Source organism: Liolophura sinensis, chromosome 3, assembly GCF_032854445.1.
Source record: "Liolophura sinensis isolate JHLJ2023 chromosome 3, CUHK_Ljap_v2, whole genome shotgun sequence".
Lineage (NCBI taxonomy): Eukaryota > Metazoa > Mollusca > Polyplacophora > Chitonida > Chitonidae > Liolophura > Liolophura sinensis.
In genome coordinates, this window is record NC_088297.1 from 20,576,051 (window position 1) to 20,640,203 (window position 64,153).

Consider the following 64,153-nt stretch of genomic DNA (forward strand, 5'->3'; position numbering starts at 1 on the left):
TAAATGATCATAAGATTACTGTCATCGATGAGAAATAATTAAGGCTACAATCTTATTACTATGTATATGTTTGCCTATGTTATTTATTTGTATATATTTATTCTAGTAGCAACCGTTTACCTAAGTTGAAAGTCTGGACCCACTTTCACAAAGCTGCGTTCTTCAGATTTTCGTTACAGTAACATTTCTCGTGAATGACGTCGCCTTTTGACGCTATCACCTAAACAACGTCTTGCTCGAAAAAAGTTCCGAGAAATGTGACTTACGAAGTTTTTGTGAAAGTGATTTCTGGTCCCAATTTAAAACTTACGTCACACCACTGTTTCACGAACTCGTACAGTATGTACCTATGCTTTACTATGTGCAATATAGCAAAAATACATAACTTGCAAAATAAGATTTACGACTTGACGCTTGTTCGTAAATGATGTCTTGGAAACAATTATTTTAATCCAAAAACGCTTAGCTACAGACGGCAACCTAAGCGCGTTTCATGAAACTGGCCCCTGGCCAATTCGTCAGCGCACCACTATTTTCATGTAAGAAAGGAAAAAAACACAAAAAAGTAAGCCTGAGATCCGGTCTGGCCCACGAGCAGAAGAATGATAAATATAGACATTCCTGTAAGCAGAATTTCACGAATTTCATCCTTTTAAAAGATTTTTTTCCCCAAAGATGCCTTATTATGAGTAGATAGTTTCCATCGGTAGAAGAGGTGCCAAGAAATAAAAGATACAAACCTTGGATATGTCTTTTCGGTGAAATATCTCCAAAAGAGCCTGGAGAAGAGGTGGAAAAGCGGTCGCTATCTGAACTGTGGAATCTGGAGACAGATGGAAATATGAAGAAATAAAACAACTGTATATAATATTCATGTCTTTATTTGACTGATGTTTTACACCGAGTTAAGCCAGCATTATCGGGGAAGGCTCCTGCGTCAATTGTTCTGATCTAATAGACTTGCCATTTGGCATCGGCTTAAAGATGGAGAAAACATAAAAATGACATATGGTTCAGATGAAAGAGTGCGAAAAGCTATTCGTAAATGTGGTCTTTAAGAGTTTTCTTAAGGAGAAAAAAAGACACCTGAAAATAACTTTCGTATGGTGAGTATTTGGGTCCAACTTTTGGTATTATAGTCTTGTTTAATAATGTCAGTAAAGAGGGTGTAACACAGGCTTAATAAATATTTTTGAACTGGAATTTGTTCTTTCAGCTAACAAATCTATTAAACCTCAATTTGGATCATATTTATATTTTAATATGTTCATAAATATAATCATAATTTAGGTTAAATGCACATGTTTCGATATAAACAACAAATTTAATAATTTATTAGACAAGCATCACATCTTTATTTAGAACACTGTTATACAACTACGATAAATACCAAAAGTTGTCCCAAATACCTACCATACAAAATATATTTCAAATACCCTTTTTCTCTTGAAAAAAAATCCCCAAAAATATGAAAGATCATATTTGCAAATAAGTTTTGACGCTCTTTCATCTGACTTTTTTGGCATCATTTTTATGCTTTCTTCTCCTTTCAAGTCTGACCGACATCCAAACTTACCGTAAATAAAATTGATGTTGTATTCTTTTTGGAATGTTGCACCACTATCCGGCCCACAAGCTGGTGACGTCATATTCCAGCTGCTGATTTCGTGAGGTCATAAATCCACTCGGCCTCCTGGAGTCCAGTGAAACGGAGAAGTTTTAAGGGATGGCAGCTGATCTGAAATGAACAACACATTTGTTGAACTTGTTGGTGTGCAGTCTTTGGTGTTAAGCCTTGACGTCACAGAAAAACAAAGACAAAGCTTCGTCGTTGGCCAGAGGTCCTGTGCCGGCATCACGAAGCGCTCGTACCTTTCCGTGCAACTACCACTGACAACCATTGCAACCAACACTGTAGGCATCACCATGGCACTTTAAGATTTAGACTTCCTGTATATAACGCACATCCTATTGAGGTAAATTAACTGAGATCAACGAAACTCAGATTTAGGCTTCGAATCGTCAGCCACACATTTTACTCTGCTCACTCACTTCAACAAGTGAATGGGCAGAGTATAAATAGAACCCCCCCCCCCCGGCACATTTTTAAGTGGTTAGCTAATTTACGCATATATGTAACGCCGTTTGTGTATATTTAGACATATTCCTCTCTGAAAACAGAAATAGCTATAGGCTATGTAGGGAGTTATATTCACACATAGTCATTTTGATGTTTGTTTACTGTACCATTGGTTGGCCCGGTGTCAGTGTAATGTGAGTGGGTGGAGTGTCATGTCTGGTGTCTTTAACATGATACTTCAGTGGCGGCAGCATTTTGACGGCATGGACTCGCCTATCGGTACGACGTGTATACGCTACTTGACCACTCTAGTAGATATGAGACATGTTTTTTATAAAGCACCAGTGTTTTGGAGAAAATGGAAATAATTTACAGAAGACTTGAATGCTATAAAAAGGGCGCCAGGCTATGTTGTAATAAAAACATGTGCGTGTATAATCACAACCATATACATGTAACGCGTTTATGGATAATACTTCTGTGTTCAAATAAAATCAGGAAGGCGTTTGCACATCAATGCGTTTGTTTTCATAAATACATGTATGCGTTGTTAATATTTGCAGTTTTGGACAGGCAATTCGTAGATTCCAAGGGTGTTAATGTCCGCGGGGCCTTGCTGACAACAAGCGATCGACAACGCCTGTGAAGCTCATTCCGCCACTTGACGTCCGTTGAAGACCACTTGCCTTACATCACTTATTTGCCAAAGGGCGGTGGTTTACCCTCGAGAACACCGCTGTTTCACTTAATCGTAATAATTAACCAATATCATATAGTGAGAGATTCTTAGGTACATGCAATCAAGCGTGGACATGTAGTGAACAAAAATACTAAAAACACTTCCTGATGTATACAGAATTGCGTGTTTCTACAGTCGGTAGAATGACGTCATTTAGAGGTCGGAATAAGATTCATAAAATAGGCCAGTTGTTATATGATTTTAAAGCCCTTTAATTGCTTGTATATACTCTGATACAATCACAGTTAAGTGGAGTTGTGAAGCACAAACTATTTTTGTACACGAATATATGTGGAGAGGTTCTCTTTATGCTAAACATGTACTGCGTGGAAAAAGAACCCTCAGGTTCAATTTTAATATAGCCTAATCTTTGAATCTGAGGGTTATGTACCATGTTACTACATGCATAACTGAAATAGAATGTCTCTAAATGTGATCGTTTTCAAAAATATACCACAGGCTTCGGGTTACCCATATTGGGTTGTATAATTTCAATTCCTATGAGCTCATCTATCAATGTTCTCAAAGCTGAAAATATCGTTTATTTGATTTATTTATTTGATTTATGTTTTAGGCAGTAATCAAAAATATTTCGCTTATACGAAGGCGGTCAGCATTATGGTAAGAAGAAACCACGTAGGCCCCGGGGGAAATATACGACCATCTGCGGGCTCGAAAATATCTTTTCCTTTGTAACGAAGACCTGTAATCTGCGAAAAAATATAGCATATTTCTACGACAGGGTTGTCGGCCATGTTTATGCACCCACAACCAGAAAGACACAGACCCCCATTATAACTTCCTTTTTTCGGTAGGGATGTACGAATTTAATTCTGTGTATTTTAGGGTATAAAGTATTTTTTTTTTGCTCCCAGGCGGCCATTTTTGGTGTACATGTGCATGATTGATATTAAAATGCAGGAAACTGTCTAAACTTTGAGGAGTTATGAGCTATATTTATGAAAGTTATGGAAATTAATGGGGGTCTGTGGCCAGAACACAAACCAGGCATGTTTTTGTTGCCCAGGCCTACATCTATATGTTACGCATGTGTTGTCCACATGTCCATATACAGCTCTATACACGTCACGCTCCATTTATTCATTGTTAAATTCCTGGCTTACCTGTGCTGATATCGTATTAACATAACATTGCCTTAGAAGTAAATTATATATGGAAGACGGTTTTGTTCATATACCATCACTTTTCAGTGGCAATGCAGTATCAACACCGACAGGTGTAGACATATTCCAAGAACTGGCAACTATATTGATCTTCTAAAGAGGATTTCAGCCAACGACGAATGTTCATCCCAAAAATAAAGGTGTTCTCCAAGACTATACATCAGAAACAAAAACTACAATGTCACCTTACACCCCCAAAGCAGAAGAGCTGTTACTTCCGCCCGTTGTTACAGGCGGTGGATCTGGGTTCAGTCCCCATTTCGTCATACTTAAGACCTTACAATCCATTTGCTGTAGGCCTACCTTCTAACTTTATTTATGCACGTAATACAGGGCTTTGTCTTCAAGAGTAAACTGCACAGTCTTTCTCGAATTCCTTAAATAGCCACCTTCACGATGGCATACGATGAAACTGAAGGCCATTTCCACCAATATGGCGAGGGCCCACCGTGACCGAGGGGATAAGCACGCCAGCGCGGCGCAATATCCTTAAACCCTCCCATCGACGCGGTCGCTGATAGTTCAAGTCCAGCTCATGCTGACTTCCTCTCCTGCCGAAGGTCTGTCAGGAACTTGCGGATGGTCGTGGGTTCCCGCCGAGCTTTGCTCGGTTTCCTCCCACCACAATGCTGGCCAGAGGTGTAGAAATGAAATATTCTTCACTAGTAAAACACCAGTCAAATAAATAAATAAAATAGCCAATATGGCGTGCATGAAGAAAAGTTCAAAGGTAATTTGCCAAGCATCGGTGGTTTACTCCGGGCAGTGCTGTTTGGTCAACGGACCGCTATTGTATCAACACTCACCATCTATGATTTTGATTTAAATACCGCTAATATGGAGTTAAACTATACATGTTTACCGGGTTATAAGGGAATTTAGTTAGAAGTTACAAGTTCAACTTGTATTTGTATATTTACAGCACTTTTGCTGCAAGTAAATATGACATACTGTTGCACTACACCTTAATTATGTTTAGGTACCCAACGTGCTGTAAAAATACAAATATCTTATTACAGTGAAGTCAAAAGTTTAAAATATAATGCAAAATATACCTTCTTGCCTCCTGTTTGAAAACTTAGCACTTATATTATCTCCAGGTATTCCATGTAGGCTATGTTGTAAAATTACGCAAGGCCTTGCAGCCAGTGTGCTTTTTGCTAGAAAACACTAATTTATTTTTTATTTATTACTCAAGAATATTTTCTTTGTACGACGGTAGCCAGCGTTAAAGTGTGAGTAACCGGGCAGAGCCCAAGGGTAACCCAGTATCGCATGTTGCTGGCAGATCTAACCACTTACGAGCCGAAAGGAAGTCAGCATGAACTGGACTTGAACTCACAACGATTACATTTGTGAATTTGTGAAAACATGGTGAACTTGGAACAAAAAATATGAAAAACAATCAAGTTTCAAGGCTTTAAATATTACTGAAGAACATGACATGGGTACTGATTGGCAACACTGATGGTGTTATTCTGTACATTTCCGATACAATATTCATCCCACGCGTTATATTAGATGCGACAATATGATATTCATCATACGGTGTCATATCCACAAAGCATATGATATTGACGACAATATGATATTCATCGTATGGAATATCCACAAAACATGTGGATATCCACAAAAACATGTGATATTGACAACAATATGATATTCATGACAACATGATATTCATCGTATGGAGTCATATCCACAAATCATATGATATTGACAACAATATGATATTCATCACACGGTGTCATATCCACAAAACATATGATATTTAAGATAATATAATCTCCATATTTATACGGTATGATACCACAAAGCTTTTCAAGTATATGATATTTCCTATAATTTAACCCCAAAAATTACTACATGCCTTGCTATGTCCATATATCATATAATATTTGCCACAATATAATATTCAACTTAAGTCCAATATCCACAAATCATGCGATATTTAAGTCAATATTATTTTCAAGTTAAGTTGCGATATTCACAAAACAAATGATACTTACGACAATGTAATATTCAAGGTGCGGTATCCTCAACTTACATGATATACGCAGTAATACAACATTCACTATACTGTGCAACATCAACCAATAATATGATATATGCAAGAATTTGATATTCTCTATACTGTACGATAGTATATTACGATACTGTAATATACTACCCACAATGCATCCGATATTAACGACATCTATATCTGTCATTATATCTATTGTACTGAGTACGCGATATCAGTAGCCATTCGGTGGTACATGTATATAACATGTAGTTATTCTCACAGTGGGGTGCAATAAAGGAACACATTCGTACAAAGGGAACTAATTGGTGTTTTCAGCCTGTGGATGGTCGTGGGTTTACCCGGGCACTGTTCGGTTTTCTCCCACCATAATGCTGGCAGTCGTCGTGAAAAATTCTTGCGTCGGGCGTAAAACACCGATCAAATAAATAAAGAAAGAAATATATAAATTAGTATTTTCCAGCAAACAGAACGTTAGCTGCATAGGGCTTACACTGTATATGGAATACCTGGATGTAACAGAAAAAATGTTTCTTAAAATAGCTCAGCTAATGACGACAATAAATGTGGTTGGCATGCTATGAACTAATGTTATCTTGTCAACATTCTAAAGTTTTAAAATTATACAGCTCTTGCAGCAACCTGCTGATGGTCGTGCGTTTTCGCCGGGCTATGCTCGGTTTCCTCCAATCATAATGCTGGACGCCGTCGTATAAGTGAAATATTCGGCGTAGGCGTAAAACACAATCAAATAAATAAATAAAGTTATACAACATCGTAAAATTTGAGCGCCAATATTTGGCAAATGTAACATAATGTCATGGCATCCGGCGTTTCTAATGCCGCACAAAAAAGTATTAGATTAAAACGTTTTCTAAAGTTTTAAATTTGTTTTTAAAAAGCATATATATATATATATATATATATATATATATATATATATATATATATATATATATATATATATATATATATATATATATATATATATATATATATGTGTGCGTGCGTGCGTGCGTGCGTGCGTGCGTGCGTGCGTGCGCGTGTGTGTGTGTGTATGTGTGTGTGTGTGTATGTGAGTGTGTGTGTGTGAACAAGCAAGGAGAGAATGCGTACGTATACTGAAATCGTTAGCACCAAGCACTGCTCCCAAGTAATAATAGTGTGGCAGCTCTACACATTGTAATTACGTAATGGTCACAAGCAGAACTAACACCGGCTTCTTTACAACAAATTTTGAAATTAAATCGTCTTATTATGAGCTCATTTTAAATGTACTTTGTGACTTGCCAATGTCAAGAGCCTTATATATCAGAGTTTGGATAGTAGGTCTGTTACGCCTGTATCGCGTCGTGGCTTCATGATAACTGGGTTCCAGGATCAATCCTTGATCGAGTCACACCTCAGACTTTAAAAGAGGAAGTTGTAACTTCCTTGTTTGGCATTCAGCATGAAAGTGATAGTGCAACGACTGGTTGACCCGTATCAGTATAATGGCTCGGGCGGGGCGGCTTACTTGCCTTCGGTAAGTCGTCTCAGTGAAGCAGCACTAAATAAAAGAGCGGTGGAAATCCGTCCTGCAACAAGGAGGCACATTACACGTACATGCACTCTAACGATTCCTTCGTCGTCATATGACTGAAAAATTGTTGAGTACGACGTTAAACCCCAAGCACTCACCCACTCACGAATCCGACAGATGCACGCAGTGGTGTTCAAGCAGTGAACAGCATACATGCATAGGTCACGTGTAAACGTCAGTGAATTTCGTGTTAGAGGGGTCACAGTTTATAGCGAGATTTGCATGTTATTAGATACGACGTGATCACGTGATCAAGAATCAGGAATCTATCATTTCACAGAAATTACACGTTTAGCAGCGAGATTTCGCATTACATGAATCCGTGTAATGTCCTGAAATAAAAATTGGAAACAACATTACACTCCATAAAATGCACATATTTTCTTGCCAAACATGGGCGACATTTTCTTGGAACCTCATCTGCACTTCGTGTCTCCTACCCCAATATACAAAAATGTCCTGTCCGAAAATAGTATTGAACCCACTCTGGTGTCACCTATAGCAGTTAAAACGGAAGCATCTCAACCACTCGGCCACAGCCTATTTCAATGTTCATCAAAATATTACCCGTTATAATTTTGTTCGTTCAATCCATAATCTTGTGGGAAAAGTATACCTCCTCACGCTATTATTACAATATACTCACCCCTCACCAACACAGATTGCATTTTAATTTAACTTTTTTGTGAGAGGCCTCTAGTTAAGGTACGCAATAGAACGGAAAATATTGAGGACACTTAAAATCATACGGAGCAGAGATTTTGTTATGTTTAAGCTTGAGAGAGGTATATATGTGATCGAAGTGGGACACACACATTAACGTAAAACCGCATGTGAACAGTAGCCTAGTGTGTTTTACTGGTTGCACAGCCAGGCAACGCGCGTGTGTATTTTCGTCTCCGCTGGGTGTTGTGAAATACCTTCCATACGCGAGCATGTATAGCTGCTGAAACCATGTGGACTAGAAAAATATTTATCCATAAAACACGGGTTACATAGATCTCTACATAACGACGACTAAACATGTATCAAAGTGACATATTTAAAAAGAGCTACCAACTTACCAGCTACATTTTCTCTCCCTGCCACCCCCAGACGTGGTAAATACGTCCCCACCAACCTGTAAGTGACGCAGTCTTATCCGTGGTTCGGCGGAGAGGGACTACCGTTGTGCCTGGCACCTCCCCAGGTGTTCATCCCAAGGTACTTTACAGCCCTACACCTAACTTCTTACATACAAGTATGGGTTATTCCCCGCAGTGTGTCCTCTCTTTTACACGCATCGCTTACATTAACCAATGCCAGAAAACGAGCCTATTAAGTGCTGAAAAAGCCGCGCAGTGCTTTGTGAAAGATAATTTTTATATGCGAATTTATGGAAGCCGGGTGCGACCATTCAGTAATGCAACATGAGAGGGTGTCGGTCTAGTATACACTGATTTACCTCTTATGTAGTCGGCAGCGTGTGGATGGGCGAGGATTCATATGAAAGAAATAAGACGACAAAAATGATATGTACGCTGATGGCAACAGAACCAGGTATACATATACAAGTGTAAATATTACATAAAGCGTTAAGTGTCTTTAATCATTTTGGAAAGACTCAAAACAATTGCCTCGTTAAGTTTTATACTGACATCATGTTGAAGTGTTAATTTTCCATCATATTCAGACATATTTATTGTCTCCATCGTCACTTCCTGATGACCAACAAACAATGGACAGTGCATAAAAAGTGATCAGCTGACTCATCAAAATTACCACATTGACATGCAGGGCAATCTGAGATGTGTTTAAGAAAGAGATCACTGTTCAATGAACTACATCCATTTCACACCTGGCCTAAGAGCATATTTAAATGTCTTTCTCCAGCATAGTGCTATTTTGGAGGCTTAAATTTGTAAAAGTAATTTTTAACCTTACATCTAAAGATATCTGTAACTAATTGATTTTATGTCATTAGGTAACTTATTCCACTCAACCATCTTTTGAATAATCCTATCCTATAAGGGAAGGTTGCTAAATGCAGTGGATTCCTACTTGTATATAGACTGAGTTCAAGACTTGTTTGAGGAATATGACGAGAGAGACAGGGATATGATTTTTTTTATTATTTTATGGACAGTAGAAAGGCGGTGTATCTTACGACGTATATGAAGATGAAGTAGTGCAAATTCTTCATACAACAACTCTGTAGATGTACTTGAAGTTAAGCTGATTATTATTCGAATAGCATCTCTCTGAATTTTTTCCAGTCGGTTTACATCAGTTTCTATCAAGTTATTCCACACGACATCGACCGGCCCGGATAGCACAGTTGGTAGAGCGTCCGCTTCGGGACCGGTAGATCCAGGATCAATCCTTGATCGAGTCACACCTAAGACTTTAAAAGAGGAAGTTATAACTTCCTCGCTTGGCGTTCAGCATGAAGGAGATAGTGCAACGACTGGTTGACCCGTATCAGTATAATGGCTTGGGCGGGGCGGCTTGCTTGCCTTCGGTAAGTCGTCTCAGTGAGGCAGCACTAAATAAAAGAGCGGTGGAAATCCGTCCTGTAACAAGGAGGCACATTACACGTACATGCACCCTAATGATTCCTTCGTCGTCATATGACTGAAAAATTGTTGAGAACGACGTTAAACCCCAAGCACTCACTCACTCACTCCACACGACATCTGCATATTCCAGGCTCCGAGGTATGAAACTTTTGTACATAATATAAAGACATTTTCTCTCCACTATATATACGCATGCCCTCCAAAAAGAAGTAACTTCCTTTTTTCCAGTGGTAAGGAACTGTTGGATTTTAACGTTCCATGTTCCCTTGCTATTTAATGTTACACTTAGATGTTTATGGGTTCTGTACGACTTAATGATTGGACCGCCAAAATCATAGGTAATTGATGAACGATATCTGTGTCTGGAGACAAGGAGAGATTTGGGTTTTTGTGCGCTAAACGTAACGCATGCAAAGAAGCCAGATTTGTCTGTAGGCCACTGAGGTCAACCATCTGCTGACGTCCAGTCAAGTAACTCTCAAACCGTGAGTGTAACCCTGTATTAAATGACTTTAATTTGGCTAGTATGCCATCATCCCATACACGATCAAAAGCCTCTGAGATATCAAACATTACCAAATAAACTCCTTTGCTATTATCCAGTGCTTTAGCAATATCAATGTAGATATCGAGTAGTTGTATAACAGTAGGCCTTTGAGATATCAAAAATCACAAAATAAACTTCTTTGCTACTATCCAGTGCTTTAGCAACATCAAAATAGATATCCAGTAGTTGTATAACAGTAGACCTGTTTGGCAGAAACCCATAGTGGGCTGGAGAACTAAGATTACGTAAGCATTCATAAACATATTTAAATATTGCCTTCTAAAAGATTTTACTGACACAGTTAAGAAGTGAAATTGGTCTATAACTAGGTGTAACATTTGCTATTTTCCATTCCGAAGTGAACTGTTTGCTTTCCAGTGAATAATTAAAAGGATATCATTTCTCTGTTTTAACAGCTAACATTGCCAGGACCAACAGCTTTAGTAGCGTCAAGATTCTCAAGAATGTCCTCAACATCCGACTTCTGTGTATGCAAATTGCTACGTGTTTCATCTTTCTGTATATGCAAGTCGCTAAGTGCTTCATCTTTCTGTATAAGCAGGTCGCTAAGTGTTTCATCTGCCTGTATATGCAAGTCGCTAAGTGCTTCGTCTTTCTGTATTTGCAAGTCGCTAAATGTTTCATCTTTTTGTTTATGCAAGTCGCTAAGTGTTTCATCTTTCTGTATATGCAGGTCGCTAAGTGCTTCGTCTTTCTGTATTTGCAAGTCGCTAAATGTTTCATCTTTTTGTTTATGCAAGTCGCTAAGTGTTTTTTCTTTCTGTATATACAAGTCGCTAAGTGTTTCATCTTTCTGTATATGCAAGTCGCTAAGTGCTTCATCTTTCTGTGTATGCATGTCGCTAAGTGTTTCGTCTTTCTGTGTATGAAAGTCGCTAAGTGCTTCATCTTTACAAACTTCTATTTCAGGGGGTTACACATTTACACTATTATAATTACTAGTTTTATGTTGGCCTTTTCTTGGTATCGCTTTCATATGCGCCATTGTTTAAAAGTAGAGGTATATAAGTGAAACTGCTGTCCGACTGCTTCAAAAATTCTTTGTCCATTTTCTACCATCGTTTTCTGTTTTTCAACATTGCTTGTTTGCTACTTGATCTACAGTTTTTTCCTTCAATTTCTCCTTTGCACATCTAATAAGAGACGTGACATGATTACGTTGTTTTTTGTAATTTCTAACATCTGCGCCTGAATTACATTATTGCTGAAAAACAAATGGTGTGCGTAAACAGTCATGGTGAAGAACGTCGTTCATGTCTTATCGGCACCTAAGAACAGTCGACATCAGGAGGATCTACAAATTTGCTCCTTTTTTTATTTATCTCTTTGATTGGTGTTTTACGCCATGGTCTGGAATATTTTACTGTTATGTCCTATTTTACTGTAAGGATAACCAGCGAGTAATCCTTACTCTTTCAAAGACAGCTTAATTTTCCCATGACATGGATCCTCTCTTAGTAGGCCTTATCAGCATAACCTAAGCCATGTTTGACCCACAGCTGGTATAGGCCCATGATGTGCACGCCCCGGGTGGGTGGTCATGTATGTATGGTGTCCTCGGCATGGCGCTCCAGTGAGGTAGCACAATATTACATCTGCGCTAAGACCGGTCCCATGCGAGGAGACACCGCTGGGTGACCGAAATACTGTTGAAAACGACGTGAACTCACTAGTAAACTAATAGGCCAACAGTTAGGTCTTCGTCAACGGCGCTCATTTCTCTAAGCGTAACTTGATGGCACCCTTTATAAGCTCTTTTATTTTTAAGGATCTTGGCTGAGGGCGGAAATTTCCACTGCTTTCTAGCTCATCGCCTCTATCCTTGAGTCTGACCACCGTCTTAAAGGCGAAAAATTCCTGAGCAAGCCTACAGACTGAAAACAAATCAACTAATTGAATTATTTGTTAAGCAGGCGTAAATTAAAATTTCAGACTTACTACAAGCATGCTCATTTCTGAAGTAGTTCAAATAGTGTCTTTTTTTTTTCTTTTTTTTTCTAATGCTCTATTGGTGTGTGACCAATCCAACATAAACCCGAAAAGCCTAGTTAAAGGGAGATAATGCTAATCGACTTCTGATCTATAATACTCACATCTCATCTAGAAATAAATTGATTGTCTCCACTTAGAAATTGGCGCCACCATCGAAGCTGATCACGTGACATCTGCCTCTTTCCGCCATTACATTTAGAGAAGTAAGCGTGCGATTTACATGTGGCGAAATATTTTGTACCAGCTTTGAACAATAGATAACTTTAGGGCTTGTCATTGGCCAATGGATGATAATTTAAATACTGTATTGCCTGAATTTGTAGAGTATTGGCTGTGTTTTAGCGATATTGTGAATCTACGGACAAAAAAGATGAAGGGGGATGTTACGTCGGAACTGAAGTATTGAACACGTGGTCAGGCTTGGTACTAGACACAGTAGACCGTAAACTATTTTCTGTATATAGGATGGCTTGATTGTCGGCAGCGGGGTTTGCATGCAAACGTCCTTATATTTAGCATTTTCACCAAACCCGTACTGTCACAGCCCGCATCATCTAGGCGTATAAACTAAGTGCAGGGAGTAGTAAACTATAGGTGACTGGTTTAGTCACGTGAACGACAACAGTTCTTCCAAGATTCCACATCCAGAACAACATTTACAATGAAAATCCCGGCTGTGCGTGGGAAGGTCTACCAGCTACCTGCAGATGGTCGTGGGTTTCCCCCGGGGTTTGTCCGGTTTCATCTCACTTTAATGCCGGCTGCCGTTGTATAGGCCCCTAAGTGAAATATTCTCGAGTACAGTGTAAATCACCAATCAAATAGGCCCTAAATAAATAAATACAGTGAAAATCTGATAACTAAGTTTAACTTTACATTTCACCAGGTGAACCTCTGACAGCTTTGGGGATTTGTGAGGACTACGGTTATACTTACATGCTCATTTCATCGTGCATTCTGACGTAATTTTTTCCCCCGACGGTCACATGCTTTTATTTATTTTTCATTGGTTAAAATTAAATGGGGAGATGTTCAATTAGCATACAAAGAAAAACAGGGTAAATAAGACATTTATCAATCTAGTTTTTGTCACCGTCGTTTATATGACAATTGTGCGCTGTATTATTCGAAATTTATACTTTTTTGAAAGGATTTACTTGTGAAATGGATTTGAACTTCCATCAGACAGCATGTCGGGCCCATAGCTGGTTGCTTACACCACTAGGGGCCTCCGAGGCTCAGTTGGTTAGCACGCTAGCGCAGCATAATGACCCAGGAGTCTCTCACCAATGCGGTCACTGTGAGTTCAAGTCCAACTCATGCTGGCTTCCTGTCTGTCCGTACGTGGGAAGGTCTAACAGCAACCTGCGGATGGTCATGGGTTTCCCCCAGGCTCTACCCGGTTTCCTCCCACCATGATGCTGGCCACCGTTGTATAAGTGAAATATTCTTGAGTATGGCGCAAAACACCAATCAAATAAATAAATAATAAATGCTTATACCACTACAACACTCAAATTATGTGCTAGAGAGTGGTTTGTAGACGCCATTAACACAGGTAAGCATGGTAAGGGTTGAATGCCCATGTGCATGTGTCACATGCTTTTGTCATGTGGACTACATTTGAAAAGGGTCTCCTCTAAATTTGGCTAACCTCATTCAGGGAAGCTTGAATGAATTTATGCGATTGACATAGAAAGTTACATGTTAACCCTTGTCTTTACAACAGCCCAATTTTGTAATATGTGCGATGATGTAAAGGCTTGTTGTGAGCTCTCTGTGACTGTGTTGGAGCCAGTAATGGCAGAACCCACCAATACTAACAGAGCGCAGAGATCAACACATTCCCACGTGGGACGTCTGAGCGCAATATTTTCACCAATCACTAACAGAGCACCCTGATCTCAAGCGGGATGCCATATGTATTAAAAACATAGCGCTGAAAACTGCTAGCATATTCACACAACTTACCCATAAAAATGTTACCATCATAGATATTCAGGTATTTAACAAAAAATAATCCAAGAATTCAAATCGCCATAATTGGACACATGAGTGTATTAGGTTGGGTAAGGTATGCAAATCACTGCCTGAGCCGTCTAAATTGTTCATGGTTGTTTCTCTTTTAGACAGGACCTATCTTTAAACTGCTGTGAGCAATCCCTGATTCACCAAGATGGTCAAGGAAGATAGGACCACGTGGAAGTCCAACTACTTCCTGCGTATTATCGTAAGTTTTCACGCAATTATCTAAGGCCAAACTGGATCAGATGATTCTGATTGGTCTGATGCTATTTGACCCCTGAGGTTGTGTGTTCAAATCCAGTTCTTGCTGTACCAGCTTCGCCTTGTCAAGAGGTTTGTCAGGTACCTGACAAAGGTCAGTTTACCCAAGCACCCCACCGGTTTTCTTCATCCGTATGATGATAACCTGATCGCCTTCAGACTGGAAGGCCTTGTAAAATGTTACATCACCATCTGAAGTATGATGGCAGGGTGGATCTATTAGGATGATGAGGGAGGGGTCGAAGCCGAAAAATAATTGTAGGTGCGTTACTGGAGCAGGGTTGACACAGTGTGCGCACAGGTAAATGTTTGTGGGTACACCGACTGAGACCTAGCTGCGTATGTGCGCAGATGCACTCTTAATTTGAAACCATGCTGGTACGTGAAGATGAATTTAGTACAGTACGTATGTGCGATGATGTAAAGGTTTGTTGTGAGCTCTCTGACTGTGTTGGAGCCAGCAATGGCAGAACCCACCAATACTAACAGAGCGCAGAGATCAACACATTCCCACGCGGGACGTCTGAGCACAATATTTCCAGGTAAAGAATTTGAAAATGCCAACTAGCGCGCGGAAACCCAACAAATGCCAACCTGGGATATCTGTGCACATTTATAGCATAATATTTGCTGTTCAAAGCCCTTACCAACACCAGTGGACCACATATATTGAAAGTTTGCAATTTCCCAAATAGACTGTCTATGATTTTGCCCAAACTCGATTTTGCGAGTGCACATTAAGTCACTGCTGTTGACCAATCTGCATCTCACTTATGAACGTCATCAAATGTCCCTCTATATATACTGATTACAACCCATAACACAGTGACCTGCCTTCGACAGAGAATTCGTATGTTCACTTCCTCTCTGTGTCCGTGCAGCAGATCACTTCGGTGGCCTAATGGTTAGAGTGTCCGGCTCGAAGTTTCACAGAACTGAAATTATGTTTACAATAGGTCTGTTAACAACCTGCGGATGGTCGTGGGTTTCCTCTGGGCTCTGCGCGGTTTCCTCCCACCATAATGCTGGCCGCCGTCGTATAAGTGAAATATTCTTGAGTACGGCGTAAAACACCAATCAAATAAATAAATAAATAAATGTTTACAATATGCACAAATAGCGATTGGTAGGGCTAGCACCGGAGAGGTCAGAGCAGGGAAACTTGACTGGTTGGCCCTGTGTCAGTATAATGTGAATGGGTCGGGTGTCATGTCTGGTGTCTTCGGCATGATACTTCAGTGATGACAGCACTTTGGCAGCATGGACTTTAGCTGCCACAAGAAGATGTAGTATATGTGCACACACCTAATGACTCCTCGTCGTCAAATGAATGAATAATTTTGTTGAGTACAATGTTACATACAGTTAATCCCATTTTCTCAACCTTCTCGAATATAAAACAGTAACTGTCGATGCAGTTTACGCACATTTTTAAGTTGATTTTGGAGATAAAACTACAGCGGTTGGATTGACTGATTTCAGGGCTTCATGGAAAGTGCAATTTCATTAGTCTACACAGGCTAATACCTTGTATTATATGTATAATATGCTTGAACAAACACCTTACAAACAAGTGAAAAGGTTGAAGAATTACAGAAAAATGTATAACAGAACAAAAGTCTTGGAGAAAGTAAGCAGATGACGATGCTCATATGACCGTTTGCATTGTCCATTACCTAATAATGAAGACCACTTGTGCATATTCGTGTGTCACACGTGGAAAAGTTTGTCAGTAATTTGTCTAAGGTGTGTGGGTTACAAGTATGTCATTACACAACAAATACATAAATATGGCCAAATCCACAAATGAATGTCACGTGAATTTAATGGGAGTGGAATATATTACATTGTGGTGGTGTGAAATTGAATAGATTCACGATGCAGTCGGTGTGAGTTCAAGTCCAACTTGTGCTGCCTTCCTCTCCGGTCTGTCAGTAACCTGCAGATGGTCGTGGGTTTTCCCCCGGGCTCTGCTCGGTTTCCTCCCACTATAATGCTGGCCGCCGTCGTATAAGTGAAATATTTTTGAGTACGGTGTAAAACACCAGTTAAATAAATCAATAAAATAGATTCACAAGGATGTGTGATGTGTTTTGCAGCAATTGTTGGATGAATATCCCAAGTGTTTCCTGGTCAACGCCGACAATGTGGGCTCCAAACAGATGCAGAAAGTACGCCAAGCCCTTCGCAACAAGGCTGGTAAGTTTGAACTTCCAGGTGTCTGTTTAAGGCAACTCCTCCGTCGCATGAATTATTCTATACAGATAATATCTTACCTCTTTCAACACTTTTCAAGCATCATATTCTTCGGCTGTGTTTGGAGAGGTTTGCCAGCAACCCGGTTGGGGTTTTCCCACTGACTCTGCCCGGTTTCCTCCCAGTATAATTCTTGTATGAGCAAAATATTCTTTGAGTTTTTGGCGTAAACACAAATGAAATAAATAAATAAATTTTTTGTGTTTATCTCCCCTTCGGATGAGTATTGTGGTTCACTTATGTCTATTTGTGTATTCTCCTTGCAGTGGTGCTCATGGGAAAGAACACCATGATGAGGAAGGCTGTTCGTGGACATCTTGAGAACAACCCAAACCTGGAGAAGCTCCTGCCACACATCAAGGGAAATGTGGGGTTTGTCTTCACCAAGCTTGATCTCCTTGACATCCGTGTCATTCTCACTGAGAACAAGGTAAGGATGGGTTCACTGCACAATGGTGAGGGTATGAGTTCAGTCCTGGCATTGGGCACGGATTTATGTTGGTTTATATGTCCCTAGGGGTGTCTAGATTGAAAGGAATAGCTTGGCATGAAAGGTGACTAACCCAGAGCTCTCCCATGTGAGCTTGGTGGATAAACTAAGACCTTTTCATTGATAACGTAAAGGCCATCTGGAGCTTCTAACCATTGTGGTCACTGTGAGTTCAAGTGCAGCACATGCAGGCTTCCTATCAGATTGCATAACGCTGGTTGCCATCATATCAGTGAAATATTCCTGAGTACGGCATAAAACGCCAGTAAAAAAAAGTTTACGAATCAGTTTTTCAAATTTTTCTTTTTGATCTTTTCCATGTTCTGACTGCATTGCTGGTGATGCAGTAGTTGTTAAAGAGAATTATTTTTAAATATACTGGGATATTATGATATCTATGAACTGTATTTCTTGTGTTTTTTGGGTTTTGACTGATTTTTGTATACCACATAGGTAAAGCTTTTAGTATAGGAGAGAGCAACTTTTAGTGTAGTTTATGCACCTTTTTTGTCTACATTGAAGGGATTGGCTAATTTCAGAGCTACAAACATATTTCATCAGCCTACACAGAATAATGCCCTCAAAACATGCTTGAATCGACATCTGGCAAACATGGGAAAAGGTTGAAGAATTACAGTAGCTGGTGTTAGAAAGCCTTCCTTTCCTTCTGGTTTGGACTTTGGATGTTGTAATTCTCCGGAATCCGAGACGTTCTCACCATGATATGACTGACACACTACCGGCTCAGTCATTATGCCCTGCTCATTCACACATTCTTTTTGTCTCTTTCCCTTCAGGTGAAAGCCCCAGCCCGTCCAGGTGCCATCGCTCCTCTGGACGTCAAGGTGCCCGCCCAGAACACCGGGCTTGGTCCCGAGAAGACCTCCTTCTTCCAGGCTCTCTCCATCCCCACTAAGATCACCAAGGGGAGCATTGAAATCTTGGTAAGTCTTCCACACCACTCCATTTTGTTTGTGTCGTACTAATTGTTTTCCCCTGAAAAGGGTTGTCATGTGTATTTCTCGAGTGCATGTGTCCTCGGGGATATGTACTAAAATTTCGGATTTGTGACATGATAGAGAATTACACCGTAATACTTCTTGATAAAATGGTCTTTCTTTTTTGCTGATTCGCTGTCACATCAGTGAAATATTCTTGAGTAAGGCATAACGCACCAGTGAAATCTTGCAGTTGGTTAAAATGTTTTGGAGGTGGATGGAAAGGAGACAATGTGAGGAAGTAATGGAATTATTCTTTAGAATTCTGACCGGCCCGGATAGCACAGTTGGTAGAGCGTCCGCTTCGGGACCGGTAGATCCAGGATCAATCCTTGGTCGAGTCACACCTAAGACTTTAAAAGAGGAAGTTGTAACTTCCTCGCTTGGCGTTCAGCATGAAGGGGATAGTGCAACGACTGGTTGACCCATATCAGTATAATGGCTCGGGCGGGGCGGCTTACTTGCCTTCGGTAAGTCGTCTCAGTGATGCAGCACTAAATAAAAGAGCGGTGGAAATCCGTCCTGCAACAAGGAGGCACATTACACGTGCATGCACCCTAATGATTCCTTCGTCGTCATATGACTGAAAAATTGTTGAGTACGACGTTAAACCCCAAGCACTCACTCACTTTAGAATTCTGAACAATTTCTGTGATGGCAATCGGATTAGTTTGACAAAGCCAAGAAATTGAGAAACCCTGTAAAACCCTGAAATACCTCCGAACTGCAAGAGCCTTTTTTTTGGGGAATCCTGCTTAATGAAATGACATAAGAAATTCTACAGCTTTACATACATGAATGACTTCTTAAAAAAATGTGACCTATATACTGATATGACGCGCAACAAGTGACAATATCTTACGCAGCAAAGCTACACAGATTTTCTGGTGAAAGAAAAAAATAAATAAATAAACCTGTAGATAATGCAAAATGCTAGAACATAGTTCAAATGCCCATGGTTTCTCTTGACAGAATGAGGTGCATTTGATTAAAGAAGGTGAAAAAGTCGGAGCATCCGAGGCCACATTACTGAACATGTTGAACATCTCCCCCTTCAGCTATGGACTGCTGGTCGAGATGGGTAAGTGTCCAAGTAAATAGCGTTGGGCAGAGCAGATTTTGGCACAAAGACTGTTCGGTAGCTGTATTTCAGATTATCCTTGTAGAAGTCTGTCACCATTTGTCATAACTTGAATTTAAATCAATTCAGAAGTCTTTCCTGATTACTCTCTGTCTCTGTATTTCAGACCATCATTCCAGAAGCCTTTCCTTTTCACTTTCCTTTTCTTTTCAGTCTATGACTCTAAAGGTGTTTCTTATTTCAGTCTATGACAATCTAAGGAAGCGTCTCTGATCATTTTCCATTTCTCTACTTTAGTCTATGACTCTGGAAGTGCTTCTGAAGATTTTCCGTTCATATTTCAGTCGGACTCTGAAAGTGTTTCTGATCATTTTCAATTTCTTTACTTCAGTCTATGACTCTGGAAGTGTTGCTGATCATTTTTCGTTTCTTTATCTCAGTCTATGACTTTGGAAGTGGTGCTGATCATTTTTCGTTTCTTTATATCAGTCTATGACTCTGGAAGTGTTGCTGATCATTTTTCGTTTCTGTATTTCAGTCTATGACTCAGGAAGTGTATACGAGCCAAAGATTCTGGACATCAAGGCAGAGGATTTGAGAGAGCGTTTCATGGAGGTGGGTGATCTCAATTTACAAAGCATTCACCAGATATATCAATAACCTGAGAATAACCTGTTCAAAATGGCTTGAAATCCCACCCGAAATGACTAAAGCTTACGACGATGTACATATTACCAGCCTTGAAATTTTCCTCTTACTCATCTCAGACTTTGTAAGTTAAGATTTGAAATACTAAAAGCAGCTGATTCCATAGGAACAGGTAATAGCTAGTGTAATTTGGAGGTAGTATATTAAAGGTATTTTCCCACCTTTCTAACCACCAATTCAAATGCGTCGCACTGTCGAATGGTTGTCTGATATTTGTTTAAATAAAAAGTCTGAAAACAGTCTACACTAGACTAAGATGCCTGGTGTCGCATTTAACTCTTTTTGATTACATTTAATTACAGTTTAAAAAATGTACATGCAGAAAGGTCAGTACCATGTATGACAGTTGAATCTTCTGACTTCTTGTCTAGATAACAGGTCAAATAAAACTGTAGGCAGTTGATGGTCTAACCTAGTCAACAACTTTTCTGAGAACAGTATGGCTTAGAGTTTCTGTGAAGTTTTTTTTTTGATACAGTTTTCAAATTTTATTGTTGTACTTCAGGGTGTGCGTAAGATTGCCAGCATCTCACTGGCCATTGGCTACCCTACTGTCGCATCTGCGCCTCATTCCATCATCAACGGCTTCAAGAGACTGCTGGCCATTGCCGTGGAAACGGACATCGATTTTGAGGAGGCTAATATGGTAAGATTTATCTCCCTTGCCAAAGCCCTCCAACGGGTCACCTTGGAAGACTTTGCCACAGTAGTTGTTTGTGTCCGATACCACTTCTCATTGGTCGCCACAACATGGCTGAAATATTGCCGATGTGGCGTTAAGCTATAGTCATTCTCCTTTTCATTGATAAATATTGAGGGTCACCAAACCACTTTCTGTCTGACGTGAGTGCAAAATGTCTTTAAATGGACGTAATGAAATACCTGCAAAAGCACATAATGGGACACGTCACGTGATTTAAGTGACAAGGAATGTTCTGCTGCTGCTGCTACAGTTCAACATCAGTCATCTCAGAACACACATCCGATGTAACTCGGCAAGTCACAAATGCGCGAAAATCGGCGCAGAAAATATAGATGTCAGATTTCAGCGAGCTAACTGAACAGGTCAGTATTTTTCAAGTCTTTTGATACCAACTACTACTTTTTCTCGCTAGGCCAAGGAGTACCTGAAGGACCCGTCTAAGTTTGCCGTGACTGCCGCTGCCGCAGCCCCCGCTGATTCCGGCGCTGCTGCCGAAAAGAAAGAGGAGAAAAAAGAAGAGCCAGAAGAAGAGTCTGATGACGACATGGGCTTTGGGCTGTTTGATTAAGCGCGCAGACTCCCTTGTAATCACACATAGACCCTGTTTGTGCAAGTGGCAGAAGATCTGTTCATGGCACTATCTGTTTATAGCTCCGAAATGCCGGCCGCAACAATGTTGCGAGACCATATGGCATGGGGTGTTTGTTAGTGGACAGGGAACATTGGGAATAAAAAATACTTGAGAAAGTAAAAGAAAGTGTTTTTTTTTTGTTTTTTTTTTTTGATTAATGTAAATGAAAATTTACAGTATAATTTTTACGAAGATCTTGCAGCTGGAGAGGGAAGTGAGAATTAGCTGTATCACACAAAGTTTCCGGTTTAGACTACATGGCTCCAAACTCTAAGAAAACATCATTCTCTGCTGCTCTGGTGCATGACTTAAATCCACTTTTTTGACAGGAAATATTCCAAATTGTCTGGTTTTAGTACGGAGACCCTCTTCACAAAATAATCATATGTAACCTGTAACACTGGGTGTCATGGCAGGTACCCTCAAGTAAAGTTCGGTATATTTTGAAAAGCGGGAATGGGCCCCAGACTGGCGTCGGCAGCTATTCCATTCAAGTTTTGGCAAGATGCCAACATGGCCATAGTGATTGAATGCTCATCTCCATCCAGTGGACATACCTCAGGTTTTAGCAAAAAATTTTTATCAAATCGATAAAATCCAATACAGTTTTGCTTTTATTTCAGAATAGCACAAATAATTACTTTTCACAAAACGAAATCCTCGACTGTAGGGTGAAGAACCTACAAGGACAGATAGGCAGATAGTTACATACAGTTTAGGCTGATGAAGGTGCATGGAAGCTCTGACATTGATAATTTTGGCTTACACCATGTATTGTTAATGAACCGTTATATTATCCCAAATAATCATAATTTCATCGCGTCTGACTAAAGTCGCAAAAGACCAGCCGTCTGTCTAAATTGTTTCCCTGACGACAAATTAGTCTGTGGACAGGCCCTAAAGAGAGACAGAATCGTCGTTGATTTTCTGGTGATGGGCAAGTGAAGACTTGCCTAGTCCAAGCTGAATTTCAGGCACATTGTCTCACTTGCCTCAATTGTCAGCCAGTCGGGGACGATTCTATAGCCCTTTCAACTTTCTTGCGGTCGTTGTGAGTTCAAGTCAAGCTCATGCCGGCTTCCTCTCCGGCCGTAAGTGGGAACGTTTTCCAGCAACCTGCGGATGGTCGTGGATTTCCCTGGGCTCTGTCCGGTTTCCTCCCACCATAAAGCAGGCCGCCGTCGTATGAGAGAAAATATTGAGTACGGCGTAAAACACAAATCAAATAAATAAAACTCTCTTGCGAAAAAATGGAGACTTATTTATCAGATTTATTGTGAACACAAAAACACGTGTTGAAATTTAACACAACACGTGTTTTCATACAACACAGAAATGTGTTACCCCAACACAATCATCTGTTAAGTAAACGTGAATTAAATAAACTTGTGTTAAACCACAATGGGGTAATTTGTGCCATATATCAAAGACTTGTGTACATTATAACAAGTGTTGTGTACCCAACGGATCTTGTGTTCAATTCTTTTAACACAAGACTTTGTGATAATTCAACGCAAGGTAGTTATTCAAATATCACGTTAGTTGGATTTTGTTCCGATTTTAGGGTCTGGCCGGGGTTAAAACACCAACCTCGAATTTCAAATTTAAAAGTTTTCCACAGCGGCCTATTTATACATGCACAACCTACCGGTGGAAGACAAAGGACTTTACCAGACATTAGACTACAGGAACTGTTACTAGTCGAGCGTCATCCACCGCTTGCTATCGCTACGGGTGGCCGAGCGGGTTAGTGCGCCAGCAAGCCGCAATGACCAAGGAACCTCACACCAATGGTTTCCTCTCCGGCCGAAAGCGGGAAGGTCTTCCAGTAACCTGCGGATAGTTGTGGTTTTCTTGGGCTCTGCCCGGTTTTTTCCACCACAATGCTGGCCGCAATGGTATAAGTGAAATATTCTTGAGTACGGTGTAAAACACTATTTAAATAAGTATCGTGAAGGACCCATAAACAAAAAGTACGGGGAATAACAATGCATTCAGTTCTTATGTGTTTTGAACGGATCTCTCTTGGCGGTGTGAACGAAACTGAAGCGTCCAAAACTTGTGCTATTTAAAGTAGGGTTGTTTCCGTAAACTTTCCGGTCCCGTTAAGTCTTTAAGTCTTTACGGTTTACATAGGTATTCCGAATTCGATGTATTTATTCAGAATGATACGGGAGGAAAGATTCGATCTGATTCTGGTTTCCTTAGTAACAACTGAAACATGAAATTTTCAGTATTCAGTCGGTTGTTGTAGAAATCTAATTTTTACATAATTTTTTTACATCTTACAATTTCAGAATTTCCAACATGCAAAGCTATAAGCCTGATGGTAGGCATCACACTCGTTCGCCAACATGTGTTGTCATGTACATATATATATACACACACACACATGCAGGATGAGTTCTCGCCGCATGGCTGAAAAATTAAGTACGGTGTTAAAACCGTGGCGTATGTATATTATTCCTTTGCTTACAAATGCCCATTTGGGCACTACAGGTATAAGAGTGCGCCCATTTGGGCACTACAGGTATAAGAGTGTGCCCATTTGTGCACCACAGACATCAGAATGTGCTATCCATTCCCAATTTCACAAATCTCACGGAAGTCCATTTTAATAGGCCGCTTGAATGTGAGATCTGTATACAAGGTTTCTACGGGTCCTTGAAATGATTGGTTCTTGATTTTTCTTCGGTAAACATCATATTGCCCCATGTATCGCAAATTACCCTAGAAATAAGCTAGCATAATGTCATCCATTAAAGTTTGTAGACATAAATGTATACGTGAATGATCCATGAAAGTGCTGGGAAACGTATTAGATTTATGTCCTGCAAATCCTCTACAGAGTTTGCCCATTTTATGCCGACGTTGTCACTTTTCATACGGACAACGTCTTTGGGCTATGGTTATAGTTCCGTCCACACTGATCCCTGGAGATATGAATATACATTGGCACGTGCGACAACTTGTTGAGGCCTGTTAGGGTTCATGAACGAGGCTCTCTCCGTTTAATTATTTACTGAAACCAGCATGAAAGACAATAACACCAGGGCTATTTATACACTGTATTGGTTTTCATTGTTCTGAGATAAACGGCTTTGTGTCGAGGTCATGAGTGTAAACCCGGGGGACCGTAAACCTGTTAGTAATTGGCCGTATTTACGACAGGCATTCGGCATGCCTTAAATCTTACGCGGTCACAACAGGCTTTATGGTGGCTGATATGTACGCCAAGGTTCAGACGTAGTTTATATGGGCTAAAGACTAGCTTAAACTCGGGGCCCTCAAGGTCGAAAGAAATGTCCGCAAAGGTGTTATATGGACTTTTGTGCAAACATTGAACGTTATTCCTGTCTAATTATTCTCAACCTTCTACACTGGAATAATGTTGACTCTTGTAGAAGCTTGGTGAATATAGTTTGGCGTTACGGTGTCCTATTGCAGCAGACGACATAGCAGTGGATACCGGATTGACACTGACTGTCACCTCGCCCATGATGTGTGCTAGAACAAAGAAGTATCGAAGACCATGTGCGGTCAAACTTGACTGTGTGAGTTCGCGCTGTCGCTTTTAAAGAGTTTGCTATACCAGCTCTTTGAACTCTGCCTGAATTAACACCTGGACAATTTATGGTTTGACATAAACCTAATAGACAGTATTTTTGACGGCTGTGCAAGGGTTAATACCAGCTTAAACTCATGCTGAACCACTGGAATACGTACCTCACGGCGTTGGAGGGATTTGGATGGTTCCCATATTGATCTCCCGCCACTAAACTTCGTGACACACGAATACAGAACTGTGGCAGCAGTCCAATGGGATATCTTATAGTTTTGTTTTGACAGAATCTTGACGTTGCAGTGTTATCAAGATGTGAACGTTCACTACGATGTACTGTATTCTCTTCTTTACACACCAATATAGGCCTACATGTCAGGTTAGTCAGGATCTAAGTACATTGCACCTTGGAAAAGCATCAGTGGATTATTGTTGTGGTCAATGAGATATAATATTTTTCGTCACGTACCAGTTGGCCCACTTACTTCTCCGAAAGTCTGAAATGCAACGTGCGGAGGCATCTGATGCAACGAAATTTGGTAGGTGACCAAACAAACTGAATGCTATGCGAATAGTTTATCTACGATGCTCACTGAGTTTGCACAAGTATATTCCCAAGTGCATATAGCCGACAGTGTGGATAGGGGATGTACTGGGAATTGTGGTAAAACTGTTATCTCGAAGGCTTTGGATATAGTAAAGCTGCCAATTAGTATATCGTCTAGTTTTAAGGCATCAACGAACTTGTGACTATTATAGCCGGAAAACTTTCCAGTGCTGTATGACGGTGGGATGTTCTGTGCGTAGCACAAACTTCGAAACAAGTTCAGAGAACGACTGTAAATTAAATATTGCAATTGGACATTGCACTGTCGCGTTATACTTGAAAAAGGACCATACCAGTCTGCCAGAGGGCTTCATAGTGTACACACAAAGCTCCATATAGTTCCGGGAGACAGTAAACAGCGAATCCTTGACTGGGTTACCTGGATTTTAGCATCAGTTTGGGCCAAACGGATACTTAAACGCTATATTATATATGGAAGGTAAGTAAAAGCTACATGCAAAGTTACTACTGCATCTTTCTATTTTGTTTTTGATCTATCTATTTAATTGGCGCCGTGCTCTGATTGGTCAATTTCAGGGCCTCATAAAAAGTGTAATTTTATGAGTTTACACAAAAAAATGCCTTGAGAATATGCTTGAATAAAGGTCTTGAAGAATAATTACTGAATACTGAGTCTTCTCGTGGCAGGACGAGTCCATGCCGTCAAAGTGCTGCCGGCACGAAAGTATCAAATATGACACCCCACCTAGTGATACTATATTGGTACCGGGCCAACCAGTCTTGTTTCCTTTTTATAATTTCTCAATGCTGAGCGCCAATGGAGGAAACAACAAGTACCATTTTTTTTCAAAGTTTTTGGTATAACCAGACCTGGGTCTTGCGACTTCGAGGCAGACGATCTAACCGTTATAGGTCATCAAAGTGGTCTCACACACTCATGCATATCGCATATCAGTTGCCAGCTGATCATATAGGTATACACTTTGGAGATAGCACAATCGCTCATATTTTATTCTCTGGCGTTTATTTGTGTACTTCATAATAAATGCATCATAAATGTCTAATTATAAAATATGAGTGATTGATAGGCCTTATATCTATAGAGCTATATTCAGGCTGAGCAGTCACGGATCTGTCTACATTGTTTTCACGTGCATGATGTTCACGACTCTATAACCCGCATGGCAACCACATTTTGGAATGCTCTTTAATGTAATGCTTCCTTTTATGATGCATTAAGCCGTAATCATCCGTCCATTCATTTGTTTATGCGACAAGCGAGGCGATTTTACTTATCCACGTTAGCGGAGACTTTTGCAAAAACTGAACAAAAAATGGAGCACACATTACCAGAAACATGGTTAAACTACCATGGTTAAATGTTAAACTACCTTTACTTCTTCATATTTGTAATAGATTTCTTTCCAATGAATTGAATGCGGTCAGTTGTTTGGTTTGTGTAAGGTGCGTTGTATGCACAAGATTGGCAATATATGTTGTCAGCTTCATGTTTAGATTGGTAACATATGTTGTCAGTGATGCCACACAACGTTATCTACACAACACCTTCATGTTCAGATTGGTAATACATGTATATCTTATGTTGTCAGTGACGTCGCACAACGTTTTCTGCACAAGACCTTAATGTTTAGATCGGTAATATATGTTGTCAGTGACGTCGCATAACGTTATCTACACAACACCTTCATGTTCGGATTGGTAATACATGTATATGTTGTCAGTGACGTTACACAACGTTATCTACACAACACCTTCATGTTCAGATTGGTAATATATGTTGTCAGTGACATCACATAACGTTATCTACACAACACCTTCATGTTCAGATTGGTAATACATGTATATGTTGTCAGTGACGTCACACAACGGTATCTACACAACACCTTCATGTTCAGATTGGTAATATATGTTGTCAGTGACATCACATAACGTTATCTACACAACACCTTCATATTCAGGTTGGTAATACATGTATATGTTGTCAGTGACGTCACACGTTTTCTGCACAACACCTTCATGTTCAGATTGGTAATACATGTATATGTTGTCAGTGACGTCACACAACGGTATCTACACAACACCTTCATGTTCAGATTGGTAATATATGTTGTCAGTGACATCACATAACGTTATCTACACAACACCTTCATGTTCAGATTGGTAATACATGTATATGTTGTCAGTGACGTCACACGTTTTCTGCACAACACCTTCATGTTCAGATTGGTAATACATGTATATGTTGTCAGTGACGTCACACAACGGTATCTACACAACACCTTCATGTTCAGATTGGTAATATATGTTGTCAGTGACATCACATAACGTTATCTACACAACACCTTCATGTTCAGATTGGTAATACATGTATATGTTGTCAGTGACGTCACACAACGTTATCTACACCTTCATGTTTAGGCCCCGGGATCACGAAGCGATCTTAGGCTTAAGTCAAAACTTCAGTCATTAAATTTGGTATGTCCCTTTCCGTTGATTTAGCTGAATTTGTTGTGCAAAAACTTACCCTTAATTTATGTTGTCAAGCCAAATTTTGATCTTTGTAACAATTTCAAAGTAATTTGAAATTTTGACTTAAGTTTAAGACCGGATCGTGATCCCTGTCCCACGTCTGAATAAAATGTTTGCCAACCTTACTCATGAAATATGTGCTTGTTAGTGATATAGTAAATTGGGCATTAAAATAATGTTTTAAACAGAGAAAAATGTCGGTGTGACGTCATTAACGACATATGTTATGGTGCATTGAGACCATCTTACAATCCAAACATTTAACTGCATTCAATTTAGCCGATTTTTTTCTTGTTTTAAAATTTCTTGATTGTCTTTTAGATACAGTTTTAATGGTCTTACTATTAACGTCTCAAAGTGATTTTAATGGGGTTTTTTTTTTCGATTAAGTAACTCGAATTTACAAGTCACTAAGTAAAACCCTTAGTCACTTATCACAAACTACACATGCATGGCAGTCCATGCTCTGCATGAGTGCAAGAAGATTGCGGAGGAATTTTTTTTCTTTTCTTTTTTTTTTCCTTTTCAAGAAGACCAACCTAATAATCAATGCTTTTAAGGAGCTTCATAACATGATACGAATATCACTGTCTCTATGTTTGTCCTATATTCGTATAACTGATCAGTCTGCACGAAAGTCAACAATAACGCGTCCCATGTGTGCAAGGCATATGCTCTGTGGTGCTGATATAAATATAACTGATCAGTCTGCACGAAAGTCAACAAGAACGCGTCCCATGTGTGCAAGGCATATGCTCTGTGGTGCTGATATAAATGACCATGTACCCGCGCCACAGTAAGGATAGGCCTCACCCCCTACACCCCTTTGTCGATCACAGTTTCCTGACGTGAGGAGTAGTTCCCCAGCGACAGCATGGTCACACTGTCAATTCATCGAGTGATTGTACCAGTGTATACACATTCTTAGAGCGCTATCGATCATTGCTTGGAGAAAATCCACAGTATGCAGATGTGAATGTGTCTATACTGTACATAAAGTCATAATGGTGTTGTGACAGATTAATATTTTTGCTTAAAAACTCGGCATAACTTAGATAGCTTGGTCCCTCATGGTACATTTACAGTTCGAGGTAAGTAATTATGCAGTTTTTATAAGGTGTCCTATATTGTATAAAGTTAGAACTGGAATGCTATATATAGAAGTCAAATTAAATGACGTTGAGCCAGATTACTATTTTTGTCTAAAAAGACAAAAATAAGATAACTTCATCACTGTACACTCCAAAATTTAATTTGTTAATTTTAACAGAAAATCTGTTGTCTGAGTGATGCTAGAATGTATTCTCTATTGTACCAGATTGCTCTTTTAAATATCACACACATATTCTCTTAATTCAACAAAAAAATTTCCATTAGACTAACAGGATATTATGCTGAGTGTGGCAGAATATTGCGTTATAATGATAATACATTCTAGTATCATTCAGACAACAGACTTTCTGTTAAAATTAACAGATTATTTTTTGAGTGTACGTCCAGAGTTGGAGGTAATTAAATTGCTGAACGGAACTCCGCAACATAATGTAGTCCGAAAAAAAGTTTGGACAAAATGGGCGTGTGAAGTTTACTAAAAACAAAAACGGGGGAAAAATCTACCTGGATATGACAGAGTGTGGCGGGCAAATATGCCTTCCTAACGACTGCTCTTACCACTACTTAGCGTCTAGCGAAGGATCTGGTTATGCAACCGTTACCCAGATGACACGTGTTAAAAAGAAACAGCTCAACAAACTGGTCTGATCGAAGCAAATGTTTTTTTTTAGTGAAATCTGAATAGCTGCACTAAAAATTAATCTGTTATTTTCAAGTCTGTTGCCTGGGTGATGCTAGAATTTATTCTGTTATTATAACACAATCTTCTGTCATATTCAACATGATATTCTGTTAACCTAATACACTCTTTATGTTGAATTAAAAGAATATGTGTTATATTTAACAGAACAATCTGTTGCAATAGCAGAATATATTCTAGCTTCACTCAGACTTAACAGATTATTTTTTTAGTGTATTTATGTGTAAGTTTCTCGTGGAGAACAACTCCTTCGTTCAGTATTAGTGACAATGTTTCGCTGTGCTCTCTAACTTCCTTATCAAGTCATATAGCTTCACTATATAGTCTAAGGTGTATAAGGGGAGCAATGTTTAGTTATTCCTTGTGCACGGTCGTCAGAATCTAACTGCTCTTTTTTCAGACTTTGATTGGCATGTTTCGTTGATTAATTTGAATCCATTTGCCTTTTGTTGCAGATCTTTTATCTAGTACCTGAAAACTGTCGACCAGTGTCACCTCTCAATTTTAACTCAAGTCCTTTGTCAGTTTTACTAGAAGGTCCGTCAATTTTCCGGACAGCCCAGCATAAAGTAACGCCAAAGACCAGGCCACAGCTATATTCAGTACCGGGCTGTCCAATTATCCGCTGTCAGCTTGAGTGGTCAGTGAGCAATAAACGCCAAGTTCTTGTCCAAGACGATTTGAAGACTTGAATGAATGTAATTTAGTGAAGGGCTGTCCTGTGACATAAGTTGTTATATAGAGGACCGATTATTTGAGTAAGAGAAACCAATCAACCGTTAAATTACCACAATGGCGTCGTCATATCTGGGTCCTGAATCGCCAAGGCCTTTGGCAGTCATTTCTGAGGGTTACCAAAAACGTTGGAACCTGCCGGATTACCACCCCTTTGAAAAGTACAATTTTGGGCGGAAGTATGAGGAGGCCATGATAAGACTGATTCACAAGTACCTGGAACTCGGGACGACCGATCGTCTCTGTTACGTCGGTGACATCACAGGAAGTCTCGCGCCCCTGCTGCGAGAACGGTTCTGTTTACTGGAGCCAATGACAGCTGTGATTCCGGGGCACGTGCGTTACCTAACAACAGACAACAGTGTCATCCCAGTGCCCATCGCCCACACAGGCGCAGACGAGTATTTTCGGCTACAGGCAGCGGCTAATCAGAGCATTTCTGGTGGAAAACCCGCCAAGGGAATGTTCGACAAAGTTATTCTTAAAGACGCAGTTTCGTCTCTGGAAAACCCAATTGAAACGTACCAAAATATTCTGGGTTCTTGTGGTCCAGATGGAAAACTTCTCATAATTCATAGAGCCGGCAATTTAAACACGCTGCCTCTGTTTCGGGATGCGAAACAGCGGATTGATGAAACTGACAAGCCGTACGAAACTATCCTCAAAGACTTGTACGCCTGTAACTTTGACGTCAAGTGGAATATTGAGTACGTACCCGTGCGGATGGCAAAAATAAAATGGCTGACCATGATGAAGGATAAATTCCCGCCTGAAATGCAAATGCTAAGTAATTTCGAAATTTTTTCTGGTGTTCGCGATCTCTCTGAAGGCGTCCTAAAATACGAAGGAGAAGAAGTAGAGTTTTTGGACAGGTTGCTCTTCATCACGGCCACGCCCTCCTTTACGGAACTGGCGTATCCTAGAGTTCAAAAATACGGAGCCAATCGATTTAAACCTTTCCGACCATTGGTAACGTAAAAATGGAACTAGAAGTGACTAATGATATCAGAGGATTCGTCTCGAAGTGAAATTGGTGTTAATTTATGCATAAGCCTAACATATTCCATTTAGAGCGAGGTGGTATGTAAATTGTGTTTTGAATTGTGTTGTGCTTTGCCCCTCCCCCCCCCCCCCGAATTTTTTTCGCAAAAAGCTATTCTCTATTCAGCTCACCAGCAATAAAAATGTAGATGCCATAATGACTAATCTCGTCAAACCACATGCTCTCTCGTGTTACCTCGTGTTCCACTGCACCACATGGTAAACTAAGTGCAATTCACGTCAAGGACAGCATTGCTTCATATCGACGACGTCAGGGAATTCAGATCAACTTACACACGCTACATGCGCACCAACGCCTTCCTACTCCACGGCCTTTTGCCCATGCAGTTTGAATTTCGCTACTTCATCAAAATTGATTTTGTGGGATTCTGCTATTGTTTTGCCACTTAGAAACGTCGGAAATGGAAAGTTTTCTACCACAGGGGCCGATTCCAAAAAAGCGTGACTGTCTTAAGTCAGAATTTGAAATACGATTTTTAAGATTATTTTTGCGTTATATATATAAAAAAATTTCATCTCCAAAATGTCAACTTCCTATACCAGAAACTTAGCATTTTGATCAAGTTTTAAATATTTACTAAAGTCAGATATGGCTTTGTGGAATCGGTCCCAGGCAAAGTTTCCATCATTTGTCTAAGCCAAAATATGTGGTAGCAGTGCGGTACGTCCTTTCTGTTTTTACTGCTCTGAACTGCACTATATATGTATATATGTATATTTTATAACACCATGCCTGCTTGTAAGTCGACAAATGACAAAATATAACGTATCTGCTAGTGACAATGTAATATTAAATATGTATAATATTAACAGTGTGTTAAGTTGTTCCCATATTTGTGATCCATTTTCATACTGATGACAATATTTCGATATGGTTGAGCTTATGTAGCCTACTGTCTCCAAAGGTATTTGCGTTGTGGGTTAAAACGTATATAGCCTTAGGAATATGGTGGTCATTTGGAGGCCTCCGTGGCCGAGGTTTAGTGTGCCAGCGCGGCGCAATGACTCAAGAGCGTCTTGCCAACGCGATCGCTGCTCCTCTTTGACCATACGTGGGACGGCCAGCCTGCAGTCCGGTCGTGTTCCTCCCACCATAATGCTGACCGCCGATCTATAAATGAAATATTCTTGAGCACGGCGTAAAACACCAATCAAATAAATAAACTACTTAATGAATAGTAGTCATTTATATCAGGGTGGACATGCAGGTGTAAATAATCGGGAAGCTATTAATCTGTTGGATGGATGAACATGCCGACCTGTTTATATAGTGCTACATTACTGGGACGCCGCGCTGACTGGTCGATTGAATGGTGATTGATTCCGTGCTTAAAAAATTTTTCAATATGACAGCTATTAATTTGTGAGGAAAGTGGAATGCCCTGAGTAACGCGAGGTATAACTGACAAACCTTCGTGCTTACAGTTGTAGCTGAAACAGCGAGAGCTGGAAGGAAACACGTGAGCGGCCACCTTTGTCAAGAGCTGAGCGCTAAGCCGATTCCGCAATGCCATTTCTGACTTCAGTCAAACTTTAAAATACGATCTTAAAGCTTACATTTGGGCTTTATCTTAAGACAAATGTATACAAATTTCAACCATTAGTACCAAAAACTAAGCATCGTACAGAGTTTTTAAATTTTGACTTAAGCGGAAAAAGGCTTTGTGGAATTGATCCCTGATCCAGCGAGGCTCCCGCCATGAATTGTATTGACTCCTTTATGCCGGTCACAGACAAATAATACTGGGCGATCTTTGTTGATTTGGTTTTTGATTAACGTGGTGCTCAAGAATTTTCACTTATACGATGACGGTAAGTTTTGTGAGTTTAGGAACCCGGAGTGCCTGGTGGAAACCACCGATCTTTTGTAAGTTTCCGACGAACTTTCCCAAGTGTGACGTATAGGCAGACTTACGCCATATTAGTGGAAGAAATGTCTTCTCCTGCGAATGCAAGACTCCGTACTTAGAGCCTGGTATGAGGCCTAAATAGAATTGGGTCTGTCATACACAAGTCACAAACAGCTGAAAGACAAATGTTGAATGTATATTTCCGGGCAGCTATCTTACAAACAAAATTATGATATACATTATTTAGATTACACAAACCGTAATCTAAAACAGAATTCAAATAGATTATACAAGAGTTGATTTTGAGCATGCAACCGAGAAACTGACCCCTTCAAGGTTTTAATTATTTATTGGCTTGGGATTTTACGCCATACACAAGAGTGTTGAACATATATTATGACAGCTGTCCGTTTTATGGGTAGAAGAAACCAGGAATATACCACCGACCTTTTACAAATAACTGACAATTTTTCTTACGTGTGAAACACAGATTTTCACTCGATGAGCGCGAGCTCAAGATGTATGCTGTGTTGGTGTTAGGCGAGTGATGTCCAACTTACTTCATTTATACCATCTAATAGTCCTAGCCGTTGACAAGACAACACTTTTAGCCACCTGGACATTGACACAATTCTTTTCAATTAATATTACACGATAGAATTGATAACATTCTCCACACTGATATCTATACAAAACAATAATATACACTACCTACCACACGAACTAAATGAATTACGACATCCGCAATTGTGGGCAACGTAATCGTTTAGAAACTTTAGAGGAACGCAATTCTCAAACTCCCGCCCACGCGAATTTAATGCTAATAATATTTAGACTCATTTAGGTCCAGTGTTTGCTGAAGTACGGTATGTAATACATTGTTTTTCAAAGTGAAACTAAGCGAAAGCTCGAAAAATTGAAAATCCAGTGTACTCATACAGCACGTAGTATTGGATTAACGTTCTAACACAAGATGCTAACATAATGATTCTGCCAAATGCCATGGTGTGTTAATTTCCTGCCATAATTACTTGCCCATGCACTCATACACCAATAAAGCGATCAAACACAACAGAAGCAACTACATATACCGAAAAGTTCTACTGCTGTTGAAACGACTTGACTCATCGGTTCTGATAAAGGCAACACACATATTGGTGTATAAGAGAAGCCGTAAAGGATTGGCCCAGAACTGGAACAGCTTTCTTGAATACTGAAAATATCAGTAATTTTTTGTTCATTTTAAAACTGTTCTCCTCTCTTAAAAATCATTTATATGTATAAATTACACACTAAAAATTAATCTGTTAACTTTAACAGAAAATCTGTTGTCTGAGTAATGTTAGAATGTATTCTATTATAACATAATACTGTGTCAAATTCAACATAATACCATATTAGTCTAATATAATGTTTATGTTCAGTAAATAGAACCTGTAGTCTGTTTAACAGAATAATCTGTTGCAATATCAGAATACGTTACGGCATCACTCAGACAACAGACTTTCTGTTAAAATTAACAGATTAATTGTTTGTATTACAATATTTCTGTAGCGGCTGATTTGTAGTTGCACAAGTGCCACTGGTCTAAAAACAATGGACAGATCATCCACGTGATATCTTTCATTGGTCTTCATGCAAGCAACACTCACGGAAATTTAGACATCAAGATTCAGTTTCCTTGAACGAGAAAGGCATTGATCTACCTCTTGATCTTCCAGAAAAGTTTCTTTTCCCGAAGAAAGAGTAATGGAGTAATTTCAACGTATATATAACCTATACTCTCTAAAAGCAATGTATGGATCCAACACATCCAATGTACCACAATCCCTTCTCGTGACGTTATGTTTCATTCCATTCCCGATGAAAGCAATAGTGACGTCATGACGTGAAAGAAAGACCGAACATGCATTTGTAACCAATGTGTGGGACATCCGGTTGACCTATTTGCAACAATACTGCTTACGATTGGTCAGTTGCGTTTTCTTGATCAACAGTTCGGAAAGGTCTATTGTGTAAAAAAAAAAAAAAAAAATTCACAAGTTGTATACACCAGCACACATTAACTGTAACAAGAACATTAGTGTATACCTTGCATACGTCGTCTTTATGTACCTACCCTATTAATGTGTACCAAATTGTGTACGTATGATACATCTTGTTTATATCGCGAGCTACCAAGCACACGTGGAGAAAACGGTATAGCCTACATTTGCTTTCTGATAGTATGTTGGGATGTGTAAAGCTATTTAGCCAAAACTATCAAACGTTAATCGCTGCTGGTCAACATCCGGTCTGCTGGGTCCGCGGGCTCTGGTTTGGAGTGAGGACGGTGTTGAAAGCTGAGATGATCCTATGTCTCTTGTCCGACGGCCACTTCTCTGGCTCTCTCTGACACAGCCTGTCTACAAGGTTCTGCACTTCCTTGGCAGTGCACTTCCGGGGCCTGGCCAAGGTCTGTCGTGGAAGCTCGTGTAACACAACGGGCGCCGTTCCCTTAGACTCGGCCGGAAATCGTTCGGGGTCATAGTCCATGAGGCGGTCCACAATGTCTTGGACTTCTAGCTTGCTGTACTTTTTCTTGTAGATAATAGGCACGGCTAACTGGATCTGGTAACCCTTTGATTCGGGAATCTTCTCTGGGTCGTAGGTGGACAGTCGATCCACAATATCCTGTACATCTTGGGCCGAGTACTTCTGCCCGGAGTTGCTGCTATTCGCCGATTCCAGGGGTGGGAACAGGTTTCCTGGTTCAGCGGATCTTCTAGCAGAGTCGTACCGACTTAACCGCTCAGTGATGTCTTTGACGCTCCGTTTGAATGGACATCGGTTGCCGGTGAACACTTTGATGGTGACTCTCTGCTGATAGAGAATATCTGCCGCTGAATTCTGCTCACGTCGGAAGCCAGATTTCCGGCTGCTCGCAGACTTACTGGTAACAGGCCGCAGACGTGGAGAGGAGCAGCTTGTCCTGTCAATGCTTGGGAAGACAGACTTCAGGCAGTGGTGGTAACGATGTGTGGTCCACGCGAACGGTGGCACATTTGTGGCGTGAAATGACGTCATGGCTAGCTAGAGTATAATGTCCTTCGCTCACGCTTCTTCTGAAGCGCGAAGCTTCGTTCTAAGATTTGTAAGCTCCTTTTCACTGAAAAGTTAAAGTTTGGGTTTAGGGACAACAGATACGATCCACACTGTCTGTTCTTTCAGGTATCCCAAAACAGCTATTTCATGGACAACCTCTTCCTTTGCGATACAAAATACCAGTATAGGAAAATCAAATCGGTCTAGTCCCGTTATTGGCAGAAAACTGTTCGAAAGACTAAATTCAGGTCGGAAATCTAAGCTGGCAAAACTTCGCTCCAGTGATGGAAAGAACCTGAGAATGTTGCGTTCAAATTCAGTTTTTGTTCACTTATATACTAATGTATGATATTGGTCTTCTCCGATGCAAGTTTAGGTGCCGAAGTCACTCCCACGGTTAGAACATTCTGCTATGCCGGTCATTTCCGGAACTCTCTTGTTTCTCAAATTCGGTATCACATAAAAATCGTCAGACTTCATAATACGTGCGACAATTCGATGCCGTAATGCATTAGTCGACTTGTTTATACAGTTTAGGTCTATCACAGCGGTATGCTTGGGGTTTGGCCGTCCATCAGCCAAGACTCGCAAGCGCACTAGGAACTGATCGCAGTTTCTAGAGCCTACCCGTTCACCAAAGAATTCCCCGCCCCTAACAATTAATCTCCGCTATTAACGCTAACTGGGCAACCCGTAGCTAACACTTATATCTGTAATCTTAATTCCGGTCTTAATTCTATCCGATCGAGTGAGCTATTAAATCACCTATTAGTAACATTTTCCATTTAGTAGACTACCAAGAAAACACGAGGGGAGATTTCCATGCAAGGAAACAAATGTAAAAGATTAAATACACACTTAATTATCACGTGACACAAGGAGGCGTGATAAAATGTTACGAATGTGTATTTTGAGCTACTTGTTGAATTTCTTAAAAATTGTACAAAATTAAAGTTCTCTTTTGCTATGGTACAACTATGCAGCCAAATATACACAATGCTGTCTAGAAGTATATCTTGCGCATAATTAGGCGTTGTTTACTTATGTGTATAAGCGTAGATTAAAACTGTTAGTGAAATAATTGAAATGAAATGTACTAGTACATTAATTGTAAAGGAATTAAAGAATCTTTTAATGCCTGTCCTTTAATGTTTTCCCAACCCGTTATCCGATTGAATACTTACTTGCTTTATGTATCGTGAAGGATCCAAGGAAATTGTGTCGACTACCTTAATTCCTCAACCTTTTCGCACATGAAAGAGCAACTTTCAGTGTGAGTTATACACCTTTGATTTTTGAGACAAATCTACATTAGTTGGGCTTGCCAATTTTAAGGCTTCAGAAAAGGTATAGTTTTATCAGTTTACACAGAATAATGCCCTCAGAATGTTCTTGAACGAACACATTATAAACATGCGGAAAGATTGAAGAATTATAATGTTCGAAAAAAGGCAAATTGCGTATGCAAATTAGGCACTGATGACGTCACAAACGGTCACTGCTGCATGGGTCTTACGGTAATTCGAATTAAATAAAATGGTATCCGAGAAGATCACTAGTTGGCCGAACCGCGTATATATCCCGGAAGGCCATCGCTTGACCTATAATGCTTGTATCCAGTTCCTCAAGGTTTGTCGGGCATCTGGCAAACAGCGTTTGATTCCTACCCCTATATGTACACGATTGATTTTACTTGTTTCATTGGTGTTTTAACGCCATACCCGAGAATATTCCACTTATCCGACGGCGGCCAGCATTACGGTGGATGAACATTTTCACCTACAAAAACTATTTTTTAGCATACGGTGAAAACTCCAATCAGAGAAATGAATACAGCTGTATTCAGCTGAATGGGAATTCGTTTCAACCTTTTATTTTTGCAATGCGAATGGATCCAGAGATTGAAATAATGGCTTACTATATACGTGGTTAAAGCGCCCTAGTTTTAAAACGTTATAAAATTGCACGACACGAAGCTTCTAAAATGGCGCCAAACATAATCGGAAAAAGAGAAAGATTATTCATCCCAGTGTCAGTTTAGTTATACTGGCTGGAGCATGATGTTACTGGTTGGAGCATGATGTTACTGGTTGGAGCATGTTGTTACTAGTTATATACATATATATGCGCTTGAAAGACTTTGTTGTTCCCAGCCACACAATGTTTACATTTATATATGCCTGCAGTATGCACTCAAGTATACTATTACCCGGATACCCGTGAAGCTTGAAGTGCTTCAGGTTGCTCACTGAATGCGGGATGTTACAGGCTGGAGCGTGATGTTACTGGATGGAGCCTGATGCTACTGGCTGCAGTGAGATGTCACAGGCTGGAGCGTGATGCTACTGGCTGCAGTGGAATGCTACTGGCTGCAGCAGGATGTTTTCGTGTACTTGGTTATATATATATATATATATATATATATATATATATATATATATGCTCTTGAATGACTTTGTTGTTTCCAGCCACACAATGTTTACATTTATATATGCCTGCAGTATGCTCTCAAGTATACTATTAACCGGATACCCGTGAAGCTTGAAGTGCTTCAGGTTGCTCACTGAACCGTGCACGGTATAAAACCTTGTGATTAAGGTACTTTTGATTAAGACATCAAAAGAGAAACATTTTAGTTGGCAAATCTCTATATAACGGATTTCAGAACATGGCCTATTGTAAACAAGCATTCATACAGGCATACAATTGTGGATTAAGAGAATGGCCTACTTTAATAAGAAAGTGGCATGTTAAACAGAAGTACTAAAGTACAAGACAACAATACATATATTCATGCAAGATGTAAACACATTCAAAAGGTATTAACAATTAATTACACAAAATTCATTATTTCAGCATAGAGTACAATATCAGCCTCACTCCAACAACAGTATAGAGCGTGCTCACCATAAAATGGACGCTGCTTGTCGCCCGACATTTATTTATTTATTTGATTGGTGTTTTACGCCGTACTCCAGAGTAGTCCACTTATGCGACGGCGCCCAGCATTGTGAGCTTGGGGGAAGCCCACGACCAGCTGCAGGTTGCTGGAAAACCTTCCCACGTACGACCAGAGAGATTCGTTTCAAGACAGAATTCTCATCAAAGAAAAATAAAAATATCTTTTACAAAAGCATATCACACAAAATGAGAGATATACACGCGTCAAATTTACTTTTTTATTTCTTTGGTTGGTTCACAATCAATCATATTTTACACTCTTCTGAGTGAACATTAATCGCATGTGTAGAAAATCGTCACAGTGAAAGCCACGGGGGTGTGAGGTGGGGGTGCAGGGTGCTTAATTAAGTTCGTTGAGTCTATTTCTACCACAAGCCCTTTTAGTCTTTTATGGAACAAACTGATCTTGTCTCTTAAAATGAAGCTGGTTTGGTCAAAACATTTAACAAGATGTTCTTGTCCAAAAATCTTTTCGTTAAAACAATGACAAGCTCTTCTTGCCCCTTAAAGTGAACAGTCTTCTTGTCAAAACATCTGACAACCTGTCCTTGACTTGCTTCTTAAAATGAACAAAGTTTCTTCTCTAAACATTTAATAAGTCCTTACACTCTCTTAAAGTGAGTAAATATCTGCCTGAGCAACCCACCCTTTGTTATTTGTTGACGAATGTCAATCTGCATCCTACTTGGGGTTTGTAAGTATCAAGTATTAAGACATTTACATGCTGCGGCATGAAGCCTGATTGCACCATTTACACGTGGCCATTTGTCAACTATCACACTCAAAAGGCCCACCCAAAAACACCCTAGGTCAAAATACCCCTCGGACAAAAAGCCCATGCCTTATGTCAACAGGGGACAAAATACTCACGGCCCCAAAGAATAAAACGTATAATTTGATGAATTCAGATATTATTTGTGAAATAACTCCTATAAATAGAAATATATGTAAATTCAAAACAGCTTTGTGTATTATCATGCAACTTATTATGCCTTGTATTAAAATGCTTTATTGCATGGTGTATGTATCTGTCTGTCTGTAGGAATACCCAAATGAGATTTAAATTAGGGGTGCTTTAGGGCTGGACCTTGTGTCCGGTGGATTTTTTTTCTACACCCTTTATATTGCATGTTTGCATAAATCTGGATTCTGGTGGTAGTCGTCAATGCCCAAAGGGTTCCCTACTCAGTGACTTGGTATACAAAGGTTATTCTCCATCTCGACGAAACTGGTCAATCTTTTGAACCTCTTTTCTGTTATTTGTTGAACAAGCCTTCGTCAGGATAGGACATCAGCACCACAACTTCTTCTCTCAGGACATCGCCATCTTGCCAACAACTCTTCACACAGGTGAAAATTAAAACAGTTCCAAACTCTATGGGGCGTTCTGAAAAACGTTATGAAATACAACCAAGTTACTACCTCAAGAAAAACGTCATGTCTAAATGTACAGCAAAGACTATTGTTTTTTTTTTCTCTTTCATTGTTGTTGTTGTTGTTAATGTTTTCTTACAACCCAATGATAAAATCCCCACTAATTGCAGACAGCCATTTTAAAGGTGGAGAAAATGTAAAAATTATATGAAGTTATGATGTAAGGATGTGAAAAGTTAGTTGTAAATATGGTCTGATATTTTTTTCAATTTTTCTTTAAAATGAAAAAGACACTTGAAAATCATTTTGATATGATGGGTAGTTGAGACCACCTGTTGGTATAAGGTGTCCTTGCGTAATAACGTTACAAATGAGGGTATATCACATATTTAATAAAAAATTTCCAGCTAATAAATGTCTTTTACCTGGATTTTTATCATCTTTATTTTTTTAGTATATTCATAAATATTATTATAATTAACATTAAATGCATGAGTTTTGATATAAACACCAAATATGCATTTGAATAAATTTACTAATCTGGCATCAAACCCTTGTTTAGAACATTATTATGCAAAAAACATATATACCTAGAGGTGATCCTGAACACCGATCATACAAAAATATACAATGGTTCAAATAGCCTTTTCTCCTGAAGGAAAAAGTTGAAAAAAATATTGAAGATCATATTTGGAAATAAGTTTATAAGCTCTTTCATCTGATTTTGGCATCAAGTTCATCTTTTCTCCTCCTTTAAGCCCAGCAGTCTGGGATTTCAACTTAATAAAAAAAAATTTCAAGTCAACAGTACATTTCTGACAGGTAAATTGATTTATAATTTGGCTTTGGAGGAAACATATGGAATTCTGTGTAGAAGTTGGTCAAATAGCATACATTCCTGTTGCATATATTTCTTGCCAGGGAAACTTATTTATTACTTATTTGAAATTTGTTGAAGACATACTCAAGAATTCCGACTTTACTATCTGCTGGAGGGCAGTGTTATAGGTAAATGAAACTGACGTACCCACAATAAACCACCAATCTTTGACAAATAACTGACGAACTTGCCAAACTGAGAGAATTTCATTGCGAACAACTGACGAACTTGCCAAAATGAGAGAGTCAGATGGTCATGTAAGATTACACATTAGTCCACAATCAAGCACTTATTGTAACCAATGCCCTGGGGACAATCAACTGCTTATTGTAGCCAATGCCCTGGGGACAATCAACCGCTTATTGTAACCAATGCCCTGGGGTCAATCAACTGCTTATTGTAACCAATGCCCTGGGGACAATCAAGCACTCATTGTAACCAATGCCCTGAGGACAATCAAGCGCTCATTGTAACCAATGTCCTGAGGACAATCAAGCGCTCATTGTAACCAATGCCCTGAGGACAATCAAGCGCTCATTGTAACCAATGCCCTGAGGACAATCAAGCGCTCATTGTAACCAATGTCCTGAGGACAATCAACCGCTTATTGTAACCAATGCCCTGGGGACAATCAACCGCTTATTGTAACCTATGTCCTGAGGACAATCAACCGCTTATTGTAACCAATGCCCTGGGGACAATCAAGCGTTCATTGTAACCAATGCCCTGGGGACAATCAAGCGCTCATTGTAACCAATGCCCTGAGGACAATCAAGCGCTCATTGTAACCAATGCCCTGAGGACAATCAAGCGCTCATTGTAACCAATGTCCTGAGGACAATCAACCGCTTATTGTAACCAATGCCCTGAGGACAATCATGCGCTCATTGTAACCAATGCCCTGAGGACAATCAAGCGCTCATTGTAACCAATGCCCTGGGGACAATCAAGCGCTCATTGTAACCAATGCCCTGAGGACAATCAAGCGCTCATTGTAACCAATGCCCTGGGGACAATCAACCGCTCATTGTAACCAATGCCCTGAGGACAATCAACCGCTCATTGTAACCAATGCCCTGAGGACAATCAAGCGCTCATTGTAACCAATGCCCTGGGGACAATCAACCGCTCATTGTAACCAATGCCCTGAGGACAATCAACCGCTTATTGTAACCAATGCCCTGGGGACAATCAAGCACTCATTGTAACCAATGCCCTAGGGACAATCAACCGCTTATTGTAACCAATACCCTGGGGACAATCAACTGCTTATTGTAACCAATGCCCTGGGGACAATCAACCGCTTATTGTAACCAATGCCCTGGGGACAATCAACTGCTTATTGTAACCAATGCCCTGGGGACAATCAACCGCTTATTGTAACCAATGCCCTGGGGACAATCAACTGCTTATTGTAACCAATGCCCTGGGGACAATCAAGCACTCATTGTAACCAATGCCCTGAGGACAATCAAGCGCTCATTGTAACCAATGTCCTGAGGACAATCAAGCGCTCATTGTAACCAATGCCCTGAGGACAATCAAGCGCTCATTGTAACCAATGCCCTGAGGACAATCAAGCGCTCATTGTAACCAATGTCCTGAGGACAATCAACCGCTTATTGTAACCAATGCCCTGGGGACAATCAAGCGCTCATTGTAACCAATGCCCTGGGGACAATCAACCCCTTATTGTAACCAATGCCCTGGGGACAATCAAGCGCTCATTGTAACCAATGCCCTAGGGACAATCAACCGCTTATTGTAACCAATGCCCTGGGGACAATCAACTGCTTATTGTAACCAATGCCCTGGGGACAATCAACCGCTTATTGTAACCAATGCCCTGGGGACAATCAACTGCTTATTGTAACCAATGCCCTGGGGACAATCAAGCGCTCATTGTAACCAATGCCCTGGGGACAATCAACTGCTTATTGTAACCAATGCCCTGGGGACAATCAACCACTTATTGTAACCAATGCCCTGGGGACAATCAACCGCTTATTGTAACCATTTCCCTGGGGACAATCAACCGCTTATTGTAACCAATGCCCTGGGGACAATCAAGCGCTTATTGTAACCAATGTCCTGAGGACAATCAAGCACTTATTGTAACCAATGCCCTGAGGACAATCAAACGCTTATTGTAACCAATGCCCTGAGGACAATCAAGCGCTCATTGTAACCAATGCCCTGGGGACAATCAAGCGCTTATTGTAACCAATGCCCTGAGGACAATAGGAGCAGCAGAATCCTGAAAATTCTCTGTCCAAGAATGGGAGTGAACCCAGGCCTCAGGTGAGACAGTGACTGAAAGGCAAGCACCAGAACCACTCTGTCACAAATCCATATCCTGTTACAATGTTTGTCTATGTTTGCAACAAGCTTTGTCTATTCATCTCTTTCTACAATGCTTGCGTATTCTCTGGATACAACAGCGGCCCTTGTCACAATGCTTGCCTATTCTCTTGATACAACAGCGGCCCTTGTCACAATGCTTGCCTATTCTCTTGATACAACAGTGGCCCTTGTCAAAATGCTTGCCTGTTCTCTTGATACAACAGCGGCCCTTGTCACAATGCTTGCCTATTCTCTTGATACAACAGCGGCCCTTGTCACAATGCTTGCCTATTCTCTGGATACAACAGCGGCCCTTGTCACAATGCTTGCCTATTCTCTGGATACAACAGCGGCCCTTGTCACAATGCTTGCCTATTCTCTTGATACAACAGTGGCCCTTGTCACAATGCTTGCCTGTTCTCTTGATACAACAGCGGCCCTTGTCACAATGCTTGCCTATTCTCTTGATACAACAGCGGCCCTTGTCACAATGCTTGCCTATTCTCTGGATACAACAGCGGCCCTTGTCACAATGCTTGCCTATTCTCTTGATACAACAGCGGGCCTTGTCACAATGCTTGCCTATTCTCTGGATCCATACAACAGCGGCCCTTGTTACAATGCTTGCCTACTCTCTGGATACAACAGCGGCCCTTATCACAATACTTGCCTATTCTCTTGATACAACAGCGGCCCTTGTCACAATACTTGCCTATTCTCTGGATACAACAGCGGCCCTTGTCACAATGCTTGCCTATTCTCTTGATACAACAGTGGCCCTTGTCACAATGCTTGCCTGTTCTCTTGATACAACAGCGGCCCTTGTCACAATGCTTGCCTATTCTCAGGATACAACAGCGGCCCTTGTCACAATGCTTGCCTATTCTCTGGATACAACAGCGGCCCTTGTCACAATGCTTGCCTATTCTCTGGATACAACAGCAGCCCTTCTCACAAAGCTTGCCTGTTCTCTTGATACAACAGTGAGCCTTGTCACAATGCTTGCCTGTTCATCTCCTGCGACATTTCTTAAGTATTCTTTTTTTGGTAAAATGTTTGCTTACTCATCCCTTTTTACAAGTCCTTACCCTCTGTATTCTCAATCTGCAACACATAAGCTAAAGCTGGCATCAGTTGAAGCTCAAACACCCTGCGCTCTCCACACACTGGACATGGCGGGATGGAAGTTGAGAGTGGACACCCTGCAGAATCTGATAGAAACAGTGGCTCCCCAGCCCACTGATACCTGTCACAGGGGAGAAGTCATTATTTCTGTCATTGGTGATCAAGATGTGTGGTGCAAACAGGCAAAAATTAAAAAATAAACACAGACCAATCTGACAGAGCCAGTAGTAACTTAATTCAGAATGTAAAACATTTATTTTTCAACCTGAGGACTTTTTAAAATTGGGGCTATCTGTTGACCAATGTATCATAATTTGAAATTATTATGCTCTACAATTCACAACAATTTTGAACTTTGAAACTTTGGCTTAAGTAAAAAATCCTCTGTGGAACAAGAAGCTGATATTTTATTTGGACAGGTCAAAACAACTGGAAATTTCTGGAATTAAAAATTAAGTATCACACCTTAAACACTGCTCTGGACATAATGTCAAAGTCTTTTTGAACCTGTACAGCTGCTTGTCACCATGTTTAATTTCACTTTTTTCATACTTTTCACCTGAGCCTCCACTGCAAAAAAAAAACAAAACAAAACCAAATCACAAGATGTATCCACTATTTATGAAACTGATACAAGAAATCTCCGGACAAAATGTTACATGATTATCAGTGATAAGGTGCATTCAATGTAAACACAAAAATAAGCAAAGTCTCCAAATCACAGTTCAGACCATCATCATGTTAAACAATATCCTAGGTCAAATGTGGACAAGCTAGAGACACAGGATGCAGGTTCAATCCTGACTCTGGTAGGCGAATTTGTAGATTTCTTTCCTGTGATGGTTTAGTGGGACTTAAGTGACAACAGGTGGTCATTGTCCATTGAGGAGTCATAATTTTGTTGGGGGATCGCTTTCCTGGAACATGAAATGCAAATAGGCCTTCACAACTATAAAGGGACCTTATGTTATCAAGGGTAACTTGTCAAAATTCAGTGATTTATGCCAGGCAATCCTGTTCCCTTACCTCACAAAACCGTTTAACAACTGTTTAAGTGGAAAATTCTTGATTGCAGCATAAAAGAACAACCAAATAAATAAAAAATAAGGTAACAACCTAATAGGGTAATGTAATAATAGGTAAATAGCTAAAATATCTGTTATTTTGGACAAAATGGTAGGTAATGCTGCATTGTACAAAATAAAATGTTAATTTTTATCTAAGCTAAAAGCACACACACTTCCTCTATGTAAGAGTTCCTGTGTGAATGAATTCTAGGAGAGGTAAACATTCAGGGTCTAGGAGAGGTAAACATTCAGGGTCTAGGAGAGGTAAACATTCAGGGTCTAGGAGAGATAAACATTCAGGGTCTAGGAGAGGTAAACATTCAGGGTCTAGGAGAGGTAAACATTCAGGGTCTAGGAGAGGTAAACATTCAGGGTCTAGGAGAGGTAAACATTCAGGGTCTGGGAGAGGTAAACATTCAGGGTCTGGGAGAGATAAACATTCAGGGTCTAGGAGAGGTAAACATTCAGGGTCTAGGAGAGGTAAACATTCAGGGTCTAGGAGAGGTAAACATTCAGGGTCTAGGAGAGGTAAACATTCAGGGTCTAGGAGAGGTAAACATTCAGGGTCGGATACAACCTTCTAATTTGGGCACCCTTTCAGCCGGGGTCTCATGTTTATCCAGTTTATTCAATGCTCTTTTATTGTTGAAAAAATATATATATATATTTATAGTAATAAAATTTTTGCACAGTATTTTTAATACTGATGTACACGTATGATCTATCAATGAATTATACATTTAAGAAAGTGCAACGGCTTTTTCTGTAAGACACACCTGGATATTCAATCAATGTTACTTCAACGGCACTTGGGTTAAATTTTCATGGGGGAGATGGGAAAACATTGGCTTCGAGTCTGACGCTACCGTCTGCGTTTTCGTCTTTTCGGGACAGTAAGAAATCGTCCTATTCCTCCACCAGTAGATGAAATCAAATCGGCACTACGTTTTACACAGTGGACATGGCTAGAACTCTGTATATATTGTGCAAGCTGCCAGTTGTTTTCGGTCTACCACAAGGCATTTTGGCATTTTGGCGTCACTCACAATGAGGCTACACCTTGTTCCTAAGCGCCTCTAGAGTCACAAGGTTTGTACACACGTACAATGTATTATAAACACAAGAACCACAAGATGGAAGTAAACAAAGACTGAGAATGAGGTAAAAGGTTGCACAGCAGTCGATGGCACAAATGTACGACAAACGGTGACCATGAAAACAGAGTTAAAAGGAAAAACCGCCTCGACAAATCCTCTCGTATTTGCCAAATTTAAATATGAGTTGTTCTTTGAATTTGGGCTCTTGTTAAGTTTATTTGGGTGTTTGAGGGGCTTTCTTAATTTGAGTGACGGTAACCGGCAAGAAAACCATTCTGTATCCGACCCTGACATTATATAGACATGACCATTTTGGTGCGCATAACCTACATTAGTAGAGAAAGTGGTTTTTAATTTTGGTTAATGAAAAAATAATGAAATACTTTAAAGAACTGCAGTTGAAAGAAAAAATTCCTTTCAAAAGCCCAATAAAACCTGAAAAGTAGGTTCCTTTGAGGAAGTTGGGGGAGGGGGTAGATGTGTTTTAGGAACAGAAATACCTGTCGTCATAGAAAGTTTCTCTATAACCACACCCTTCTTTCCTCTCATACTCCTTCAGCAACTGGTGAACATGTCTGTCTTCAAACTGTTGCACACAAAGACTTTCTGCCAATGTTGAAATAAAATATGGAATAAACCGTCTTTGACTGTTTCCAGACACTTGATTATCAAATTCACTGAGATCTCCATGCGACAGTATTGTTGTCCTCTCTGCTGCAACCTTATTGGATGATGCTGTGACAGGTGATGTAAACTGGCATTTCAATGGACTACTCTCTACACAATCATCCAATGAGCTCCTCGCACTGTCATCATGAATATGCATTTGCTGGAAATGAATAGAACACTCTGAGATGGCCGTCTTTTCATTCTGGTCTTTTTCACAGTCATCAGTCATATCTGGAGAACCTGTCTCCTTCCCTTTTTGAATAATACTGTCCTCAGAAGTTTTGGTGTCCCCATTTTCATTTCTCAATTGCTGTTGGCTTTTACAATCTGTTTCCATGACAACTCTGACACATTCTTCATCGTCAAGGCCCCAATCATCTGCAGAATCACACCAGTGATTAGGATTGGTTGAAGAAGCACCCCTGATCCCTGAACTTTCATCGACAGAAGCTGAATGTAGGTCACTATCCACTTTTGTTTGGCTCCTAAAAATTCTCCAGCTGAAAAAAAATAATCAGTATTAAAAGGTAAAAAATCACAAGTTGCCATAAAAAACTAGTACATGTAGCAAGAAAGTTTAGAAACCAAATGCAACATTCATACATGTAAGCTTTAATATCAAAAACATTCACAGTCTCCAATTGTAAATTTACAATCAAGTATTTAAACTCATCCAAATTTAAAAAAAAAAAAAAAAAAAAAAAAAAAAAAAACCTAGTCATGTAATGTCCTGTTGTAAGCATTTTATGATAAACATGTTAAAAGTCTAATGTTAAAAAATACTAGATGAGATAGAGGCAATGCATGTACATTAAACAAATATGAATGTAATAAAGTTTGCAAGAAATAGACTAATAAAAGTAATCTGAATGCATGAACACAGGTAATTAACTCTCAGAATATATTGCATTTGTATGTATCAAAAATTAAACAAAAATAAAAAAACCTTACCTCTTGGCTTTTCCTTGGCAGTCAGGTGTTACACAAGCAAAAATATACAATGTCCTGTTGAAGGCAGAGTCTAGCTGACAGAAGAGTTGAGTGACAAGTAACATTCCTTTCTGACATTCCTCACACTGTGGTCCAACTGAGCTTGCACACATCCAGTTCTACAATCAAAATGATCAGACACTTTAATTGTTATGGTAGCTTGAACATGGACTGTAGGCCTACATATTATGAATTCATCATTAGCATTTTTACATCAATTGGTTACACTTAAGAAATACCTCAACAGTTAAATTGACAGTGGTCGTTTAACACTTTCACAGGATCTCTCCAAGCCCAGAAAAATGTGTATTAGTTAGTGTCTGAAATTAAGCATGGGTTTATTGAAGGTCTGTTTTTTTACTGTTGTTTTCTTACTGTGGTCATGACTTGTTTATGAATGTGAATTAACGTATGCCACTTCTGTTCACTTCCTGTGCATACATTTATTGTAGGGATATAAAAAGCCCCTCAGGGGTTTCTATACCCACCAGTTAATCTTTAATGTAATTTAATTCTACACAAAATCCATTTGTTTGGTGATTTGACTTCAGTTTTTCAATGACTTATTTACACATGATTAGTGAATCAAATCAAAAACATGCATCATAATGCTTTCTCTGTAACTAAAATGCGTTCAAATAGTTCTCATTTTTGATACGCCAACTGACTGATTTGCTGGTTGGCTGCATGGTCTCGACTTAAATTTGTAACCAAAACAACCAGACAGCATTTGTGTCCCAGAGAAGTTGAAAGTATTGTCGTCTGTAGGTGAGTTAGATCTGAGCTTCTGATTATTCTGTCTCTTCCAACTCTATGGCACTTCTTCAAAGCATTAACAAAGGGGGATTTGTAAAGCTGAGGTTGATGTCACATGGTAAAGTAATGTCCATTCATCGTCGAAATGCTTTTCATAATGACCATCCAAGAAGCGGGTTAGCTACCAACAAAGTTATCAACCTTGTCTTTACAACCGCCTTATTTGGTGTTATTGTCGTTGTCGATGAGGCTGACACTCACCGGCGAACCGCCTATCTTGTCAGTGAACCATGAAACATCAGTTTCGTGTTTCGTGGCAATAAATTGGTCGTGAAAGCCAATGTAAACTTCTGACAGATTTGCCATCGTCTCCCAGTCGCTTATACAAATACCAATCAGCGTATGAGAAGCATTTCGCAACAGCTGAAACAACAAATATTGTCACCGGCACGTGGTGTTTCGTGTTGTGGAATGAGGTCATTTTTCCCTCTTGTATGCGCGAGTAAAGTTGAAACTTCCTGTGTTGTGGCGCGAAAACATCACAGGGAGGTGGGACTTCGTTGTCGAGAAGCGCAAGGCTAGAATGTATCAGTCCACTTGAGGGTATTTGTTATTTCTTCTTTAAATAACGCCCTTCGAAAAGAGAGATCATGGCGTCGTCACCTACCAGCGGTAAACGAAAAGCGTAAGTTTGTATTTTGTTCATTTCGTCCGACGAACGGTGATGGTGTTATCATTTCGTGTCGTGTCATTAGGCCCAGTGTCGGAGAAGTCCGCTTCGGACTGTGGCTGTCAAAAGTTCAATGAGGCATGACGTTGAGGTCATTACCCCGTGTCCCAGTCTTAAACTGCCTGCAGGTCAAACGCAAAAGCGACATTATTTGTTTTGAAGGGAAATTATCCAAAGGTTTAATTGGTGTTATAATCGGCAGTCTAGTTCATTTGAGTTAAACGTCGAGGTCTATTTTCCACGATTTCTGATATTTACCTGCCAGAAATCGATTAAAAGAGACCTCAACTGAAATATAACTGAACTAACTGCTGTGATGAATTTATCTGAATAACTTCTCTTGTCAAGTAATTAACCAAACTTACATATATCTGGCTCTTGTTTGAATTTAAAAATGCAAAACTATCCGCCTCATGATTTGTACACTGTTTTCACTGGAGGTCTGCCCGGTTTCCTCCCACCATAATGCCTTGCGCTGCTACATAAGTGAAATATTGTAAAATATGGCCTTAAACTCAGTCGAAGAAATAAATTATGCCTTTAATGCCACAAATTTTTCACTCGTATGACGGTGGTCTGGTGGATGGATGGAGGAAATGGCAGTGCTAAGAAAAACCATGGATCTTTGCCAGTTATCTAACAAAGTTCTTAAATGAGTAGAAGCAGTGGCCAAAACAGTGAGTGCTTAATATGAATAGGGGCCTCGGTGGCCCAGCTGGTTAGCGCGCTAGTGCAGCGTAATGATCCAGGAGCCTTTCACCAATGCGGTTGCTGTGAGTTCAAGTCCAGTTCATGCTGGCTTCCTCTCCGGTCGTAAGTGGGAAGGTCTGCCAGCAACCTGCGGATGGTCGTGGGTTTCCCCCGGGCTCTGCCCAGTTTCCTCCCACCGTAATGCTGGACGCCGTCGTATAAGTGAAATATTCTTGAGTACGGCATAAAATACCAATCAAATAAACAAATAAATTGATATGAATACGCTTTGGTCAGGGTGAAGGGCCTAACAGTTACAGCGTAGGTGCTAGTGCTGTTATACTGAAACAGTGTTTTTAAAGGAAAATACCTCCAAAAATCAAAGTAGGTATCACTAAATAGATCACGTGAAACTATACATAATATACTTTCATATATTTTTTTTAGGATTTTGTGAAAAGAGTTAAAGGTGCTCAAATATTGGAATTCTAAGGTGGGCTTTATGGACCATTCTATCAGAGGTTAGAAACTCTGAAATCACATGAAATTTTTTCAACTGTATTTATTTATTTATATGATTGGTGTTTTACGCCGTACTCGGGAATATTTCACTCATACAACGGCGGCCAGCATTATGGTGGGAGGAAACCAGGCAGAGCCCGAGGGAAACCCAAGACCATCCGCAGGATGCTGGCAGACCTTCCCACATACGGCATACATGCTGAACTTGAACTCATAACCACCGGATTGGTGAGGGGCTCTAGGGTCATTATGCTGCGCTAGCGCACTAACCAACTGAGCCACGGAGGCCCCTTTTTCTACTCTTATCACGACTCTACATGTTGGGATAACTCTTTTTACCCATAAGTGAAAGATTACTGAAATAATGTTACCCAAAATTCCTTTCTTCTGGTGAACTTCAGGGAAAAAAAATGATGTGATATCTGAGTTCCTAGATACTGTCAGCATGGCTCATAAAGCCCACCATAGAGGTGATGTGATATCTGAGTTCCTAGATACTGTCAGCATGGCTCATAAAGCCCACCATAGAGGTGATGTGATATCAGAGTTCCTAGATACTGTCAGCATGGCTCATAAAGCCCACCATAGAGGTGATGTGATATCTGAGTTCCTAGATACAGTCAATATGGCTCATAAACCCCACCACAGAGCTGATGTGATGTCAGAGTTCCTAGATATGGTCTGTATGGCTCATAAAGCCCACCATAGAGGTGATGTGATATCTGACTTCCTAGATACAGTCAATATGGCTCATAAACCCCACCACAGAGCTGATGTGACGTCAGAGTTCCTAGATACTGTCAGCATGGCTCATAAAGCCCACCATAGAGGTGATGTGATATCTGAGTTCCTAGATACTGTCAGCATGGCTCATAAAGCCCACCATAGAGGTGATGTGATATCTGAGTTCCTAGATACTGTCAGCATGGCTCATAAAGCCCACCATAGAGGTGATGTGATATCAGAGTTCCTAGATACTGTCAGCATGGCTCATAAAGCCCACCATAGAGGTGATGTGATATCTGAGTTCCTAGATACAGTCAATATGGCTCATAAACCCCACCACAGAGCTGATGTGATGTCAGAGTTCCTAGATATGGTCTGTATGGCTCATAAAGCCCACCATAGAGGTGATGTGATATCTGACTTCCTAGATACAGTCAATATGGCTCATAAACCCCACCACAGAGCTGATGTGACGTCAGAGTTCCTAGATACTGTCAGCATGGCTCATAAAGCCCACCATAGAGGTGATGTGATATCTGAGTTCCTAGATACTGTCAGTATGGCTCATAAAGCCCACCATAGAGGTGATGTGATATCAGAGTTCCTAGATACTGTCAGTATGGCTCATAAAGCCCACCATAGAGGTGATGTGGTATCTGAGTTCCTAGATACTGTCAGTATGGCTCATAAAGCCCACCATAGAGGTGATGTGACGTCAGAGTTCCTAGATACTGTCAGCATGGCTCATAAAGCCCACCATAGAGGTGATGTGATATCTGAGTTCCTAGATACTGTCAGCATGGCTCATAAAGCCCACCATAGGTTTCAAACATTTGAATGCCTTTCAAAACTCTTTAAAAAATCTGAAAAAAATGAATGAAAGTATTATGACTCATAGTTTTCAGGTATCTGTAAAATGAACCTTGCCTCATAGTTTAGCTCTCTTTTACTTTAAATATGATATTGTTCCACTGAAGTTTGCACTTAGCAGGTGTTTCATAAATCATACAGCAAAAACTCTTATTTATCCATTTAAATTTTTCAATTTAATACTTTTCAAATAATTTGCTGATTTTTGGGCATGTGAGTATTCTGTTGAAAGATTTTTTTTTCTCTCAAACTTTATCACACTGAAAATTATCTCAATTACTGTGAAAACCCCAAAATTGCTTAAACGGAGTGAACGCAAGCTGTTTTTAAGCAGATGACCTTAACTGTCTGTCAAGCCAACCTCCTATTGAGAAAGATGTTGATGCTTCTATGTGTGACAGTGTACAAAACACTAACTAATTTGTTCATTTCTAAAATAGATAATTAGAGTCTGTTTCTAATATCTGTTACCTTCGGTGACCTGTAATTGATTTGTTGAATTTTGTTCTTAATTACAGAGATTTGAAAGTTGTCATATTGGGAGATGCAGCTGTTGGCAAAACCACTTTGGTTCATCGCTATATCGAAGGAAAGTTTGAAGAAACAATAAGTGTAAGTGGTGAATTGCATGTTCTGGAAGACTGATAGGAAAGAACCAAAACAAAAGGTTGTTTTATTGCACTCCCTTCACAGAAGTTGATGAGGGGACATGATCATGATAGACTTGTAATATTGGGCTTTCAGGAGAGTTCTATTTTTGCATGTGGCTTTTTGTTTTTTTAAGTCTATCAACAATTGAAACATGGAGTCTCATTCCCACTGATCACCCTTGAATATTATTGTTTCCTTTACTGTTATTTTGTGTTGAAAATTGCTACGATGCTTCAGTTGCTAGAAAACATGAGATGTTGGTTCAGACTTAGCCTTGGACAGGCATTCCTAGAAATTCCCCAACTCCACCGTTCTTGTGGCCTTGGTGCCAGTAAGGCCTCAACAGCTTATTGTGTTATTGAGGTGGTCTTACATGAAGTTCCTTGACCATCACTTGCCTTCTACTAATATTTGACAATATATATAGGTATTCAGGAATTTTAGTTTCTTCAACTCATGAAATTGAAAAATGATGTCATATAAGCGAAATATTCTTGAGTACATGTACATCAGATAAATAAATAAATAAATGTTTCACAATATATTTTTGTTCTACAAAGTGGCACATGTCATTTTTACCTGTTAGTGTCAAGGTAGAGTGGTGGATACAACACTGTCAGGGGAAATATCATTTGTATTTGTGCTCCTTGTGATAAGGCAAGTACGGCTCACTCACTGCATACATGACACCGCTTTGGTGACCTAATGATTGGAGTGTCCACCTTGAAATCAAGTCTCCAGACTTACCAAAGTCATACCAAAGAGTACTAGTTGCTGCCTCGCATGGCGCTCATCACTGAGAGGTTAGAGGAAGGAAACAGGTCTGGTTGACCAGGTGTCAGTATGATGTGACTGGGTGGGGTGTCATGTCTGGTGTCTTCGGCATGATATTTCAGTAGCGGCAGCGCTTAGGGAGTGTGGACTTGCCCTACCACAAGATACAGACACCTAATGACTCCTCAGCGTCATATGACTGAAAAATTGTTAAGTATGGCATTAAATCTCAAGCATTCATTCATTCACTGCAGACATGACGGAGTTGTCTCCCATTCTGTTGTACTACTGAACTTCGCCATAGATTTCTCAGTTTATCTGTTTGTATGTGCTACATACAAAAGTAGTAAAACACATTATTCCCTGGTTTCCATACGATGTTTACAGAGGAATAAATAACGGCCTGAGGATTTGATTTATTTATTTGATTGGTGTTTTACGCCGTACTCAAGAATATTTCACTTATATGATGGCAGCCAGCATTATGGTGGGAGGAAACTGGGCAGAACCCGGGGCAAACCCATGGCCATCTGCATGTTGCTGAAAGACCTTCCAACCAAGCCAGCATGAGCTGGACTTGAACTCACGTTGCCCGCATTGGTGAGAGGCTTCTGGGTCATTACCCTGCGGTAGAGTGATAACCAAGTGAGCCACGGAGGCCCCCTTAAGCCTGAGGGGGCCTAAAACCTATAAAATGGATAATAAGTTTCAAGGACAGTTTTTTAATGTCCTCTCAACTGATTTGTATGTTTTCTCTCTAACAGACCATTGGAGCCTCTTTCTTTCTCAAGCAGTGGGGGCCGTACAATGTAGCTGTCTGGGTAAGCTATAAGCTACATGTACATTTATAACAAACATGTTTCTCACATGAACACGAGAAATCACCAACTTTGTTAACTTTTTCATCTCCGCTACTATCATTTAACTTCTTCATCATCATCACCGTCACTGTCAGTTGACATCTTTGTCAACTTCATCATCATCCGCAGCATCATCATCAGTATCTCTATCAGTTATTTTCAACATCAGCTTCATTATCAACATGGTTATCAATTAAATTGGTCATCTTCATCATCATGAACATCATTATTATCCACTTCATCAACATCACTCTCAGGAAAATGTCTACGACTTCGTTATCTCATAATCACCTTCACAATCTTTTTTTTTATGTTAAAAACAAGGATAAATCCAAAGTACCATTAAGAATGGTTTAAATAGAAAGGAAATTTGTTTTTTTTATTTATTAATTTGTACATGGATAATAAAATCAGTTTCAGTCGCACAATGATAATTACAATGGCAACGACACTGTGGTGGTTTTTGAAGGTTTGATTTGAATTCATGTGAGACTTCCCTAGTCTCTGTAAGTAAGAGTATAGTTTTGCTTTTAAGGCTTTCTGTTGAATACTTATGTTCTCCACAACTTTTGGCACAGGATACAGCAGGTGAGGAGAAATACTCTGGGCTCTCGTCATTTTACTGTCGTGGTGCTGGAGCAGCCATATTGGCGTATGATATCAGAGAAGGAAAGACATTTGAGTCGTTATGGTATGTATACATGTACATCTAATAATCTATAAAAGTTAACAAAAACATTTTCAGAAAGATAGGGATTAATGGCTAGAATAGTCAATGTGTTTGTTATTTGGCAATGATCAAATGTGCCCAGCCATTCAGTAACTAAAATGAAGTAACAAGTATGATATATAATATATATAAATATTTTATATTTTAACCTGCGCAATGATGGAATTTATTGATTTCCCGGCTGTTTGCAGGAACTTGGTGACATAAAGATGTGGCCGTTGTACCATTTGTAATCTTTCATTGAAGAATGCTTCCAGCTTCCCCCATCCATAAAACTGACAATGATTTAACTTAAATATTCCAGTTTCCTCCATCGGTGAAACCCAGGGGGATTTAACTTATGTATTCCAGTTTCCTCCATCTGTAAAACCCATGAGGATTTAACTTAAGTATTCCAGTTTCCTCCATCTGTAAAACTCATGAGGATTTACCTTGAGGGTACTAGTTTCCTCCATCCATAAAACTCATGAGGATTTAACCTGTGCATTCCAGTTTCCTCCCTCCATAAAACTCATGAGGATTTACCTTGAGTGTTGTGGTTTCCTCGATCCAAAAAACTCAAGAGGATTTACCTTGAGCATTCTGGTTCCCTCCATCTGTAAAACTCTTGAGGATTTTCCTTGAGGATTCCAGCTCCTTCCATCCATAAAACTCACTCCCACCCTCTATTTATTTATTTATTTAAGCGACTGTTGTTTAACATCAGGATCAAAGATTTTTCACTTACACCATGCCTGTCAGTTTTATGTGTAGAAAACCACAGAACATTGGGAAGTTACTGAGAAACTTTTCCAGTGTGTGACGACCATCATATTTGAGAAAAATTCTTTAGTATTGCATTAAATAAGACAAATAAATAAATTGAAACGTTTAAATATTATTTTTTTATTGCACTCTTGTGTCAAGGTTAACTAACCACACTCATGTTTCACTCATGACACATATTGAGATTCTTATTATTTAAATTCTTGTTCAAATAATTTAAATTCTTACTTTACTCAAATATTTAAATTCTTATATAAATGATCAAATTCTCAAATAAATGATTGAATTCTAATGTTAATATCTAGATCATTTTGTATGTATTTAAATTCTCACTTAAGTATGTAAATTTTTGTATAAGGGCACGATTCACTCCCCTGTTGGAAGCCGCTGATGAGAAGTGTGTTCGAGTTGTCGTGGGAACAAAATTAGACTTGGTCAAGCCAGGTTCAAGGGAGATAACCCTTGAAGAAGGGGAACACTTTGCCAGTGAAATCAACGAGCACATACCTAAAGACAGGCTGAAGCACATCCCTTATTTTGAGACGTCCAGCGTGACTGGGGAAAGCGTGGAGAAAATGTTTGAGTTTATTCTCGACTATTGCCTGCCACTGACAGAAGAAATGAAGCTATCAATGGAGGGAAACACCATTCATCTGAAAGATTCAAAGACAGATACTGTTAAGAAGAATGGATGTGCATGTTAGTTCAAGTGCACTGATATTTCGATCTTTTTTTTTCTTAGATGTGTTTATACATGTACATGTTGGAGCTTTGATAGTAGAATTAAATACATGTAGATCAAAACTGGCATAGCCACAGCCACACCATGTTTATTTCTCATGATCAAAATCCCAAATGTGTTTGGTGGATAGAAACATTTGGATGACCTCCCTTTATTGATGTCAAGTTTTTTAATTTTATTTTAATTATTTTTCTTTCATTTATAGGATATATATATTAGAACTTACATGTAGATGTATATGTAAATAGAAATCTTAGTGTATCCATCCCTGGTTGCTCATAGGCTGATATATTTTTTTTCCTTTTTTTGAAGTGAGCCAGAGATGGTCATATTTTCATGTCCATGAAGTCCTGAGCAATGACTGCATAATGCGACTTGTTATTTGGCATGTCATAATTTTTCTCATCCATTTTGCCCTTGAAAAAGAAGTTTTATAATTGTGCAGTGAAATTATATTTATGTAAATGTACCCTAATTCTTCTATAATTGGGGATAGTGCGAAAGTAAAATTTTATATTTCGTTACGAGCCGTTTGGAAAAGTAAATATATGAGTATGTTATTCATTAGATGGTCTGACCATGTGAGCAAGAAAGAAACTTATTATTCCAGCTACAATTACATATATACTGGCTAAAATGAGCAGGCCAGGTGTCCCAAAAATTAGAACAAATAGAGTATATTTTTGTTTTTGCATAATGATGCGTATTCTAGGTTCATTGGGTTTGCCCTAGCAATATACATTGGTAGGGAAAGTAAATAGAAATGTACTGCAGGGGTATATTACACAAGTAATCAGCACAAGTTGTTTTTTTTTTGTGGAGCAGGCTTGGTCTAAAAGTGCAAAAACTCCTCAAAATTAAAGCTGTGCACCTTAATCGGTGTTTACACCATGAGACTTGTTGCTACAAGATGTAGCCATCAATAAATAGCATGAGAACTGTCAATTAATAGGGGAGTTTTGAGTTGGAACACTTCTGTCGACAAAGGTAAAAACAGTCCTACCGTGTTATATGACTTGTGAAAAATGTTAGGCAAACTTTGTTGATATTAATTTACTGATCACCCACCTTTTCAATAGGCATATATGACATTTCTTTCCATTACAAACTTCTCAAGTTCCCAAACGTTTGGATTCTCAGTTTCTCCTTCTTTCATCTAATCTAAGTGACTTTTAATGACGTGTTTTTCAGACACCTGTGTTATAGTGAATGTGATCAAATGTAGTTGCCTAACATTTTTCACAGGTCACATGATACACGTGGACTTTTTCTACTTTCATCAATAAAAAATGTCAAACTCAAAACTCCCCTGTTTCATTTGAAAGTCATAATGGTAATAAGACAGAGTTGTCCTACATTTTCATTTCAGTAACCTTTTTTGCTGACTTCACCTTCATCAACACATTAAAACACAAAAGCTTAAAGCTGATGAAATTAGAACATGCATGTGTAGGGTTACAGGAAAGTATTTTTTTTTTTGTTACACATTAACTTTTATCTTTTATTGGCGTAAGTTTTACTTTGCTATATGCAGGGATCATTAAATAATGCCTTTTAGCCTAGTTAGGGCTGAGGTGGATATACTGTTTGCTGGTTGAGTCTTTTACACCAAGCTGTGGACATCTGCAAGACACTGCAGAATTTTTTTCATTTTTTTTTTACATTGCAGGATTTTTAAAATCTTTATTACATTGCAGGATTTTTTATTTTTTTTACATTGCAGGATTTTTTATTTTTTTTACATTGCAGGATTTTTTTTTTTTTTAAATTGCAGGTTTTATGAGTTATCATATGGCATTGTGACAACGGAGTGGTGTCCCTTGATAGTGCATTTCACAGAAAGATGGAGCAAATACTTGATGCTCAGCATGAGACGATATAGACTAAAATAATTTCAAACAGAGAGTTTCATGAAAAGTAATTTAGAGTAGACAAACTGGTATAACCCAATCAGATTTGCTTGTTGTGAGAGCTTGAAATGAGCTAAACAAGAAGGCATTGTGTAGCTCAGGTCATTAATGATGCACTGGGTCATTTGCATACGACTCTCCCACTCGTTGCCTAAATTGCGCACGTGCACTGTGAATCATGTCTCCTAAATGAGTTCAAATCTTGCACGCCATAATTCTACATTGAAAACTACGTTGAAGACACGTTGATGTTCCCCACCAGTCCTGGGGGTCTTGTTGGCAGAAAGAGGTTAACAGCTGTGGTCATGTGATGAAGCCATGCGGGTCAGCTTAGATGAGGATCAGTGTCGATCACTTCCCTTGTATCAATATGGTATACAGCTGTGGTCATGTAATAAAGCCATTCAGGTCAGCTTACATGAAGATCAGTGTTGATCACTTCCCTTGTATCAATATGGTATACAGCTGTGGTCATGCGATGAAGCCATTCGGGTCAGCTTACATGAAGATCAGTGTAGATCACTTCCCTTTGTATCAATATGGTATACAGCTGTGGTCATGTGATAAAGCCATTCAGGTCAGCTTAGATGAAGATCAGTGTAGATCACTTCCCTTTGTATCAATATGGTATACAGCTGTGGTCATGTGATAAAGCCATTCAGGTCAGCTTACATGAAGATCATTGGAGATCACTTCCCTTTGTATCAATATGGTATACAGCTGTAGTCATGGGATAAAGCCATTCAGGTCAGCTTACATGAAGATCATTGGAGATCACTTCCCTTTGTATCAATATGGTATACAGCTGTGGTCATGTGATAAAGCCATTCAGGTCAGCTTACATGAAGATCAGCGGAGATCACTTCCCTTGTATCAATATGGTGTTCACCTATGTGTCTCACACATGTGAAGGCTTGTAAGTTACGTGCCAAAGCCTGATGGTTTTTTTCTTCCTACCCCTTTAAACAAACGAAGGTAGTGTAAATGAAATATTATCCGACGCAGTGTTAAACCTGAAATAATAAGTGAATGAATGTGAATAAAATAAAGAAATGCTCTATTTTAATCCCTAAAATGGTATTCTGCCATTTTTTATGTCACAACACAACACCGGGAATGTCATGAAATGATGAACATCTGTTGTTATAATGTCATGACTCGCTCCATAAGAATATTTTGTTCCGGAGGGATTGATAACAAAACCACACCTTGTCATAGTGTTAAGTCTGGGCATTTCGTGCAGTAATTGAAATCATTTTTGGTGGTGATAAGCGTGACCTTTGACATTCATCAGTTAGAGTTAACTTTTATCCAGAATATGTGTTTTTATGCGTACGTGTAGATAGCATTCTTTTTCTGTTATTTTTCCTCTAAGGCATCATGCGATTGGAGAGTCTATGCAAAATGTTGGTTTTTTGGGGGGAACAAATATACATGTGTCTTTTGCAGTGTGAAATATTGAAATATTTTTTATGATATAACCTATATTTTTCATCTGACATGTCTGATCAGTATTCATACAAAAATTTCTACACCTGTTTTGAAGCATTAGTAACGTATCTCATCTACCCTCTGGTGTCATTCCTGGAAGCGAATACGGATGGCATGGGGAGGCAAATCTGTTGGACAAAGATTCATTGTGTTGTAAATTTTCTTTTATCAGATGTATAAGCAGTATCAAATCATTCAGGTTTTTATGTATATAAGTTAATTGTCTTAATTAACAGAGCCACTAATTGACTTGTATAGTTTGTCACAAACATCCAGTGCTCAATTGGAATGCAGTTTATGGTGTCGTTAAAGATAAAGCCGTTTTTATTTTTGATTACTGGATTTCAAGGCCCAGTGTCACAATAACGTCAAACAGGTACATATATAGGAAAATGGTAATAATGAAAATGGTACAAAATATCGTATGACAAATGTACAATAAAAAAATGCCATACATCGCTTTGTGAAACTGGATCCAGTGGCACATAAAGAACATAAAATGACACTTTTGATACAAAAAATAATCAAACTTCACAAAACATCAACCCTACAAAGTGGATGTGAATGATGTGAAACGTGAAATACTTTTTTGGTACTGACATTTCCTTCCCATGATAACCATGTTTATCTGTTGATAAGGTGTATTCTGTTACAGTGTTGATAACATGTAATCTGTTAGCAGCAGAATGACCCAGGAGCCTCTCACCAACTCTCTGGTCGCTGTGAGTTCAAGTGCAGCTCATGCTGGCTTTCTCTCTGGCTGTACGTGGGAAGGTCTGTCAGCAACCTGCAGATGGTCGTTGTTTTGCCCCAGGCTCTGCCAGGTTTCTTCCCACCATAATGCTGGCTGTGGCCATACAAGTGAAATATTCTTGAGAAACACCAATAAATAAATAGTAACATGGTTGATATAAAACTTGTAATCTGAAACACTGTTGAAGTGTACTCTGTAACACTGTTGGTACATGTTACATGTATTCTGTTACACTGTTGGTACATGTAACATGTATTCTGTTACACTGTTAATGTTCATATGAGCATTTGAAGTGTACTCTGTAACACTTGGTACATGTAACATGTATTGTGTTACAATGTTAATGACTTGTAATCTGTTACAATGTTGACAATATGTAATCTATAAATGTTATACTGTTCACAGCATGTACTCTATGACAATGTTAACAAGATGTAGCCTGTAACTTTGTTAGTACCATGTAATCTACAACATTAAGCTAGTAGTAATTAGGCTTTCTGATGCTCAGTCTCTAACTTTGCATTTCTGGAGCTGGCAAGAAATTTGATAGGCAAGATTGAACTCAAGATTTTGGCTCAGTGTGATTGTACTAATTTACTGTTTTATGTTTGTTGCTACTTGTACACACACATTTGTAAGGATCTCTCAGAATTGTGTCATGCCATAAAGGCTGAATACCGATTGTGCCAGCTTTGCAAAGAGCCATTTTTTTTTCTTCAATAAGCCAGTACATTTGGCCACAACCCCACAACCTATCCCACTGTGGCAAGGAAAACTGAAGATTATCTCAGTCCTAAAATACATGTACAGTATATCTTTTTTAAATACCTGTATATCTATATATAAATGTACATATCATGTAGATGTGCTTTATAACACATTCACAAGTTTCTACCAATATATTTCCCATATTAGTTTTTCCTAGGATGAGGGCTTGGCACAGTAACAGAAGCCAACCCAACATGATAATGGTCACTAGAATGATTACTGTTGCCAGTGCTTGTGTTGACGAGTGAAATCAGTTTAATAAATACACTGTATCTCAATATGCTTAGCTGTTGTTTTTTTTTTTTCTTTTTGGGGGATGGGGTGTGGGAAAGTTTGGGGGATGGGGTGTGGGAAAGTTTGGGGGATGGGTGTGGGAAAATTTTGGGATGGGGTTTGGGAGATGGGGTGTGGGAAAGTTTTGGGATGGGGTGTGGGAAAGTTTGGGGGATAAGGTGTGGAAAAGTTTGGGGGATGGGATGTGGGAAAGTTTGGGGGACGGGTGTGAGAAAGTTTTGGGATGAGGTGTGGGAAAGTTTGGGGGATGGGGTTTGGGGGGAGCGTGTGGGAAAGTTTGGGGGAAGGCTCTTATTTCATGGCTTCTTGGCTTAGTTCATCTTTTTGGAGACTAAAAACTCCTCAATATGTTGTTGGTTTACTATGAATTGGCATCATGTCTGGTGTCAGTACACTATGGCCAGGTGTCATGTCTGGTGTCAATACACTATAACTGGGTGTTATATCTGAAGTCAGCATTCAATGACTGGGTGTAATGGCTAGTGTCAGTATACTATGACAGTGTAATGTG

At 39.5% G+C, this 64,153-nt stretch overlaps 5 protein-coding genes across 7 annotated transcripts in view; 3 read left to right on the top strand and 2 right to left on the bottom strand.

The window, feature by feature from the left end:
* The window catches only part of LOC135463846 (uncharacterized), a 15,380-nt gene extending 6,527 nt beyond the window's left edge, over nucleotides 1–8,853 (bottom strand). The window contains exons 1-3 of one of the 2 annotated variants that reach the window (XM_064741294.1): nucleotides 8,729–8,853; nucleotides 1,577–1,738; nucleotides 741–823 (exon numbers count right to left, since the gene is read on the bottom strand). The gene's annotated coding sequence lies outside the window, so the exon portion shown is untranslated. Of the gene's footprint in view, nucleotides 1–740; nucleotides 824–1,576; nucleotides 1,739–8,672 lie in introns of both variants that reach the window. The other variant, XM_064741293.1, reaches the window with a different exon arrangement.
* A 4,043-nt stretch (nucleotides 8,854–12,896) lies between these two features.
* On the top strand, nucleotides 12,897–22,005 carry LOC135463788 (large ribosomal subunit protein uL10-like). Its single transcript, XM_064741221.1, has 9 exons — nucleotides 12,897–12,929; nucleotides 14,856–14,956; nucleotides 17,112–17,211; nucleotides 17,535–17,698; nucleotides 18,556–18,702; nucleotides 19,729–19,837; nucleotides 20,376–20,452; nucleotides 21,051–21,191; nucleotides 21,661–22,005. Exons 2-9 carry the CDS (start codon nucleotides 14,903–14,905, stop codon nucleotides 21,814–21,816), a joined length of 948 nt encoding a protein of 315 aa, XP_064597291.1. The 5' UTR covers nucleotides 12,897–12,929; nucleotides 14,856–14,902; the 3' UTR covers nucleotides 21,817–22,005.
* Nucleotides 22,006–31,164: 9,159 nt separating this feature from the next.
* Nucleotides 31,165–32,085, top strand: LOC135464230 (uncharacterized). Its single transcript, XM_064741736.1, has one exon. The coding sequence runs from the start codon at nucleotides 31,165–31,167 to the stop codon at nucleotides 32,083–32,085; it is 921 nt and encodes a 306-aa protein (XP_064597806.1).
* An 8,988-nt stretch (nucleotides 32,086–41,073) lies between these two features.
* Nucleotides 41,074–50,794, bottom strand: LOC135463916 (programmed cell death protein 2-like). 2 transcript variants are annotated; one of them, XM_064741380.1, is made up of 6 exons: nucleotides 50,627–50,794; nucleotides 49,571–49,728; nucleotides 48,451–49,119; nucleotides 46,252–46,356; nucleotides 45,750–45,907; nucleotides 41,074–41,451 (listed from the first exon to the last, which is right to left on the bottom strand). In XM_064741380.1, exons 1-6 carry the CDS (start codon nucleotides 50,729–50,731, stop codon nucleotides 41,321–41,323), a joined length of 1,326 nt encoding a protein of 441 aa, XP_064597450.1. In that variant the 5' UTR covers nucleotides 50,732–50,794; the 3' UTR covers nucleotides 41,074–41,320. The 2 variants fall into 2 exon arrangements, with proteins under 2 accessions (XP_064597450.1, XP_064597451.1); XM_064741381.1 differs by having other exon boundaries at nucleotides 50,567–50,648.
* A 111-nt stretch (nucleotides 50,795–50,905) lies between these two features.
* On the top strand, nucleotides 50,906–60,699 carry LOC135463613 (ras-related protein Rab-20-like). Its single transcript, XM_064740949.1, has 5 exons — nucleotides 50,906–51,050; nucleotides 54,422–54,515; nucleotides 56,093–56,149; nucleotides 56,767–56,879; nucleotides 58,042–60,699. Exons 1-5 carry the CDS (start codon nucleotides 51,016–51,018, stop codon nucleotides 58,385–58,387), a joined length of 645 nt encoding a protein of 214 aa, XP_064597019.1. The 5' UTR covers nucleotides 50,906–51,015; the 3' UTR covers nucleotides 58,388–60,699.
* The last annotated feature ends 3,454 nt before the right edge of the window (nucleotides 60,700–64,153 follow it).

Bases quoted from the DNA above. Each gene is read 5' to 3' on its own strand.
- LOC135463613 (XM_064740949.1), top strand. From the start codon at position 51,016: ATGGCGTCGTCACCTACCAGCGGTAAACGAAAAGC. The intron at 56,150-56,766 runs GTAAGCTATAAG...CTTTTGGCACAG, and splicing joins CGTACAATGTAGCTGTCTGG to GATACAGCAGGTGAGGAGAA. The intron at 56,880-58,041 runs GTATGTATACAT...TTTTTGTATAAG, and splicing joins AAGACATTTGAGTCGTTATG to GGCACGATTCACTCCCCTGT.
- LOC135464230 (XM_064741736.1), top strand. From the start codon at position 31,165: ATGGCGTCGTCATATCTGGGTCCTGAATCGCCAAGGCCTTTGGCAGTC.
- LOC135463916 (XM_064741380.1), bottom strand. From the start codon at position 50,731: ATGGCAAATCTGTCAGAAGTTTACATTGGCTTTCACGACCAATTTATT. The intron at 49,120-49,570 runs GTAAGGTTTTTT...ATTTTTTTTCAG, and splicing joins TGCCAAGGAAAAGCCAAGAG to CTGGAGAATTTTTAGGAGCC. The intron at 46,357-48,450 runs GTATTTCTGTTC...TTTTTTTTGCAG, and splicing joins GAAACTTTCTATGACGACAG to TGGAGGCTCAGGTGAAAAGT.
- LOC135463788 (XM_064741221.1), top strand. From the start codon at position 14,903: ATGGTCAAGGAAGATAGGACCACGTGGAAGTCCAACTACTTCCTGCGT. The intron at 17,212-17,534 runs GTAAGTTTGAAC...TTCTCCTTGCAG, and splicing joins AGCCCTTCGCAACAAGGCTG to TGGTGCTCATGGGAAAGAAC. The intron at 21,192-21,660 runs GTAAGATTTATC...TTTTCTCGCTAG, and splicing joins ATTTTGAGGAGGCTAATATG to GCCAAGGAGTACCTGAAGGA.